Below are 64,407 nucleotides of genomic sequence, written 5' to 3'. Positions count from 1 at the left end.
TACTTCACCATGCCACCTCCATATTGTATAGTTTTGACAAATTCCATCAAAATATAGGTGATAAAATATTTCTTTCTTTTCAAACTTTTTGATATTCCCGCATATAACACAAGGGCAATAAAAGATTTCATTATTGTCAGGAAAACTTTGTTCCGCACCTTAAAATAATTCAATAACTCCTTTCTCATTTACCGGAACTAAGCTTGTGGGTGAGAATATGGACTATGAACGGTCCAGAGGGGGGAGGGGGGTGGGTTGAATAGACCTCCCAAATTAAATTTGTTTCAAAAAGGTTTTTATCAGAGTTTCAAAAAATAATTTTTTTTTTTGCGTGGCGGAAGCAAATTTTGCATAAAAGAGATTATGTTTTTATTGAGATATTCACAAATGTCCTTAATGAGTTCACAATATATCCAATTGCGCTACTGAATTTCACCAAATTACAAACTAATAGAATTATAAGTCGTTCAATTCCACAAGATGTGTTATCGAATGATTTTCAATTACGAACAAGATTCTACGATCACAGTCTTCATACTAAATCCACACTAAGACAAGGTTGAAATACCAATTCTAACAAAACCTACAACTTATAAAATGTGTCATCTTCGAACTTTTGTCAACTACACAAAAATAGAATTTTTCCATTCTTTGTTCTAGGAATTCCTAAAACAAAATCCATGGAGACGTCAATCATATAAATTCATGGATATTCAAAGAAGTATAAAGTCCATGAGGCATTATCTTATATTTTTCCTTTTTACAACAATACATTTGCCACAAAACCTTTGCACATCAATTTTCAAATTAGAGCTGCCATTAAAGTCTTGTCTAAAGGAAGATATGCTAATACATGATAGATACCCAATGAAAAGGTCGTCACCGGGTTCACTAGCCTAGTAGGAGATGTAGTATCCGAAAAAATTGTCACATGTCGATGACCTAATACCTAAGCAAAAGTAAATTACATCATGCTACCTACTTGGTTAAGACGAGAGATGGCAAAAAAATTTGTACTCAGAGACATCCACAGATATATAAAACCTCTCACATGAACAAATCAAATATATAGCTTATTGAATATTCACGAATAAATTAACGACTATTTAAATACCAATTAGTTCACAGGTACAAATACACATTTGATGGTACCCTTAACTATAAGTATCCATATTTATTAATAATTGTCAAAATTATTTAATATTATACTTAGGAAATCCATTTTCACTAAAAAAAACCCAATGAGATGCATTTGACCATGATAAATGCATCAACATGAAGGTCGTGTACAAAGCAATGCATAATGATGCTCCTAGAGTCAGCTGGAGGAAATTTTTTAGAAGCAACATGGCAAGACCTAGAACTAATTTTGTCCTATGGCTAGCTTACAATGACAGGTTAGCAATAAAAGAACGTTTACACAGATTTGGTATTGTGAAGGACAACAAATGTTTGTTCTCTCCTTGTATTGAAATTGTGAAATACCTACTCTTTGAATGTCTTAAGATGAAAAGTATCTGTCAATAAGTGTTGGATTGGATTCACATCAATCATGTTCCTATGGATTGGAAGAAGGAACTTCACTGGATTACTGAGAAGTGCACAGGGAAAGGGTGGAGATCAAGCATACTAAAGTGAGTTGCGGCTGAGACCGTTTATGCAATTTGGAGATATAAAAATGAGTTAGTTTTAATGGAAAAGTATAAATAATACAAGAGTAAAGGAGGGAATCATAGAATATATAATATATAGAGGATGGATACATAAGAAAATTATGAAACTGTTTACGGTGATTTCCGGTAAACAACCGCTAGTCTTCCAAACTATAATAAATATGATTTGGTTACTCGCAGGATCGACTAGATTGATCCTAGGACACATAGTCAAGAAGATTGTCATAAACGTTCATTCGAACCATATTCATTATTTGTCTTCTTCAATAAGCGTTGTTCGATTAAAGAACAAATAGTCTTGACAATCACTTTGTTATATATAAATGTGACTTCAGCGAAAAGATAAGTAACATAACATAGAAAATTAAAAGGACTATTGAAACGTAAAGAATCTTAAACTGCAGAAATGTAAAAGACTTTGAAAGTAAATAACATGAAAGTAATTCGAAAGTAAATGACATTAAAGTAAAGATACAGAAATGTAAATGGCAAGAAGTAAACGAAATGCAGTAATTCTGGAAAATATTTAAAAGCAAAGAGTAATACACATGTATTAAAATGGTGGTGTCATACGTACATTTTCTCAGCGAACTCTTTCTCTTAACGCTTGATACTTGAGTAAATATGTGAGTGATTTGTACAAAATGAACACACAGAATCCTAACATTAAGACTTCTATTTATACTAGTTTCGACCTTAACGGTCCTATACTAATCTACTGCCACGTTTCTCATAAGAACTTCTAGCGATGCCATCTGTTACTTGGACAGTTACGAAACCGTCTTCGAATTTCAAATCTTCCCGCCTGAGTCTGTCTTCGACGCGTGGCAGTGTATTAAACAAACACTACGAAAAAACACGCTAAGTAGTAATACTTGAATATATTTACAAATTTGTCTAAGTCCCCGAAGACACATACTTTTCACTAGCTTTCAGTATTCATTATCTTCATAGTGAACTTAGAAATCTTTTCTCTCGAAGCATGACCATCAGTAGCCATTCTTTTATTTTTAAGGGATGGCCATCAGTAACCATCTTTCCTTCGATTTTCTACTTCTTCGAAGGATAAATAATATAAAACGAAATCTTCAGCTAACAAATTGCCCCCAATAAATGCCTGTTTCGAGAGTCAACAGAAATAGGCGTTTCTTGTCATTATAAGATTTCGTTCTTTATTGATCTTTGAGAGTTCCAAGACTGCTGACTAACGTCATAATCATTGATGACCCTGTTTCCGAAACGTCTTGTCATTTTCAAAGATGTCTTCTCATAACTTACATTCCCACGTTTTAACCTTACTTCTTGATCATTACTCCTACATACTAGGAGTGAAGCTAACTTTATTCGACCGCCGTTGGATTAAATCACCAGCCGCCACGTGTTCTTTGGATTTTACCCAAAAGATTTAAAAAGGGTTTCCGTTAAACCTTTAAATACTTGGTCTTGCACTCCTACACAACCTTTCATTCCTATTTCCTCATCCTCTTCAAAAAATCAAACATCTTCAATTTCTTCAAAATCTCGTTCTCTTAATCAGAAATTTCTCTATGGCTTCATCTTCAAATGTTCTTCAACCTGCTCTGAAGCTCCAATCAACAACACGGTCTGGGGAACAAGAGCACGTTCAAAACCCTAACACCGAAGAAATACGCGCTATTTACGCTTCCCAGGTAATCATTCCCTTTGAACTTTCTGGAAAATCTCTCGCTTTTATGGGTCCATTACCAGGTGAAAATATCCCATCTCTGAATAAATTCTTCCCTGCTTATTACAAGACCAGACCATTAGTTAGCAAAATTAGGATAGATGAAGATGGCTGTTCTCCCTCAGGAAAATCTGCTAACATGGAAGAAACTCCAACTGTAACTCCTTTAGCTTTGGCGAAAATTAGGGTAAACTATATGACCAACTCTGTAAAAGTGTTTAGGTCAATTCCTTTGGCCAAGGATCCTGATTTGTACTATGCCTGGTTAGAAAAAGTAGAGAAACAGAAAGAATCCTTCTGGAAATCGTTAGGAATATACGATTTGATTCAACTGTCAAAGACAGGTTTAGAATACAACCAACCCATGTTAGTAGCAGCTGTTCACTTTTGGGATGCTTCTCACAACACTTTCCATCTCCCCTGTGGAATGGTTACCCCTACTCTTTTTGATGTGGCTGCGATTACAGGACTTCGACCAACTGGCGAAACCTTCGATCCCAACGAAATGGATAATGATACCATTGGTTTTAATGACTCACAAGTCACTTATACTGTATTCATCCAGAAGCATCATATTACCACCGAAACGGCAGTATCCGATGAAGAACATATTGCTTTTCTAGCGCTATGGCTTTCACGATGTGCCTTCTGCTCAAGATCTATTCAAGTTGCAAAGAGATACCTTTGCATGGCTAATCAGTTGCATGCTGGAAAAAAACTCAACCTCAGCCAACTGCTTTTAGGGTCTCTTTATGAAAACCTCAGCGAAGCTGCAACCCTCACCAAGAATTTCAAATCTGGTAGTTTACTTTATGCTGGCCCTTTCTGGCTATTACAACTATGGCTTAATGCTACAATCGAAACTCATCTTCCCTTTCGAGGAAACGTCAATGAGGAGGATAGCAAAATCAAGAATCGAACTATAGAAGGGACCAGGTTAGCTTACCTAACTCCAAAAGAAGAAATTGGAAAGCTTCGTGAACACTTCTTGGCGTATTCAATGATGTTTGCCCGGCGTAACCAGTTCGATCCTTCTATGGCCCCCTTTGTACACAGAACAATAGGTCCTGAATGGTTTACTCGAAAATTTCCATCAACATCTCAGGATCAACAAACTGAGTCTATGGAAATTTGGGAAGCCTTTCTGACTCCAAGGTTATTTTCCCATCGCCTTCGACCATCAAAAGGTCAATGTATTCTCATGTGCTACCAACCAAATTTGGTCTCGAGACAGTTTGGGTTGGTTCAAATAAAACCCAAGTGTTTATATGAGAAAAGAAACCATATGTGTTTCCATACCTTGTACTTGACTGAAGAAGAATGTAAAACAAAAATCAACAAATATGTTGGCACCACCAAACTTCCTCCTGTCTCTTTCGAACCTGCTTTTTATTCTACACCAGACTTTCATCAATGGTGGACGGATTATTATAGCTCCCAAATCTTTGATGCTGATAGCCTTGCTCAAGAACTAACTGCAGCTTTTACTGATGTGCAGGAGAATTTTCAAAAAGGTACTTCAACTCATATTAAAGAAATCCAAGCTTTTCAAAAATTCTTTGAAACTATCTACAGGCCTGATGATCTTAGTCGGACCGTTCGTGAGGCTGCAGTCATTTTGCGCGAAAAGTTTTCCGCCAAACTGGATAAGTTGAAGTTGCCCTCGTATGTTCGACCAGAACTACGTTATGAAGTGGCTTTCAAACTTAATCCTCCAAAATTCCCTCCACTACCAAGTGCTGATTTTGGTGTGGCTCTAAGTCCTCCTTTCCCAGACTGGTTCGTGTGTGGGAATGCTCTCAAAATTCTTCAAGAGAGTACCAAAAAACACGCTGAACGAGTGGTTCCGACTAAGCATACCTTGGATACTTTCAAAGGACATCTTCATATAGATCTTAAACATGTTCGTGTCCTGACCCCAATACCTGAAAGTTTGGATTAAGACAATCTTCTCGACTGACTTTTCTTTTCTTTGCTGATATACTGATTTCAGTTTCAACTACAGTTGTTGCACGAAGGAGGAAGATCAAGGAAGCTTCTGCCCAAAAAGATTCTGGGACATCTAAGAGCAACCAACCAAGTGAAAGTGATTCCATCGTTACTGGCAAGAAGCCCACGGTACATACTCATCTCATATTCTCAATTTTGTACAATCTGTGAGTAGTATCCATCTTACTTATCGTCTATTTGCCAGAGCTCGAAACCCCCAACAGGTTCGAAGCGGAAAGCTTCCTCGACAGCTGCCTCAGATGGCGAAGATAAATCTCCTCCCCAAACTAGACAAGGACACAAGAAGAAACAAAAAGCTGTTACCCCTTCAAGAAAAGGGAAAAGGATAAGCCCCTCTAAAACTGTTTCTCCTGGAGATAAGGCGTCCTCTGAAGAGTCTCCTTTGAAGACTGCTAGTAATGCTTTCGTTGTGGAAAGTCATAATTCAAGTCCAGACAATATCCCAACCAAGGTATTTGGGTTCCACCCCACATATTATCTTATGATCTTAACCAAATAATTAAACTGACATTTACCTTGTTATTGCAGGAAGACGCTGGCACTGCCACTTCAGGTTTCAAGGATCATAGCTTTACCATTAATGTTGACAAACTTTACGGTAATTGTCAAACTTTAACTTTCGTCAACTAAACCCCTCAAAGGCTTATCTTTATGACTAACTTTGCTTTGTTTAACATAGGTACCTCTCAAAATCAAACTCATGTTCTCTCGCCAGTCTTTGAAGACGTTAGGCCAATTGCTACCATATTGCCTAATGAACCAGTCGAAGAGAGTCACTCTACTGACGAATCCCCACCTACTCATCAAGACAAAAATTTGGAAGAAGATCACCCATTCTCAGGCAGCGACAATGTGAACCCCCAAACACATGACAGTGAAGGTACTGCGTCGGAGCAAGATGCTATGGAAGAAATCTCTCAACCAGAAAAACAAGATCCTCAAGGGACTTCGACTCTTGATACGAAAACCATTCCTGAGACAACTTCAACGCTTGCCCCCGTGAAGCCAACTCCTTTGGAGTTGGAACAACTCAAGCAAACTGACCCTCTTAGTTTCTTAAAGGCCATCATGGATGCGAATACTTCTTCGCCTTCGGAACTTAATGTTTCTCCGGCTGCAACTGTAGAATCTAGTGTTAAAGAAGATATTCCTAGCCTCCTCCGACAAATAAAAGAGAGATTCTTTGGGGTCAATCTTGTAGACGTCCTCAACCGGGAACCTATTAAGAGTCACAACTTAAATCAACTTCTAAAGAAGGTAGATTTGCTTCAAGTTTCCACAGAAGTTTCAGAGGTAATTGTTCTGTTAGGCTCCCTACTCGAGCAACTCCAGGCTAACATTCTTCGAAAGCAAAATGTCGAAAAAGAGCTATCTGAGACAAAGGCCTCTCATGACTCTTCATGGAACTCTGCTGTGGACGCAACGAAACAAGGTGAGGCCCTCAAGCTCAAACATTCAGAAAATCAGAAGGCCTTTGATGATTATGAGAAGAACATCAACTCCTGGAAACAAGAGATAAAGGCACTCGAGGACAAGATAAAAGAAGCTGAACGTTGTCAGGCAGCCATACAAAAATCTAACCAACAAGATTTGCTCGAAGTGGTGCAGTCGGGAATTAGACATTTCGAGACTGCACAGAAATTAGTGCCAAAAATCGAAGGGTTGAAGAAACAACGGGCACTAATCGAGCTTCGTATGTCTTCGTGGGAGACTCAATACTTGAAGATCAAAACGGATCTCCCTAAGGATTTTAACTAGATGTTTTCAGTCCTGTTACTTGTTGCACCTTTGTTTTGTAATCGAGACTACTGTAGACTCATAATATTTGTATGCTTGACTCCCATTTATATCTATAATGTTTGCCAGCATTACTTTTAGCGAATCTAAACATTTCTGCCGAAATATATCTTTAGATCATCTACAGTGCTTTTCATTTAATGCAACGTGTAGAATCCTGAACATCTTTCGCAGCATCCTTGCCTCTAGACTTGACGTTTCCCCTTCTCTAGCCATAATCATTACTAAACAGTGACGTCACTTTCTCCAAAACGTCGGTTTAAGACGTGCGTGCATCAGTTTCATGATTACTTTTCAACTTCCAAGGGCGGGAAACGGCGGAAGCCATAACTTCTTTCTTTGGAAAACCAACCGCAGTCCAATCACTCATCAACAATTAAAAACCACCCTTCAGTATTCCCAGTCTATATAAAGGGTCAAATATTGTCTTCATTTCTCCATTCATGCGCTTTCTCTCCAAACCAAACACAGAAAAAGATAACACACAACTTCTCTCTCAGAACACCTTTCTTATCTTGCAATGGCTGAACCTCTCTTCTTTAACGACATCAAAGCCCTCATCAGAGGCGAGTTCAGACTCTCTGAGGATGAACTTGTTCGTCATTTTATCAACATCGAAACCCTCTTTGTCAACCAAGAACTGGACTTCTATTTTGAAGAAGTCTTGGAGGGTGCTATTTACCCCAACATGGTGGCAGAATTCTGGATGAATGCGTCCTTACGCATAGATCCTGAAGGTAGAACCACCATTGATTCTGAAATTCGACACGCTCGTCTCAGCATTACTCCCACCACTATTGCTAACCTAATAAGATGCAATAACTCTGGTGAAACTTTTGATGACAACAGTTTCAGCATGACTACTCATCTCATGTTGAGAACTCTTATGGACAATGATCGCTTCAGTGCCAAAGTCATTAGGATCTGGCACCAGATGCTCGTGGGGAACTTCCAACCTCGGCGGATCGATGAAAACAACATCATGGTTGAAGACTTGGAGTTCATCCTCTGTGGTCTTCGAGGGAGGAAAATTAACATTCCTTTAATGATCTTTAAAGGACTTGTTAAAGCTGTCTCTATCGGTGTTGACCGTCGAGAGAGTGTGACTTGTCTTCCCTACGGGAGACTCCTCAGTTACATTTTCTTGAAGAAAGGTGTAGTGAGGCGGATGCGTGGTTCTGGAGCCAGGGATATGTTCGAAGCTGAACCTTCGCCTGTGCTGTCCTTGGAAGGCTTGGACCAAAGGATCAACTAGCTAGTTTTTTCCTTAGGGTTTTTCTTTTTTATATGCCCTTTTTCTCTTTTTTTTTTTGTAATCTTGGATCCTGTTCTTTGGATCGCTTGTAATGCATGTACTTTCATGCCTTTAAATGAAAAAACACTTTTGGCATCTCCTTAGACTCTTTTCCTTCTATTTAAAATTTATTCTGATCGCAAAGCCATTTTGATCAACGTAGCGTATATGTTTTGACACATGCCTGACCATTTTGGCTTTTCGTAGCACCCTGAGTATCTACGTTTTTGCAATCCTTACTTCGTACATACTTGGTTTATATCTCTTCAAATATTTCCCTTTTACTCTTAAGATCCTACGATCTTCTGCTAATTCTTCAATTTCGTAAGCATTGTTCGAGAATACTTTCAAGATTCGAAAGGGTCCTTCCCAATGTGGGGACCATTTACCAAGTGCCTGATTCTTTCGATCTATAGGTAAAATAACTTTCCAAACTAAGTCATTATTAACAAAAGTTTTACCTTTCACCTTTTTATTATATGCTCTGGACACTCTTTCCTTTTGCCTTTTTATCATTTCCAGTGCCTGAAGTCTGTCTTCGTCCAAATCTACTAACTCATTCATCATTAACTCCCAGTATACGTTGGGAGGAATGTCTGCTTGTCTTTGTATTCTCACCGATTGCAAACATATCTCAATTGGGAGTACTGCATCATGTCCAAACGTCAACTGGAAAGGAGTTGTATTTGTGGCTTCTTTTGGAGATGTCCGACAAGCCCAGAGCGCTTGATCTAAAGTCTTATGCCAATTCTTAGGTTTCTTTCCCACATGTTTCTTAATAAGGCCAATTATTATTTTGTTCGCTGCTTCAACCTGTCCATTTGCTTGGGCGTAATAAGGTGTAGAAGTAAATAACTTGAAACCTATTTCTCTGGAAAAGTCTTGCATTTTTCGTCCAGTAAAGACTGATCCCTGATCAGTTGTTATACTTTCTGGGATTCCAAACCTATATATAATGTGCTTCTGAATAAACTCAATCACAGCCTCTTGATCCACATTTGCCAGTGGTATTGCTTCGACCCATTTTGTGAAATAGTCTATTCCTACCAAAATGTACCTTTGACCTTTAGATGATTTGGGGTGAATTTCTCCAATCAAATCTAATGCCCATCCCCTGAAAGGCCATGGTTTTACTATCGTACTTAATTCGTTTGCTGGAGCGTGTTGGATACCTGCATGTTCTTGGCACTCTTGGCACCCTTTCGCAAACTCTATGCAATCCTTTAACATCGAAGGCCAATACATCCCATAACGAAACAAGAGCCATTTCATTTTGTGCCCTGCTTGATGTGCACCACATGCCCCACTATGTACGTTCGACAGCGCCAAATATGCTTCTGCTTCACCCAAGCATTTCAACAATACCCCTTCAGGAGTTTTCTTGAACAATTCATTTCCCATCAAAAAATATGACAATGCTCTATACTTGATTCTCCTGTCTGTATCCGTTGAAGGGTTTTTTAGGTAGCTAATAATTGGACTCCTCCAATCTGTGTCTGCCAACGAGTCTATATTTAGTACTTCGAATTGTTCTTTGTTGGCATAACCCAATTGTGAGTTCTCTAGATCACTTGGCAAAAGTTTAGTAAACATTGCTCTTCCTCTTACTTCAATTAATTCCTCCAACTTTTCTTTTGATACTTTATATCCTGAAGCTAATTGTGCCAAGTCGTTTGCTTCCTGGTTATTCACCCTCGATACGTGTTTTAATTCCACATATTCGAATTTCTTAAGTAGCCTATTTGCGATGACAAAATACATGATCAAATTCTCTTTGATACACTTGTACTCCTTTGTCAATTGTTTGATGACCAATTCGGAGTCTCCTTTAATTTCGACTCTGGTTGCCCCCAATTCTAACAAAGCCTCAAGTCCAGCAATTAATGCTTCGTATTCAGCTTCATTGTTGGAGCATAATGGACCTTCGATTTTAAACTTGAGCTTTGTTGGAATTCCATCAGGAGAAATTATCAATATTCCAACCCCAGTACCCTCTCTATGCGTTGAACCATCGAAGTATAACTTCCAAGGTTTTAAGTCCACATAATGCTGATGATTCTCATCCACCGCATGGTCGACAATGAAGTCTGACACAATCTGACCTTTCATTGCCTTGAGAGGCTGAAATATTAATGAATATTCAGTAAGGGCCAAAGCCCATTTGCCAATTCGACTATGTAGTATTGGCTTAGATAACATATGTTTAATAACATCACAATGAGATGAAACGTAAACATCAACTGGCTTTATATAATACTTAAGTTTGATACAGGAGAAATACAAACAAAGGCAGAGTTTTTCTATATCAGTATATCTAGTCTCTGCATCATTGAGTACTCTACTTAAGTAATAAATGGCTCTCTCGATGCCATTCTCATCCTCCTGGGCAAGCATGCTGCCTATTGTTTTATCTGATGCTGAAATGTATAGGCGCATGTGCTTCTTCCCATTTGGGGGAGACAGAATTGGTGGACAAGTCAAGTATTGCTTTATCTGATCGAAAGCTTCTTGATGTTCAGCACGCCATTCGAATTTTCCTTGCTTAAGCCGAAGCAGAGGTGAGAAAGCTTGCGTGCGTCCACTCAAGTTAGAGATAAATCTCCTTAAGAAATTTATCTTGCCCAATAATGATTGTAGTTCTTTCTTCGTGGATGGGGACTTGGTTTCCCTAATGGCTTTCGTCTTGTTCTGATTAATTTTTATGCCTTTTTTGTGGACTACGAACCCCAAGAAATCACCTGCCTGCACAAAGAAAGCACATTTAAGGGGGTTCATCTTCAAGCCATATTTCCTCATTCTTTCGAATGATTGGCTCAGATGATCGAGATGACTCATACCCGAGGTAGATTTTACCACAATGTCATCTATATACACTTGCATGAATGTTTCTATAAAGTCATGAAATATAGAATTCATTGCTCTTTGATAAGTTGCCCCAGCGTTTTTTAAACCAAAAGGCATCACAACCCATTCGTAAGTGCCTATTGCCCCTGGGCAACGAAATGCTGTCTTGGATACATCATCTTCTGCTATAAAAATTTGATTGTATCCCGAATATCCATCCAACATGCTCAAATACTCAAAACCTGCGGCTGAGTCTACTAGCATTTCTGCTATAGGCATGGGATACTCGTCCTTAGGAGTAGCTGCATTAAGGTCACGAAAGTCTATGCATACTCTTAATGAGCCATTCTTTTTAATTACAGGTACTATATTAGCAATCCACTCAACATACCTTGTAGTTCGGATAAATTTGCACCGTAAGAGTCTTTCGACCTCTGCTTTAATCTTCGAGTGAATCTCTGGCGCGAATCTTCTAGGAGTTTGCTTTATGGGCTTCTTCCCTTCTTTTATTGGTAATTTTAGTTCGACTAAATCCCTTCCTAGACCAGGCATCTCGTCATAGTCCCAAGCAAAACAATCTCTGTTTTCTTTCAGCATTTTGATGACCGTTGCTTTCAATTCTGGTTCTAGTTTCGCGCTAATATATGTTATCCTTTTTTGATCATTGTCTCCAAGATTTACTTCTTCAAGTGGATCTTGGGCCAACATCTTTATATTCAACGCCATTGGGTCTTTTTCGAACCTCAAAGGTTCCTCGTCGTATATTGCATCCAACCTTTGGTTTGGTTCTTCTCTTATGATCTCTTCGTCTGGAGTCGTGTGTTCAGGGAGTTCGAAACTCGCACGTATCTCCAATTCTGTTATTCCTTCTTTGGTTAAAACTGCATCTATCTTTGTATCTGACAGTTCGGCTTCGAGAGCCGCCTTCCTTTTGTTCTCGGCCACATAGGCCGAAATCTTTTCGAAGAACGAAGACTCAGACATGATTAATGTCATCGTCCCAGCCTGTTGGCCGTACTGTCGGATAGTTCTCCAATGGTGCTGTATCTGGTGGACCATCCATAATCTCTCTATCCCATTGGAATCCATTTGGGTGTAAAGTTAAATAGTATAATGCATTTTTATTTGGGGTATACATCTCTTCTGCAGCATGACAAGGGCCTATGTTTGCCAGGTTCCTGTCGAAGTTAGTTTTGTTCACCTGGTTGACCTCAGCCATGTAGTAACTCTGATCACCTTCGATATTCTCCACTATACCATCTTCTCTCCAAATTGTCACCCTCTGATGCATTGTTGAGGGCACAACTGCTACCCCATGAATCCATTCCCTACCAAGCAAAAGGTTGTAGTTTGCCTTTGCTGGTATAACCATGAACATGGTTGGCCTGGTAACTGAGCCTACTGTCAAATTGACTTGAACAACTCCCAGTGTTTGTCCTATTCTGCCTTCGTAGTTAGATAAAACCATGTTATGTGGCCTTATATCCGTATCGAACATACCAATTCTTTTTAGCATGTATTGAGGCATTAGGTTCACTGCTGCTCCCCCATCAACTAGGACTTTATTAATGCCCACGTTCTCAATCTTAGCCCTGATATAGAGTGGCTTCAAATGATTTCGCATACCCTCATCAGGCCTTTCGAAGAAAGCATTCTGTTCTTCTACTGCACCATTATTCAGCACATAGTAACACACAGGTTTGTGTTTTGTCATTTCTTCGATATCAGCCTCTTCACAGTCTTCTACTTCAGTTTCCTGATTAAACTCGTGAGGGAGTACAGAAACAACGTTGCAATTCAAGTTTATAGATGACACTCCATCAGAATCAAAATCATTTGTCATTCTATCCTCTTCTTTCCAAGAATTTGAACGCATATTTTCTTCTTCATCCAGGAGTTTTTCAGCTTCGAACAATCTGCGTTCTACCGGAGGTTTGTTTGACTTTGCCCCCTGGTATGGGACTTGGTTGCTACTAGATTCTCCACCTTCTCTTGGCCTGTATTCCTTCTGAGCCTTTTTTATTCTCTGATGCCTTCTCCACTGGGACCGAGACATAGGATTTTTTCCTTTATAATTCTCCAATCGATACGCCTCTCGATTTGGTCTTTGAAATTGTTTCCTATATGCCATTGCAGTTCTACCACCTTGGTCCCAACTTCGCCATTTGTTGGTTCTTGCATCAGCTTGTACCCACCTATCCCTTGGCGCATCTGCAGGGATTCTGAAAGTTACCCTTCGAGTTCTGGGGTGTAGGCTATCAGGCCTCTTTGTTGGAGTCCATATGTCGAAACCGTACAGGTTAGGACGCAACCCCTGAGTTTCTTGACTCATGTAACAATACACACGTTCGAATGATCGTGCTAGCATTTCGTCATAGACTGCCCCACATCTTGGGCAGAGAGCAACTTCAGTGTTTTCTTTGTGGCATCTGACCAAAAATCCTACCAAGCTTTCCTCCATCTTTGGGTACAGTTGTAGTAGGGGATTTGGCTCTCTTCCTGGGTGTTCCCACCTTTCGCGTCGAACCCTTTCGAAGTTGGCTTCGACCCTTCGATTCAGCATGATCGAACACCTTGGACACATCCATTGCTTACCACCATTTCTCTCGTGGCAATTCCAGAGATATTCTTTGAGGCTTTCGGTTCTTGGAGGAACTTCGATGCCCCCATTTTGCTTCGTCAGCCATGTCTCTAGTTCGCCAAATTCAGACACTGGTCGTCTGGCGCTGACCATGTTAACCGCTGCTGGAGGAACTTCAGAGATCTGGATTTTCTGGAGTTTCATCCTGAGGTCTTCAGTGGCCTCACTGTTTTCTTCCTTCGATGCTTCGGTTATTTCTGTCTTGGAAGATTCTTCAACAACAGTGTTGAAGACTATTTCACCTTTTAGGCTTTCAGTAGCCTGCTTTCCATTGAACATTGCTTTAGTCTCCACAACCTCAACTTCAGAGGCCTCCACCATGTTGATATCTTCTACCTCGCAGAGGCTAGCGTCAGCAATGTTTAGGGGATTGGTATCGACCCTCATATGACTCTTGGTCTTGTCAGTAAACTTCAACCTTCCATCATTGAGAGCATTTTGAATTAGATCCCTGAAAAGAAAACATTGAGAAGTTTTATGGCCTAAAAACCCATGATATTTACAAAAACCTCTTTTCTTCCGTTGTTCCAACGGAGGAATTTTTGAATTTGGAGGTAGTATCATTTGGCCATCTTTTACCAATAAATCAAATATTTCATCACACTTGGTAATGTCGAATGTATAAGTTTTCTTAGGGAACCTATCATTCTTATCGTTTTCTACTGGGTTTTTTCCATTGGCAGGATTTAGCAATTTGCAGGCGTAAGGTGGCGCTTCTTTTAATTCAGCTAAGTCTATTTCGACTTCTTCAGGGCTATACGAGTCATTGAAAGACTCATCATCAGCGTCCTCGGCTTCGACGTACGCTACTCTCTCTTTCTTATAACTTTTATTCGCCCTAACTTTTTCTGCCTTCAGTCGTTCGACTTGTCGAACCCTGTCTGCTAATTGGGCCATGTCCCTAAGGTATTGGGTATCTAGTTTCTTTCTTATTGAATAATCTAGACCACCTGCAGCCATTTCAACAAGTTCATGCTCTGGGACTGTTGTAAAACACCTTGATTTCAACAAACGGAACCTATTTAAGTAATCATCAATTGTTTCTGTGAATTTTCTTTTAACACTAGCCAATTCTTTCAAACTTATCTTAGTTTGACCCATGTAGAATTGCTCATGGAAAAGCCTTTCCAAGTATGCCCATGCATCTATCGAATTTGGTGGCAAAGTAGTAAACCAAATGAAGGCATTTTTTGTCAGCGAACTAGGGAAATATTTGATCCTTAAATCCTCGTTTCCCGCTAAGTCTCCTGCTTCTGTCAAATATCTAGCAATATGTTCCACGGTTGACTCATTAGTTTCGCCTGAAAATTTTGTAAATTTGGGTACCTTAGTGCCCCTAGGCAATTCTGTCTGCATGATATAATCTGATATAGGGGATGTATAGTTTGGACGTCTAAGTCCAGTACTGAGGCCATTATTGGCCATAACCCTTTCTATCATGGCAGTTAAGTTATTTTCTGTAGCCAGATTTTCTCTTCTGACTCTTTGAACAACCTCATCTGGGTGTTCGTTCCTATCCACAATCCTTAATCTGGGTCGCTCCTCCTCCGTTTCTTGTCGAACGGGGACGGCTCTTTGATTTGAAGCTTCTAAGTTAATTATTGGAGTTCCTTCGAACATCTCTGTTCTTCGTGAGGGGCCTACATCCCTAGTGGATGTCCTAGATGACGGAACTATGTCTTGTACACGTTCTAAAATGGGCCTCTCTTCTTGATTCGAAGGCTGTTTGTCTTTCCTTTTAGGTGGTGTTATTCCCATGAATTCTGCCATTCGATTCATTTGAGATGATATCTTTTGGAAAGTCTCCATGTTTTCTCTATTTGTAGTAGTAACATTTGCCATTAGTGGGCTTAAAACAGAAGTCAATTCTCTGGCCAAAACCCCTACCATATCATGGTTGCTTGCATCCATTTCTTGTCGAAATGCTGCTTGGTTATTTGTGGTAAAGTGAGGCATCTGGGTAGAAAAACCAGTGTTATGTGCACTTCGACCCACTGGACTAACATTCGGTGAAAATGTCGCATTGTTAGTTGGGGCATATATAGGTCCTGCCCCTCGTACGCCTGTTCCATATGGGTATGGCATTCCATATGAACTATTTGGTCTCCATTCGAAAGCAGAATTCGTGCCTTGACCAGGAAAATTATTTGCAGCATTTGTCGAGGCAAACAATACGTCCTCTGCGCTTGTGGATGAGGGTGCGGTTGTCGACACTGAAACTGGAATAGTCCCCGAAAGCCCTGTATTATTTTCAGGCAAAGCCTGGGAATTATCTGCAGGTCTCGATCCATTTGGACCCGTTGCATCTCGTGTTCCTTGAGTAGAAGTCGAATTTGCCGCTCCTGATCCTGAACCTTGTGGGGGATCTCGATCACCCCCTGTACTGGCCGTAACGACCATTTTCCTGTTGTACCTTCGTTTGGGAATCGGTTGTGCACTGTTCTTTAATTTACCGTTCCTAAGGTTCATACAAGATCTTGATATTGTCTAGACAAAAATAAAGCAATTGATTAAAACAATCTGCTTGACACTGTCCCACTGGGCGTGCCAATTTGTTTACGGTGATTTCTGGTAAACAACCGCTAGTCTTCCAAACTATAATAAATATGATTTGGTTACTCGCAGGATCGACTAGATTGATCCTAGGACACATAGTCAAGAGGATTGTCATAAACGTTCATTCGAACCATATTCATTATTTGTCTTCTTCAATAAGCGTTGTTCGATTAAAGAACAAATAGTCTTGACAATCACTTTGTTATATATAAATGTGACTTCAGCGAAAAGATAAGTAACATAACATAGAAAATTAAAAGGACTATTGAAACGTAAAGAATCTTAAACTGCAGAAATGTAAAAGACTTTGAAAGTAAATAACATGAAAGTAATTCGAAAGTAAATGACATTAAAGTAAAGATACAGAAATGTAAATGGCAAGAAGTAAACGAAATGCAGTAATTCTGGAAAATATTTAAAAGCAAAGGGTAATACACATGTATTAAAATGGTGGTGTCATACGTACATTTTCTCAGCGAACTCTTTCTCTTAACGCTTGATACTTGAGTAAATATGTGAGTGATTTGTACAAAATGAACACACAGAATCCTAACATTAAGACTTCTATTTATACTAGTTTCGACCTTAACGGTCCTATACTAATCTACTGCCACGTTTCTCATAAGAACTTCTAGCGATGCCATCTGTTACTTGGACAGTTACGAAACCGTCTTCGAATTTCAAATCTTCCCGCCTGAGTCTGTCTTCGACGCGTGGCAGTGTATTAAACAAACACTACGAAAAAACACGCTAAGTAGTAATACTTGAATATATTTACAAATTTGTCTAAGTCCCCGAAGACACATACTTTTCACTAGCTTTCAGTATTCATTATCTTCATAGTGAACTTAGAAATCTTTTCTCTCGAAGCATGACCATCAGTAGCCATTCTTTTATTTTTAAGGGATGGCCATCAGTAACTGTAACACCCCAATTCTACCCAAAGCATTTAGGCAAGAAAATATCAGAGTATTTAAAATTTCATACAACACAATTAGGATGTTACACTAAGTAACCAAACAAACACCTAGAAAACAAACGGACATCAGCGATGTCAAAAGCATACAACACCTGCCAATAAAACGATACATAACACACGGAAGATATGAACATATATATATATATATATATATATATATATATATATATATATATATATATATATATATATATATATATATATATATATATATATATACGTATAGCTCTCACTATCAAAGAGGAGTTTTCCAAAATAAAGTGTTTACAATACACATCAACACATTATCACATATACATGTTCAAAGAGTCATATATAAATAAATAACAACAGACTCCCGACTCCCCGGTGTTACGTATCAGAGCGACCGACAAGATCAACTGGAGAACTACCTCTTCCAAAAGACTCCCAAAGCGGCTAATCTGCAGGATGCCACTCAAGCATCAAATCAGCATAAGGGTGAGAATATAATTCATAATGAAAGCATGACAATTATAGTAATGCCAACAAGTATCATCAAGAATCATACAACAAAGTAATCCACTCATTCAACCACAATCAATATATAAGTAATGTGACACATGAATGATAACATAAATATAAAGACAGACAATGATGAATGAGACTCAACTATGCATATGCATGTGGTACCAAATCCGGAGTAAAACTCCCTTGTCATTATGACAAATACACCTTTGCCGAGCATTATGCTGGGACTTCTTTCCCTAAGGAAAATACACCTTTGTCGAGCATCAAGCTACGACTAAACGTCATCGAGCATTTAGCCCCCACTGATGACCTCTTGCCACTAGGGCAAATACACCTTTTTACCGAGCATTAAGCCCCCACTGGTAATAATTGCCAATACAGGCCACCTGCTAATAGCATTCCGCCATTAACGTAATGAAATGTTATGCTGTGCAAATATATGACTCTATTACACGACAACCACATCATCAACAATATAACACGGTCACATACCCACGTTACACCGTTTATATTCTATCCAAAAGGATACATCACCAATTAATAACATCGTTATCAATTACATCACACCATAATTACCACACAGGCATTAATAAGCATACAGCACACATTCACCGTCAAAACATACTAGCCACATCGGCATAAATGATCGCATAATTGCATCACATCAAATTAATATTGGACATTGGCCCACAACTCCATCAATACATCATTCTCATAACAACAATTACTTGCCATAAGGCCACACATCATGTTAACAACAAACAACCAAACATCGTCACATATCAAGAATGAACATTCATTAATACATAACACATATGAACATGATCTCATGTTATTGATAATTAATCACATACCTCGTATCAATACGATAACATTCACACAACACATCATCATGATTTATCATGCACTAGTTCACAAAACCATTTATGAAAATCAACCAACCACTACTACATCCTACATCATTAACAATTGCAACCAAGCACTATGATTATTTACCAATCATATCGCGCATATAAACAATTATGTGATTTCATCAACAACACCTCATAACTAATTAATATCAAGCTAACCAAGCCTATGCTATCATATAAAACATCCAACTAGCTTCCTAACACTTCGAACGGCGTACGAAACGGAGCTACGGATCAAAAGTTACAAGGTTTCAAAGTTTGGATAATTGAACACACTACACAACTCATCACTTGATCCTAATAAAAATAATGGGATACTACATACTATGAATCATTTAATTAGATAATAGTATAGTTCATTGCGTTAGCTTTCCAACGCTTCGAACGGCGACAAAATCGGAGTTACGGTTCAAGAGTTACGAAGTTTTGGAAAAACCGAAAATGCTGTTGGCCGCTCAGCGGGCTCAGCGGGCCGCTAAGCGGAAATTCCAGAAACGGACCAACGAAAACTCCGCTCAGCGAACCTGAGGCCGCTTAGCGGACCTGAGAAAAACCAGAAAAATCCCAACACGAACAGAACTGTCTCAAGCCCCTTATACCCACCAAAACCACTCCAAAACATCATTATAACACCAATACAACACATACATACCATATAAACAACATAACATCCAAATTTCATGGTTGATTCATTAATATTTCTCAAAACCTAACTTTTTCTCCAACTTCAATCAAGCCATAGAAATGGAAAACAAACATGATCAATCACCATAACACAACAAGGACATCATTTAATCATCATACAATCATTCTCAAACAAAGTTAAATCAAACAAAGACCACACAAGAAAATTGTGGAAATTGGAACAAGAAGAACAAGAACAAGAACAAGACTATAAGAATCATACATCCAAGATAAATTAGATTCACCCCCTTACCTTGCTATAGCAACGATCGGAACTCGAATCGGTCGAGAATCCACCAATCTCCACTTTTTCCTCCTCTTTTCCTTCTTCTCCTTTCTCTCTTCTTTCCTTCTCTTCTTTTTCTTTCCATTCTCTTTCCTTTCTCACAATATTTCTTTCTTATAAAGAAAATATCTATCCCGCGGAAATGACCAAAATGCCCCTACGCTCAAATATCGTTCAAACGCCCCAAAACGCGGAATATTACCTTAATGATATTTCTAGTACCAAAAATATGAAAACCTTCAATTAAATATTAGTCCGCCATCCCGAACTAATACCGACTGAAACGACTCCAAAAACGGTAAAATTCCAATAAATGTCACAAACGTTCAAATCAACTATATACTTATTTTCCGGGCGTTACAACTCTCCCCCACTTAGAAGATTTCCGTCCTCGGAAATATCCCAAACACAAACAAACTTGGATACGCTCTCGCCTCCGACTAACCAACTATCAAGCCACGAAAACAACGGCACAATCAGCACCAACAACGAATCACTCTTGCTAAAAGCAAAACAACCAAAACACAACAACGACAACGAGATGCAATGCCCATACAATGCACTCATTGACTAACACCAAAACACAAGAATTAATCAAGACACAGACAACAACCCGGTCGCACAACATCCAAATAACCATGCCAAGACATAGCAGTCAAACATGTAACCAAAACATCTGGTGGTCTTATAATTCCTACCACATCCACTGTCCACAATTTGAACTTTAACAATTCATACACATACGAACCGTGTCATTTCACGCTTCCGATGCGCACTCTGATTTCCCACAACAAACAGATTTACCAATTTCATAACCAACTTCCAGCTCTTTTCTAGTATTCACCAGAAACTCATTGTTCTCTCTTAACATACTCAACCTCTTAATCTGCTGTGTCAGCTTGCACACCAGACAAAAGTCTTTGTATTATCCAATCAAAGACAAAAAGCTAATCCAAACACATCCTTGTTTCACAACACAAGCCCTCATAGATCCTTAAGTGACCAAACCGTCCTCTCAGTCTGACCATCCGTTTGAGGATGATACGCCAAACTCAAACGCAACTTCGTACCCAAAGTACTTTGTGAACCCTATCAAAATTTCAGAAATAAACCTCGGATCTCAATCTGAACAATACCTTCCGAAACACCATGCAAACAAACAATCCAACAAACATCTTTATCAACATACCACTCGCCAGTACTTCCATCAGTTAATCCATTCAAATCCGATTCCTGACCTTTTCTAATCTCATCAAGAATACCTTAAGTAAGCTTTCACATATAAAGCTCAACACTTGAAGAAGTCACTTTACGAACCAAAATCAAATCTCACAACTGTTCAACAATCACAATACTCGAATCATCCACATAGACATATGCAATGGTTTCTCATATTCAACTCGTTCTGATCAAACGAATGCTTCAAACTCTTGTAGTCACTTACACACACAAATCTCGATCCGAATAATTAGTGCCTTCAAATTTCCCAAACAGAAATAACAACTGCCAACTCTAAATCTTGTGACAGATAAATCCTTTCAAAAATCTTAACTCGCATAAAAGCATAAACCACCACTTACCCCTTGAACATTCACTTCACTCAACCAAAAACTCACATAAGGAAACTTAGCAAACAACTTCTTCCTCCCAACACGGATAAAACAATTCTCAAGTACTTAGCATGACCATCTTCACACTGATGATACCCATACCTCAAATCAAACTTGCAAAACAAACAAGCTCAAACCAATTTGATCCATCAAAATATCAATCCTCAAAAGTGGATACTTTTCCTTAATTGTCACTTTTCTCAATTGTCTAAAATCGACACAAAGCCTCATATAACCTTCCTTCTTAACCAACAAAACACATGCACCTTACGGCGACACACTCGAACGAACAAACCTCTTCTCAAGAAAATCCTTAAGTTGACTCCTCAACTCTTTCAACTCAAAAGATGGCATCCGATACGGAACCCTCGACACAACAATATTTCTAGGAACTAAATCCGTCAAAACAGAACTCCAAGACAAAATTCCTCTTTTCGACGATGAATCAATGAAACCTTCAAGAAACACTTATACAAATGCGCAACTATCCGCAATTCCCACAATTGCTCTTTCTCAAGGACATCCAAAGTCGTTGACAACATAAACAACGTCGTACCACCTTGCACCGACTCATTCACTTCCAATATTATCAAACTAGCCAGATAAGCCTATCACATCCAATACGATTCCGTCTACTATCAACAAGAGATTAAGGGTGATCAAGTCCTCAATTTGTCAATAGGTAGCCGATAATCATAATAGAGTATAAACTATCAGTACTAACATTAATAATATTCTTTTCCAACTTTTGCTCATAGCATAGAAGCACTATGATTCCATAATTCATAAATCTCTCAAGATCATCTGAACCAGCTAACACCGACGTCCGGTAGCTACGTACCAAAACACTTCTAACAAATCCTAAGAATAAAATTCCTGAGATTCTACTCAACTCTTCATACTCCTAATTCTCACTCGAGTTCCAAAACGTTTCTAACAACGTCAACTCACACAAGGCTACTCAAACAACAACTTCATAGTCCATCAGTAGCGTTAGAGCATCACAACTCTCTAAATTCCATTCCTTAGAAATATCCAAAATCTACTCCGAGACACTCCAACTTGATTAACAACCAAAGTCTTAAGTCCAAGTCGCCTTCACTTCAGAAAAAACAAAGTCCAACAACACTAGTACTGCTGCCCTCAGTAGCATACTAACATCTTGCAACTGAAACATATCCGAGAAGCATATCTTCTCCCCCACTTAGCTTCAAACCATTCCTGCACACAACCGACTAGAGGCACAACAAGTACTGACAGTGCTCCATACACTTATCCCGTACTGAGGAATTAAACAACATTAGACAACACTGGCCGGACAGACCGACCTGCTCTGATACCACTAATGTAACACCCCAATTCTACCCAAAGCATTTAGGCAAGAAAATATCAGAGTATTTAAAATTTCATACAACACAATTAGGATGTTACACTAAGTAACCAAACAAACACCTAGAAAACAAACGGACATCAGCGATGTCAAAAGCATACAACACCTGCCAATAAAACGATACATAACACACGGAAGATATGAACATATATATATATATATATACGTATAGCTCTCACTATCAAAGAGGAGTTTTCCAAAATAAAGTGTTTACAATACACATCAACACATTATCACATATACATGTTCAAAGAGTCATATATAAATAAATAACAACAGACTCCCGACTCCCCGGTGTTACGTATCAGAGCGACCGACAAGATCAACTGGAGAACTACCTCTTCCAAAAGACTCCCAAAGCGGCTAATCTGCAGGATGCCACTCAAGCATCAAATCAGCATAAGGGTGAGAATATAATTCATAATGAAAGCATGACAATTATAGTAATGCCAACAAGTATCATCAAGAATCATACAACAAAGTAATCCACTCATTCAACCACAATCAATATATAAGTAATGTGACACATGAATGATAACATAAATATAAAGACAGACAATGATGAATGAGACTCAACTATGCATATGCATGTGGTACCAAATCCGGAGTAAAACTCCCTTGTCATTATGACAAATACACCTTTGCCGAGCATTATGCTGGGACTTCTTTCCCTAAGGAAAATACACCTTTGTCGAGCATCAAGCTACGACTAAACGTCATCGAGCATTTAGCCCCCACTGATGACCTCTTGCCACTAGGGCAAATACACCTTTTTACCGAGCATTAAGCCCCCACTGGTAATAATTGCCAATACAGGCCACCTGCTAATAGCATTCCGCCATTAACGTAATGAAATGTTATGCTGTGCAAATATATGACTCTATTACACGACAACCACATCATCAACAATATAACACGGTCACATACCCACGTTACACCGTTTATATTCTATCCAAAAGGATACATCACCAATTAATAACATCGTTATCAATTACATCACACCATAATTACCACACAGGCATTAATAAGCATACAGCACACATTCACCGTCAAAACATACTAGCCACATCGGCATAAATGATCGCATAATTGCATCACATCAAATTAATATTGGACATTGGCCCACAACTCCATCAATACATCATTCTCATAACAACAATTACTTGCCATAAGGCCACACATCATGTTAACAACAAACAACCAAACATCGTCACATATCAAGAATGAACATTCATTAATACATAACACATATGAACATGATCTCATGTTATTGATAATTAATCACATACCTCGTATCAATACGATAACATTCACACAACACATCATCATGATTTATCATGCACTAGTTCACAAAACCATTTATGAAAATCAACCAACCACTACTACATCCTACATCATTAACAATTGCAACCAAGCACTATGATTATTTACCAATCATATCGCGCATATAAACAATTATGTGATTTCATCAACAACACCTCATAACTAATTAATATCAAGCTAACCAAGCCTATGCTATCATATAAAACATCCAACTAGCTTCCTAACACTTCGAACGGCGTACGAAACGGAGCTACGGATCAAAAGTTACAAGGTTTCAAAGTTTGGATAATTGAACACACTACACAACTCATCACTTGATCCTAATAAAAATAATGGGATACTACATACTATGAATCATTTAATTAGATAATAGTATAGTTCATTGCGTTAGCTTTCCAACGCTTCGAACGGCGACAAAATCGGAGTTACGGTTCAAGAGTTACGAAGTTTTGGAAAAACCGAAAATGCTGTTGGCCGCTCAGCGGGCTCAGCGGGCCGCTAAGCGGAAATTCCAGAAACGGACCAACGAAAACTCCGCTCAGCGAACCTGAGGCCGCTTAGCGGACCTGAGAAAAACCAGAAAAATCCCAACACGAACAGAACTGTCTCAAGCCCCTTATACCCACCAAAACCACTCCAAAACATCATTATAACACCAATACAACACATACATACCATATAAACAACATAACATCCAAATTTCATGGTTGATTCATTAATATTTCTCAAAACCTAACTTTTTCTCCAACTTCAATCAAGCCATAGAAATGGAAAACAAACATGATCAATCACCATAACACAACAAGGACATCATTTAATCATCATACAATCATTCTCAAACAAAGTTAAATCAAACAAAGACCACACAAGAAAATTGTGGAAATTGGAACAAGAAGAACAAGAACAAGAACAAGACTATAAGAATCATACATCCAAGATAAATTAGATTCACCCCCTTACCTTGCTATAGCAACGATCGGAACTCGAATCGGTCGAGAATCCACCAATCTCCACTTTTTCCTCCTCTTTTCCTTCTTCTCCTTTCTCTCTTCTTTCCTTCTCTTCTTTTTCTTTCCATTCTCTTTCCTTTCTCACAATATTTCTTTCTTATAAAGAAAATATCTATCCCGCGGAAATGACCAAAATGCCCCTACGCTCAAATATCGTTCAAACGCCCCAAAACGCGGAATATTACCTTAATGATATTTCTAGTACCAAAAATATGAAAACCTTCAATTAAATATTAGTCCGCCATCCCGAACTAATACCGACTGAAACGACTCCAAAAACGGTAAAATTCCAATAAATGTCACAAACGTTCAAATCAACTATATACTTATTTTCCGGGCGTTACAACTCTCCCCCACTTAGAAGATTTCCGTCCTCGGAAATATCCCAAACACAAACAAACTTGGATACGCTCTCGCCTCCGACTAACCAACTATCAAGCCACGAAAACAACGGCACAATCAGCACCAACAACGAATCACTCTTGCTAAAAGCAAAACAACCAAAACACAACAACGACAACGAGATGCAATGCCCATACAATGCACTCATTGACTAACACCAAAACACAAGAATTAATCAAGACACAGACAACAACCCGGTCGCACAACATCCAAATAACCATGCCAAGACATAGCAGTCAAACATGTAACCAAAACATCTGGTGGTCTTATAATTCCTACCACATCCACTGTCCACAATTTGAACTTTAACAATTCATACACATACGAACCGTGTCATTTCACGCTTCCGATGCGCACTCTGATTTCCCACAACAAACAGATTTACCAATTTCATAACCAACTTCCAGCTCTTTTCTAGTATTCACCAGAAACTCATTGTTCTCTCTTAACATACTCAACCTCTTAATCTGCTGTGTCAGCTTGCACACCAGACAAAAGTCTTTGTATTATCCAATCAAAGACAAAAAGCTAATCCAAACACATCCTTGTTTCACAACACAAGCCCTCATAGATCCTTAAGTGACCAAACCGTCCTCTCAGTCTGACCATCCGTTTGAGGATGATACGCCAAACTCAAACGCAACTTCGTACCCAAAGTACTTTGTGAACCCTATCAAAATTTCAGAAATAAACCTCGGATCTCAATCTGAACAATACCTTCCGAAACACCATGCAAACAAACAATCCAACAAACATCTTTATCAACATACCACTCGCCAGTACTTCCATCAGTTAATCCATTCAAATCCGATTCCTGACCTTTTCTAATCTCATCAAGAATACCTTAAGTAAGCTTTCACATATAAAGCTCAACACTTGAAGAAGTCACTTTACGAACCAAAATCAAATCTCACAACTGTTCAACAATCACAATACTCGAATCATCCACATAGACATATGCAATGGTTTCTCATATTCAACTCGTTCTGATCAAACGAATGCTTCAAACTCTTGTAGTCACTTACACACACAAATCTCGATCCGAATAATTAGTGCCTTCAAATTTCCCAAACAGAAATAACAACTGCCAACTCTAAATCTTGTGACAGATAAATCCTTTCAAAAATCTTAACTCGCATAAAAGCATAAACCACCACTTACCCCTTGAACATTCACTTCACTCAACCAAAAACTCACATAAGGAAACTTAGCAAACAACTTCTTCCTCCCAACACGGATAAAACAATTCTCAAGTACTTAGCATGACCATCTTCACACTGATGATACCCATACCTCAAATCAAACTTGCAAAACAAACAAGCTCAAACCAATTTGATCCATCAAAATATCAATCCTCAAAAGTGGATACTTTTCCTTAATTGTCACTTTTCTCAATTGTCTAAAATCGACACAAAGCCTCATATAACCTTCCTTCTTAACCAACAAAACACATGCACCTTACGGCGACACACTCGAACGAACAAACCTCTTCTCAAGAAAATCCTTAAGTTGACTCCTCAACTCTTTCAACTCAAAAGATGGCATCCGATACGGAACCCTCGACACAACAATATTTCTAGGAACTAAATCCGTCAAAACAGAACTCCAAGACAAAATTCCTCTTTTCGACGATGAATCAATGAAACCTTCAAGAAACACTTATACAAATGCGCAACTATCCGCAATTCCCACAATTGCTCTTTCTCAAGGACATCCAAAGTCGTTGACAACATAAACAACGTCGTACCACCTTGCACCGACTCATTCACTTCCAATATTATCAAACTAGCCAGATAAGCCTATCACATCCAATACGATTCCGTCTACTATCAACAAGAGATTAAGGGTGATCAAGTCCTCAATTTGTCAATAGGTAGCCGATAATCATAATAGAGTATAAACTATCAGTACTAACATTAATAATATTCTTTTCCAACTTTTGCTCATAGCATAGAAGCACTATGATTCCATAATTCATAAATCTCTCAAGATCATCTGAACCAGCTAACACCGACGTCCGGTAGCTACGTACCAAAACACTTCTAACAAATCCTAAGAATAAAATTCCTGAGATTCTACTCAACTCTTCATACTCCTAATTCTCACTCGAGTTCCAAAACGTTTCTAACAACGTCAACTCACACAAGGCTACTCAAACAACAACTTCATAGTCCATCAGTAGCGTTAGAGCATCACAACTCTCTAAATTCCATTCCTTAGAAATATCCAAAATCTACTCCGAGACACTCCAACTTGATTAACAACCAAAGTCTTAAGTCCAAGTCGCCTTCACTTCAGAAAAAACAAAGTCCAACAACACTAGTACTGCTGCCCTCAGTAGCATACTAACATCTTGCAACTGAAACATATCCGAGAAGCATATCTTCTCCCCCACTTAGCTTCAAACCATTCCTGCACACAACCGACTAGAGGCACAACAAGTACTGACAGTGCTCCACACACTTATCCCGTACTGAGGAATTAAACAACATTAGACAACACTGGCCGGACAGACCGACCTGCTCTGATACCACTAATGTAACACCCCAATTCTACCCAAAGCATTTAGGCAAGAAAATATCAGAGTATTTAAAATTTCATACAACACAATTAGGATGTTACACTAAGTAACCAAACAAACACCTAGAAAACAAACGGACATCAGCGATGTCAAAAGCATACAACACCTACCAATAAAACGATACATAACACACGGAAGATATGAACATATATATATATATACGTATAGCTCTCACTATCAAAGAGGAGTTTTCCAAAATAAAGTGTTTACAATACACATCAACACATTATCACATATACATGTTCAAAGAGTCATATATAAATAAATAACAACAGACTCCCGACTCCCCGGTGTTACGTATCAGAGCGACCGACAAGATCAACTGGAGAACTACCTCTTCCAAAAGACTCCCAAAGCGGCTAATCTGCAGGATGCCACACAAGCATCAAATCAGCAGAAGGGTGAGAATATAATTCATAATGAAAGCATGACAATTATAGTAATGCCAACAAGTATCATCAAGAATCATACAACAAAGTAATCCACTCATTCAACCACAATCAATATATAAGTAATGTGACACATGAATGATAACATAAATATAAAGACAGACAATGATGAATGAGACTCAACTATGCATATGCATGTGGTACCAAATCCGGAGTAAAACTCCCTTGTCATTATGACAAATACACCTTTGCCGAGCATTATGCTGGGACTTCTTTCCCTAAGGAAAATACACCTTTGTCGAGCATCAAGCTACGACTAAACGTCATCGAGCATTTAGCCCCCACTGATGACCTCTTGCCACTAGGGCAAATACACCTTTTTACCGAGCATTAAGCCCCCACTGGTAATAATTGCCAATACAGGCCACCTGCTAATAGCATTCCGCCATTAACGTAATGAAATGTTATGCTGTGCAAATATATGACTCTATTACACGACAACCACATCATCAACAATATAACACGGTCACATACCCACGTTACACCGTTTATATTCTATCCAAAAGGATACATCACCAATTAATAACATCGTTATCAATTACATCACACCATAATTACCACACAGGCATTAATAAGCATACAGCACACATTCACCGTCAAAACATACTAGCCACATCGGCATAAATGATCGCATAATTGCATCACATCAAATTAATATTGGACATTGGCCCACAACTCCATCAATACATCATTCTCATAACAACAATTACTTGCCATAAGGCCACACATCATGTTAACAACAAACAACCAAACATCGTCACATATCAAGAATGAACATTCATTAATACATAACACATATGAACATGATCTCATGTTATTGATAATTAATCACATACCTCGTATCAATACGATAACATTCACACAACACATCATCATGATTTATCATGCACTAGTTCACAAAACCATTTATGAAAATCAACCAACCACTACTACATCCTACATCATTAACAATTGCAACCAAGCACTATGATTATTTACCAATCATATCGCGCATATAAACAATTATGTGATTTCATCAACAACACCTCATAACTAATTAATAACAAGCTAACCAAGCCTATGCTATCATATAAAACATCCAACTAGCTTCCTAACACTTCGAACGGCGTACGAAACGGAGCTACGGATCAAAAGTTACAAGGTTTCAAAGTTTGGATAATTGAACACACTACACAACTCATCACTTGATCCTAATAAAAATAATGGGATACTACATACTATGAATCATTTAATTAGATAATAGTATAGTTCATTGCGTTAGCTTTCCAACGCTTCGAACGGCGACAAAATCGGAGTTACGGTTCAAGAGTTACGAAGTTTTGGAAAAACCGAAAATGCTGTTGGCCGCTCAGCGGGCTCAGCGGGCCGCTAAGCGGAAATTCCAGAAACGGACCAACGAAAACTCCGCTCAGCGAACCTGAGGCCGCTTAGCGGACCTGAGAAAAACCAGAAAAATCCCAACACGAACAGAACTGTCTCAAGCCCCTTATACCCACCAAAACCACTCCAAAACATCATTATAACACCAATACAACACATACATACCATATAAACAACATAACATCCAAATTTCATGGTTGATTCATTAATATTTCTCAAAACCTAACTTTTTCTCCAACTTCAATCAAGCCATAGAAATGGAAAACAAACATGATCAATCACCATAACACAACAAGGACATCATTTAATCATCATACAATCATTCTCAAACAAAGTTAAATCAAACAAAGACCACACAAGAAAATTGTGGAAATTGGAACAAGAAGAACAAGAACAAGAACAAGACTATAAGAATCATACATCCAAGATAAATTAGATTCACCCCCTTACCTTGCTATAGCAACGATCGGAACTCGAATCGGTCGAGAATCCACCAATCTCCACTTTTTCCTCCTCTTTTCCTTCTTCTCCTTTCTCTCTTCTTTCCTTCTCTTCTTTTTCTTTCCATTCTCTTTCCTTTCTCACAATATTTCTTTCTTATAAAGAAAATATCTATCCCGCGGAAATGACCAAAATGCCCCTACGCTCAAATATCGTTCAAACGCCCCAAAACGCGGAATATTACCTTAATGATATTTCTAGTACCAAAAATATGAAAACCTTCAATTAAATATTAGTCCGCCATCCCGAACTAATACCGACTGAAACGACTCCAAAAACGGTAAAATTCCAATAAATGTCACAAACGTTCAAATCAACTATATACTTATTTTCCGGGCGTTACAGTAACCATCTTTCCTTCGATTTTCTACTTCTTCGAAGGATAAATAATATAAAACGAAATCTTCAGCTAACAGAAACATACTGCCACTTTTATTATGTAGATAGTAGATAGTAGATAGTATGTTATTGTTTCTTTGTTGATTGGAATTATCGGGCTGGATCGTAAACAATCGCAATGTACATATAAGTTTTTTGAATTAATCAAAACTTTATTGGTTAAAAAAACCATGATAAATGCATTCAAAGTTTGTATAAGTAACTTTCTATTTACATCATATAGCAAACTAAATGCATTATTCTATAAAAAAATTAGCATTACGGTATAAACATGTTAAATATTCTCTCAATCTTAGCAACTATCTAAAATTTAATTCATAAATAATGAATGAATAAAATATAAATACGTATATATACTACTACGAAAAGGCATTTAATAATGGTTGGAATAGGTATATAATCACGCAGGTCCATGCGTTGTTATGTAGCGTGTTGTTGTTTATGCGGTACTTTCAACCACGATCCTGTGACCGTTGTAGTTAATTAGAAATCGCGCCCCATATAACAACGGTTAAGCCTAGTAACCGTTGGGATATTTTTTATGAATAAATGTCAATAGTATCATACTAAAATCAGCAATACACGATTTTTGAATTGATATCAAAATTAATTGTATTAAGAACACAATTATATTAAGTACATCAAAATATACGTAGAATGAATATCTAAGAACGGAAGAATAAATTTGTACAGCTCGAGGTAGGAAAATGATCTTTCCAACTTCCAAGAGAAGAGAAAGTGTATAGAATTAAAGAACCAATAATGAGCAAACTATGCGTGCATCTTTTGGTTTTTAAACTTTCAAGAGAAGAAGATGAAGAATCAGAAGGAACAATATAAAATTAGAATAACCATAACACAAAAACAACTTCATCCAAAGGAATCAAAATGAGTTCTCATGCTCAAGCTACCAACACAAGACCTTTTGGAATGAAAGTTTATGTAATGAAATTTTAATCTTTCTTCATAACATTAAGGCCTTATCACTCTCTTAAGCTATCAACTTAAACTAACAACTTAAACTATCAGCTTAAACTATAAACTAATATACTAAAAAAAAGCTTGAACGATAATCGTAATTGAAAATTCAACAGTTTGCAACGAACTTACTCGTAAGAAACCGTCTGTTAGTTGCATTCCTGTCATGTTCACTGCATCTGCAGTTTCAACATCAACATTGCAATTCAAACCCTAAACCCTAAACATATATAAGATCTTCAACTATTACATTTCATAACAAAGTAAATATTAAACATAAAGGACGTAACAAAACATAAGATCTTCAAATTTCTAGAAAATCTCGCTGATTTCAGTTTGTTCTTTAAATTCTTGTTATTCTTTTTTGAATCTTCATACATAACCTTCAAATAGCCTAAAGCTTCCAACTCTGACTTCATAATGCTCTCATATTCATTTCCCTTTTTTCTACCATATCCTCATCCCATATGAACAAATTACATATTTCATCACTTCTCCAAAATGGACATCTCCAAAATAACCTTCTTTTATTTTGTCCCTTCTTGCATTGGTACGAAACCATACGACCATCACAACCACATAAATTTTCATATCGAGATTTTACAGCGGAAGAAGATATAGAAACACCTTTGGATGAGTTTGTCTTCAACGACATTGAAACGAAATTGAACAACAACTATGTCGAAAATACTTGACGTATGTACCTAAAAGTAGAACATTGTGTAGATGTTGTTGTCTTCTTCCCGACGATGTCTACGTCGTTGGTGTTAAGGTGGTTTCTTTTATCAGTGGAAAAATGGAAACTTAGTGTTTAATATATATAAAGAAGTGCCAATGTGTAATAACGATTTTACAAAAGAACCGTAGATATATCCCTATTATTTTTTTATTGAAATAAACTATTTGAGGGAGCTGAGATTCGAACATATGTTATCACCACGGTTATGGAAGTAAATATAAGGGTTAATAGTAATTCACCCCCCTGTAATATTAGCGAATTTTGTTTTTGCCCCCTCCCTACCCTTTGGCAACGGTTTTTTCAAAAAAACCGTTGCCAAAACCTGCCTTTGGCAACGGTGGGGGGGTAAACCAAAACACGCTAATATTACAGGGAGGTAAACTACTATTAACCCTAAATATAATTATACCCTTAAAATTTTTAATAAAAAAATAAAAAAATGTTAGCGTATGGGTTTAGAAGTGTCACCACGGTTTTAGGAAGAATCGTGGTGAGTTTGGCGTTGTTGTATGCGCGTTTTGTAATAGTGATATCAAAATTCACGAATACCTGTTTAATAGATATCTTCACGAGTTTAAAGCGGAAACCTACACCATATCGAACAAAATGGATAGCAGGACACTAATATCCGAATACGGATTCTCATACGTAATTAAGACAATGGTCTAGAAACATCTAGAAACTTATCAACAAAAAAAAACCCTTCATGTGAGCCAAGAGTACTACTTGTGTCATATTGAAAGGCCCTCTAAATCACTATCATATTACCAACCACAAACACAAAGAAAAAGCATACTGATTTCAAAAAATAAACCTTCCAAATAGTCATACTCTTAGTCTTACCACCATGTTATAATACAAAGCATAATATTGAAAAACTAAGTATAATACAAAAGGATAATCAAATAACTCTCTAGAGCTATTAAAATGACATAAAAACTCATGATCTAACCAATGATCCACTCTTTTTATACAATCAAAATTTTTATTGAATTGATTAGAACTATTCCAACCTTCTCTTGCAACTACCTACACATGACATAAAAGATCATATGATCTCTCACCACCATTATTGTCCATATCAATTCCCAAACACTTCATATGAGATTTTCTTGCAGATTTATTACTCCAATTGTTCCTAACAAACCCTAAATTTTCTTCTTCCTCACTTCCAAACCTTTCATACTGCACATGACCATTCCCACTTCCACACCCGAAACTTCTTGACCTATAACCACACTTTCCACTACTCATTCGCGTAAAACTCACACAGCTTTTCGCACGCTTAAGCGTCGTCGTGTTCATCATCATCTGATTTCGAACTTCATCCGGTAGCCTCAATGTAAACCTCTCACAATCCTCACCTGGCTGCACCAACACACCTGTCGAGTTCGACCGTGATAACCAAAGAGAAGATAAGAATCCTGTCGATCTCGACCGTATTGGTGCAGAATATGTCTTAGACCTACGAAGTAAATCTATCTTAGGTGAATATACCACTTCAATTGTGTCTCCTATTTGTTCCTCTTCAACATGCTCTACTTCTTGATCTTCTTCGTTATGGTGTAATTCTCCTTCTGGTATCTGAATGGATACAATCGGAGATTCGGTAGCGTCCTCGTCGGTTACCGGAACAAGGTTAGCACGACAAACTGGACAAGTATTATGAGAAACAAGCCAAATATCTATACAACCATGATGATAAACATGGCTACATTTAGGAATCAAACGCAATGTTTCATCATCTTGAAACTCGTTCAAACAAACAGCACAAGCCAACGTGCTTTTCCCAATCTTGAGTCCCTTCACGTTGGAGTAACGAAAAGTCGGAAAAGTATCAATGACATCTTGGTTTAAACCATTACTTGGCAAGTTGTTTTGTGCCCTAACACCGGTTGCAGCATTAGGTAAAGTGAGGTCGTAGATAACTCCGTGTTGACGATCACTGCATCTGGCTGAGTAGAGAGAAAGAAAACCTGAGAAGACGAACATTAGGGCTACAATTCCCATAATGGTAGCTACTGATTTGTTGTTCTCCGTTGGATCTTCCGGTCCCATTGGTTGTCCGGTTACCGGCGGCGAGATTTGTATGAGACTAATAACAAGCAACAAAGTGAGCCATGCTTGGCCATGATCGAAACTCAAGAGAGTAAAATGATTATTCTTCTGCATAGTTTTGCATGAATGTCACAGTTATGGTAACTAGTAACTACGAGCAAGTGCTAAAAGTGTGAATCAAAAGGATGGTTAATGGTATAATAAGGCCAAATTAGAACAAAGCACAAACTTTTGATTCGAGGAAAAAGAATAGATGATTGTTTTATTTGTCTTTTTCATTTTTATTATTAACTTATGTGAAAGATTATTTTTAAGAAGAAGTTAAAGTCCATTTAGTAGACATTATGGTTATACTATGTTGTATATTAGTTTGATGGATGGTTTTCATAGAAAACGTGGGCTTTTGTATAACAAAACTAGCCATCGAGTAACTTTGGAAGGGTGAAGCATTTTTTTTTTCTTCCTTTTTTTATAGTTAATTTCTCATGAGTTCGGGAAGCCAATGAGATTTGACTCTTCTTGGTTGTGCATGGCCAAATGATTATTTGTTTGTTTAGTGAATTATATTTTTAGATAGTGGATGGATCAAGTTACTTTGTGAAGTTAAGTTTGGTATGGTAAAAAACTTTAAAAGTTAAATATGACATACTCTATCATGATGATAAACAACTGTGAAAAAATATATATTTTTTACTTTGAAAATGGTTTTTAGATAGGTAAGAGAAACTCATGCACTTTCTCCAACCGGCGGTTTTAAGATCCTACCACTACTACAAATAACACATTTTAGAAAAGATCTTTACATCAGATATAAAAATATAAGTTGTAAAAAATATTTGTTAAATGATTTTACATCAGGTATTTATTTGTAATGATATAAAAAATATTTGATTTTGGGATTATACATCAAACATATATTTTCACTAATGTAAAAAAAAAACGATGGTCTGTATCCTAGATTAATATTAGATTAATACTTTTGTATATTTTGACAAATATATATATATATATATATATATATATATATATATATATATATATATATATATATATATATATATATATATATCTTAGCTATTTGATTCAATTAATGTGGTATGTGTGCTGTGGGTAAAAATGTGCGAAATATATAGCGACTTCTTTGGTCTGTGTGGTATTTGAATCTTATATGGAAAATTAGGTACAAAAAAATTACAGGTTAAAATGGAAAAATAGGAAAAACAACCATTATATGCTAAAAAACAGAAAACTTTTTACATCGGGCATTGAGAAAACCGATGTAAAAAACGCTCTATTACATCGGATTGAGCTGAAAACCGATGTACAAATTGATGTAAACACTATCTATTACATCGGGCCAAGCTGAAAACCGATGTAAAGTGTGGTGTATATTTTTTTTTATAAAAAATTGCATTATTTTTCACATCAGACCTATGAACTAAACCGATGTGGTATGATAATTTTCACATCGGGCCTTGGCCCGATGTAAAATGTCTCAAACTTATTACATCGCTTGGCTTTACATCGGGCCTAGGACCGATGTAAAAAGTACTTTTCGCCCGATGTAAAAAGTACTTTATACACTAGTGTACCGTTTGGCTAAATCTATAATGAATTGAGTGTTTTGTTTTGATTTTGGGATTGATTTGGGTAAGTGGTTTTTGGTGTTTCTCTATGTGGGTTCTGATATGTTGATGTTGATTATTTCGGTTTGAGATCTACCCATAATCCTATTGGATGAGGTTTTTATTTATTGGACTTTTTTTTAATGGTGTTCTTGTTTAGTAGCTGTTTAGAGCATCTCCAATGGGGAAATTAATTTTGGTTGTTTGTGTCATATTTTTGTGGGCCCAAATTGCCACATTGCATTTAAGCAATATATAAGCAATTTCAATTATTTTTCTCCAATGATAATTGTAAATAAGCAATATATATTTGACCCCACCAATTTATATTATTTTATTTACACAATATTTTAAATCTATTAAATTAATTAATTCAATTATAATTAATATATAAAAATATAGTAAATTTTAAAAAAAACATAAATAATGAAAAATAGAATACATTATTATAAAAACAATATAAAATACATAATGATGAAGAATAAAATACATAATAAAAAAATATAATGACAAGAAATAAAATACATAATAATGGAAAATACATAAATTAGTTTTCATTGTTCTCGTGCCCACCCCAAACCGTAATGAAAAAATGTCATAGTAGCAATAAAATGAAAAAGAAATTAATGCATTCTATCAAATAAGAAAACGTAGTGCCTTGCAACTATCATAAATTAATGTTTCAATTGTATTTGACTAAAAGATAATAATATTTTAATGCTAAGTTCTCAAGCTTTCAAATTGCTTCAACAAGCTCTATCTCTTACATTTAAGGGACCAATATTACCACATCATAACACTCCAATGGTAAAAAAAAAGCAACAAAACTTAACACTTAAGAAATCACTAAGTTCTCCCCATTGAAGATGCTCTTAGTGCACTACTATAAGTAATCTATTTTATGATAACGATTTTACCTCATGTAACTGTTTACTGGTATTTTTAGTAAATCAAACACAAGTTTCAATTCATTTAAGAGATTAAACTCGAAAATATCCTAAGAACAATTTGGGCACAACAGTACAACGAAAAATGTTTGTGCTTGGAACTTTGATGTTTGAATGTCAAAAAATTGGACATAAACTCTAATTGAAATAATGCATAATTGCCTTCGAAGACGAAAATAGATGACAAGCATATTAAATATCTTTAAAGTAAATGCTTCAATTAAAAAGACTTAAAGAAATAAAAAAAGGATGCATACTCATACATTTTCTCACAAATTGTTTCTCTCTGTGACTCAGATACTTTAGTTCTATAGAGAATAAATGAAATTTGCGACCCTGATTACATCAATGAACTTGACTTATATACTAATCTTAAATAACTGTCGATAACAGTTACTTGTCAAGCATTCGACACGTGTCCTACTACGTGGGCTTCCAACTTCTGATATACTTCCACGTGTTTCTAGTCTTTGAAACTGCTTCTAACTGTTGTCTTACCAATTGAAAAAACCGTCTTTACAATCTTCATCTGCTCCTGCTGAAGGATGCTTTAGTTAAACCCTGTTGTAGTGTTGAAATGTCTTCAAATCACTAAATTTTGAACTTAAGAATATACTAAGTCCCCAACATCTAATGAGTGCGTCGAACTCGACACCTCTATACTATATCTCCACGTCAAAGCGTTGATTAGTACATACCTTTTAAAGATTATAGACATGTTTTGAAAAAAGAATTATCCTAATCTTGTGGATCTATTCTTGAGACTCTTTCAAACCGGCCTAGTAAGTTAGTCAAACCATCTAGATTGATGTGGCTAGTGTGTCGAAGAGCAGGTCTTTTTATACATAATCATTTTCAAATTTGGTTAATAACATTCTCTGTCGAATCCTTCAGCTAAAATTTCCAGGCTAACAAATGCCCCAAAAATGCCACTTTCGATCATATGCACAAGATGAAAGAAAGGTGGCGTTTTTAGTAATTGCTCGATTATGTTCAAGGTAGTGTGTCTATGTCACAACCATCATGACCACTTTCCACTAAACACTCTTGTTAGTGACGTGCATATAGATTGTCATCATCACTTCGATTTTCTAAGACGATCGTGAGCCATAAAATTAATTCTTATTAAAAGAGATAATTTAATTTAATTTTTTTCCAAAAAGATTAAATACCAAATGTCTATTTCGAGACACCACTTGTCCAAATTCAATGAAAATACTGAATGTTTCTTTTTCATTTAAAAAATGCCTTCATTCCCTCATTTCACTTTATTCGAATTCTTGGGATTTAAACACCTAAACGTCTTCAACCTTTGTGTCTCTATCATCTTCTTTTACCATTTAGAAACTCTAAAGAACAATGATCGCTTCCGATTCCCTCAATAAACATTTACAAGTTAAAAAAATATTACTATTAATATACTCATGCCCAGTCCAATGGCCTCAACTTTATATGAGGCCTCCAAATAAAAATATATGTTATAGTTAATATAAATTTATTTTGTGCCAAATACAATTCATGCATGCAAAGTAACGTAGTAGTTGAGTGTTATGATTTGAAGATAAAATGTTGACGGTTCAAATCAGCAAATTTTGAATGCACACATTTATCTACTTTATTTAAAGGTGAATATTCCGGTATTTTTGAATTTAATTGGGTATCAATATTCTCAATCAATCAAACATTATAATTCAATACTATATTTTTTTATATTTTATTTTAAAATAAATTAAAATATTAAAACAAATTACACTAAAGATATCGATATCTAACTTAAATTCATGGATACCATAGAATTCTAATAATTTAAAAGAAAAAACCTTTTAACTTCTCTTATTTTACTATCTTTTCAAATGAGATATTATATATATATATATATATATATATATATATATATATATATATATATATATATATATATATATATATATATATATATATATATATATATTGGTTTGTTCTATTTTTTTTAATCAAGAAATAAATAAACAGAACCAAAAATTCTAACAAAACGATTACAAAAAGAACGAGGAAAGCTCGCACCAATGAAAATTAAACACCAAATACAACCTAGGAAAGATATAACAAAGGGGTTTTGCTAAACTCATAAAAGTTGTAGTTGGTACGATTAATTTTCCCTATAAACGATCACCGCCAAATGAGAGCCTTTATACTCCAAACCGAATCTAACACGTTCCAAGAGACATTCCGGAAAATGATCCCATTCCGGAGCTTCCAAATGTACCAACAAGTTTCCAACCAAATGGTCCCTGCCCTACCGGAATTAACCTTTTTAGATTTTCAAAATCTAAACCACTTCCAAAAACTACTCAAAATGCAAACAGAATCATAATTAACAAAACCGATCCAAGAAGCCACTTCCTTCCAAATTAAAGTGGAAAACCCACACTTAAACAAGATATGAATCAAAGATTCACTTTCCATTCCGCAAAAAACACAAACATTAGAAGAAGGAGAATAAATACCTCTCACTTGAAGAAGATCCCTTGTAGGCAACCTATTAATACAACATCTCCATCCAAAATCCTTGATCTTTTGAGGAACAACTATCTTCCAAATAAGCTTAAGAACGTGAGAGAATTCCTTCTCCGGACCCAAAGGTACATGAAATTTGTCGAAGAGAGCATAACAGCCCCGCACGGAGAAGCCATCGGCCGGATTTGGAGACCATTCGGCTCTGTCCTTAGACGTAAAAACAGGTTGCACAGCCTGAAGAAACAGGTGCAGCCGCTGTGCCTCCAATGCAGCTGCCGGGCTACCTTCCACTCGCATACCAAATTTACCCTAAAACCAAACGTCTCCCCTCCAACCTCCCATACTCGCAACCGAAACAAATTTAGACTCCGAAAGATTGTAAGCCACCGGAAAAAGAACCTTCAAACAAAAATCTCCCATCCACCTTGATTGCCAAAAAGAAGTGTTGTATCCATTACCAATAAAAAATCTACAATTATCAACAAACAAGTTTTCATTGTAACTATTCTCCAAAGATAATATGTCCGTCCACCAAGTAGATTTCGAAAATTTCTTATCAACTTTGCTATTATAAGAAACCACGTGGAGGTTAATATCTTCGTATCTAGCTCTGAACACTCTATACCATAAATCCTTCGAACCGCCTAGAATTCTCCAACGCCACTTTTGAAGGAGAGCAAAATTGAAATCACAAATCCTTCTTAAACAAAGGCCTCCTTTCTCAATAGGTAAGCAAATAGATTTCCAACTCACCCAATGAATTTTCTTTTTTTCCCCCACTCCACCCCAAAGAAAATTGCTTTGCAGTCTCGATATCTCCATTAACACCTTCTTAAGAGCATTATAAAAGGAAAGCATAAATATCGAAAGACTACAAAGAACGGATTTTAAGAGAGTGAGTCTACCTCCAAAACTAAGTAACCGCACCTTCCAATCCAAGAGACGGGACTTTAGTTTGTTCAAAATCACGTTCCAAGAGGAAATCCTTCTAGGATTAATTCCTATAGGAATACCAAGAAAAGTGAAGTTATTATCTTCCCTCCTACAAGACAAAAAGTTAGAAGCAATATCCAAAAAGTTGTCACTAACATTAAATCCAATAATTTTGCTTTTGTGATAATTGATCCCAAGACCCGACACCATCTCAAAACCTCTTAGAATAGCCTTGATAGCCCTCACTTGCTTCCAACTCCCCTTTCCTATCAATAAAGTATCATCCACAAATTGTAAAATATCCACACTACACTTTCTCCTTATATTGAAACCAACATATTCACCTATCTCTACCACCTTGCTAACCATTCCCTTCAACGCCTCCGCTACAATGACAAAAAGAAACGGCGATAACGGATCCCCTTTCCTTAGACCTCTCTCTACCACAAATTCTTTCGTAGGGCTTCCATTCACCAAAACCGACATTTTACTCGAAAATATCAAGGCTTACATCCACCTTAACCATTTACCACCTAACCCCATCATTCTCAACATGTATCTAATACAATCCCATGAAACATTGTCGTAAGCCTTCTCAAAATCAATCTTAAAAAGTAAACAACTATTACCTTCTTTTTTCGTAAAATCCACTACCTCATTGGCCACCAAGACACCGTCCAATAATTGTCTACCCGGAATAAACGCGGTTTGACAATCGGAAATAACAGAGTCCAACACCTTCTTTAATCTCGAAGCCAAAAGCTTGGAAATGGCTTTATACACGCATCCCACCAAACATATCGGCCCATAATCATCACGATCCAAAGGATTAGATTTTTTAGGAATCAATGTCAAGAAAGAAGAAGTTATAGCCTTTGATAAAATTGCTACATCGTGAAAGCATTTAAAACAATTAAAAAAATCCGCCTTCAAAATATCCCAACAATTTTTGATGAACAAGAAAGAATAACCGTCGGGCCCCGGACTTTTCGATCCCTCACAATTCCAAATGGAAACTTTGATTTCCTCCTCTGAAAAAGGTTCCTCAAGAAAAGATGTCTCACTCCGATTCAACCCTCTAAAAGGAATGCCGCCCAAGACCGGTGTTCCCCTAACCACCCCAGAAAACGTCTTTTCGAAATGATTTTTAACTTCCTCTTTAACCTCCTCTACCAAATCCATCAACCCTCTATCTGTCAAAATAGAGCCAATGTGATTTCTTCTCCTCCTAACTTTCACTACCCTATGAAAGAACCTACTATTTGTATCTCCATCATCCAACCATTTTAATCCCGCTTTTTGGATTAGCATATTCTCTTTTATATTTAAATTCATCCAAAAATCTCTAGACGTCTTCTTTTTCCTTTCCACTTCCGAGTTAGAATCCCACACGTCTTCATCATCAACTCTTTCAACACCTTCATTAATAGAGCGCACATCATTCTCTACCGCCAAGTCGAACTTACCAAAGATATTAATATTCCACCATTGAAGTCTTAATTTTAAAAGCCTCAACTTTTCCTTTAGCACAAAATCGCCCCTTTCATCCACCTTGATAGATAACCATTCCTTCTCCACAAAAGAAATAAAGTCCTTATTCGAGAACCATTCATTGTTAACTTTGAAAGGCTTGGGTCCCCAATTAGACTTCTCACAAATCAAACATATCGGATAATGATCCGATATATCACGATCCCCCATAAATTGTCCAACCACTCCCCACTTGCTAACAATATTATCCGCCACCAGAAAATGATGAATCCTACTTCTCGTCTTCCAGTCTCCACCAAACCAAGTATACTTATTCCCCTTGCAAGGAATATCCACCAAATTATTCGAATCAATGAACTCCGAGAATTTCCTCCATTCTATACTAGCATTCAACACCGAGCCACCCTTTCTTTCGTATCTATTCTTTACAGTGTTAAAATCACCTCCAATGATCCACCCTTCGTCCGTGAAACTAGATTTAAGGGCCAATAGCCTCCCCTATAAAACACGCTTCTCCGCGAAGGAACACAAAGAATAAACATTAATAATATAGTACACATCATTCTTCCAAACAACTTTCACCCCTAAAAACCCCACACCTCCAAAACTACAAAGAACCTTTATTAATAATGTGACTGACCCGTCGTCTCTTGATACCGTAGCCTCCCCCATGAATATTAAATGAGCCTATAATCATTGCAATCTTTTGTTGTTCTCCTTCCTTCCCCACTTTATATTATTTTGTGCTCTTTCCATCTCATTGATACTGAAGACATAGTCCTTCAAAGGATCCATACCTTCAACCCCCAAATCCTCCATAATTTTCCATAGTTTCTTTCCAATATTAGAACCCAGACTCTCCTTCAACCCCCTGTTGTTTCTAACGATAATATATTCCTCAGATTGACCTCCATAATCCTGCCCACCCTTATCTCCCTTTACTGTCCCTTGAGAAATTGAGTCTTTGAAAGAAGCAGAAGAAATAGAATCTAAATTCGCTACAGTTGCCATGTCCACCTTCTGTTTTGTTGAAATAATTTTCTTGTGCTTTCCGGGTCTGGGCCACCTTCCTTTATTAATTTTAACCGGCCCAATGGAATCTGCTAAGCTTTTATATTTCATCTTTTTCGCCCTTTTATCAAACTCCTCAAAACTAAGGGCCCCACCGGGTAAGAAATATTTTCCACCAAAGTATTTGATTTTGTTTCTACCGTGTGAGACAAAGCTGCACTTTCTTCCAACACATCTAAACTTTCTCCTTGATGACACGTCATACCTTTTACTGCCACAATGGTCTGATCAAAAGGTAAACCTACGTGACTTTTGCCCCCCTCACCTCTATTGTCACTTACAACAACTTTTGTACCATCCCCTTCATTATTTTCCGGTCCAAGCGATTCACCCACTTCTTCGTCTTCACCCCCTTACTGCCACCTCATCGGAAAGCACTCCGTCATCGGTCCCTTCCTCGGAAAAATCCTCCAACGATTCCTCAGCCCAATCCGACCCCTCCGTATCTGAAACCTGGGGAGACCGTGAAGTTGTTTCCATCCTTAAGAAGTTAGCACATTCCTCTCTCATTCTCAGAGGAAATAACTCACCATCAATATTCACATCCAAGAAATCTGCAACTACCATATCAACGGGTATCCTAATAAGAACTCTCGCAACGTCCATGCTTTTCTTGTTAAGAATATTATCGTCTGAACAAATGTAAACTCCGATAGAATTCGCCAAAGTTTCAAGGAACTCCACCGTCCAAGCGTGGCATGGAACCCCAAAGAAACGAATCCATGTAACTCTCTCTTTATCGATGTCGTTCACTCTCCATGGCCTTATAGCATCGAACCATTGTTTCCACCATGATTGCGTCACAAATAAGATCGTGAATCTCCCCTTCCTCAGATTTCCTCAAGAAGACACAAATTAGCCCCCAAAGGAGTGATCTTAATCTGAAAATATCCCTCAGAATAAAATCTGTCCTGAATGTAATGAGTGGAACCCGGATTTGACACCACACCAATATAAGCCTTAGATAAAGAAACCCTAATCTGAGAATCAGAAGAATACACTATCCCCTGAAAAGAAGATTGACCTTTGTCGGGATGATTCCTAACAGCCTCCGCGAAGGATCTTCCTCCCTTCCGCCATTCGTTCCCCACTCCTTCTCCGCCCACATTCTGCTTCTACTTCTGAAACACAACCCACTCAGAAACTTTACCTCCGGAAACCGCCTGCTCCCAAAACCCACCTTTATGCTCAAACCTCGGCAGGTTTGCATGAAGCTTCTTTCCGTCTATTTCGATCGACTCCAACCTTACCGCCAACAGCCTTGTATCTCCTTTCTCCCTAAATCTTCCAAACCCAAACCTCTTCCTCCATTTATTTCTCCTTGGTGAGATAACCACCTCCACACATTTGCTCACACATCCGAATAAATCAAACAGATCCTTAGCTTTGATCCTATCCGGGAACTCAGAATAGTAAATCGAGACAATGGAAGAAGCGTCGTCCTCGCCAGCTCTCCAGTTGAACGGAAAAATGTCCCACCTTGACTTGACGTTCTTGAAAATCTTTCTGTTTGCCTTCGACCACTTCATGGTGAAAAGCAGAGAGTTAGAGAGAGGTTGGAGCTTCTCTCTCTAACTTGTTTGTATTTTATATATATATATATATATATATATATATATATATATATATATATATATATATATATATATGTATATATATATATATATATTTTATTTTTTTATTTTTATTTTTATTTTTTTATTATTATTTTCTTTTGTTTCTAATAAAAGTATATATTAAATTTAAAAATTCTTTTGTAATATTTTATTTTATAATAATAGTAAATTTTTTATTAATTTTAGTTAAGTCATTATGATTAAATAAGTTATTACATTTAATGTTTTCGTTTAACTTAATTTAATCTAATCTAATTTAATATAATATTTTATAATTTATTTTATTAAAGACCTATTTAAAATATTAGAACAAGACCTCTCAATTGTTTGGGTCAGTCGTGAATATACTCTAAATATAACTTTTCTTCAGTGCAAAATAATAGGAATTAACATGCTCAAACAAATGAAGTTTCAATATAACTCCCTTATGTTGGAAGATCATCTTCTAGGCGTCCTTCTCATGCCTTTTTTACCTTTTTATTTATTGGAAAACTTATAATAATGAAAGACTCTTCTCTTTTGAGCTCAGCACATGGAAGTTATGTTAATTCTTAATTTTTTTTCTAGTATTGATCTATGTTTCTTTTGGCTTCTATAATAATTATCAATGTGCATTTTTTTATTTAATAGTGTCGTACAAGGCTCTATTTTTGTTTTTGCGATAAACTTGATGGAAATTGTCTTAAGAAGTTTTGGTTCCTCCCGTATTGAACAAATGGATAGATGAGAGAATTGCACTTTACAGATCCCTTGAACATGGATTATAAAAAAAGTGAAAGAATGAGACTCCTTATCTCCTTGCTTAAAATAGCTTATTTATATTATGGAAAATTGTGTTCTCCTTTTGGTACAGACAACATACTAAGACAACATAATAAAAAGTAAGTTTAAATCTATTGTTCTTCAAATTCTTTGATATTTTTCTCTATGTTACATTAAATTATGTTTACTTAATATATCTAACAAACATAGTTTATAATAGTAGGAAATAATTATTTGTAACTTTTGGTAGTTTCAATTTCAAGAAATGATTGATATTTATTTGTAGTTATTGAAGAGTAATTCATATTCAGAAGATGAGCATCAAAAGTTCTGATATGGGCTGATCTTTTGTTCTGATGGTTACTTAGAAGATAGTGTTGACCAGAAGTTCTACCTTCTGGGTCCAGTTAGCTTAGTTGTTTAGTTAGTAAGGGTACTTTAGTATTTGCCAGTATTGTACTGTTTGTACCTTAAACTTGTTCACTAAGTTTAGTCTGTTAGGGCTTAGGTGACAATTTTCTTTTGTATAAATAGCCTTGTAGTAGCTATCATTTATTAACAACGCAAGTAGAATATACATCTTTATTCTCTCATTAATCTTTGTGCCGCTATTCTCTTGTCATCATCTTTATTCATTGTGCACCAACAATTGGTATCTAGAGCTCCGGTTCTAAACACAGGGAAACACGAGTGAACGTGAGTTTGTGTGACTGTGTGATTGATTTTGTTTCTGGGAAATAAAGTTGTGTTGAATCACATTTTTCTTGGTTGTTTGTGTGTTGGGAAACACTGTGTGAGTGTGAGTGAAGTCTTTTTGTCTGCACAAGTTTAAAGATGAGTGGAAGCAATTTGAATACCAAACTTCCAGTTCTTGATGGTAAAAACTGGAATAGATGGATGATTCAAATGCGTGTATTATTTGGTGCTCAATATGTTCTAGATCTTGTCACTGAAGGATATGTTCCGGTTGCATCGGATGCAACGGAAGAACAAAAAGATACGCAAAGAGAAACGAGGAAGAAAGATCAGAAAGCGTTGTTCTTCATCCATCAGTGTGTGGATGTGAATGTGTTTGAGAAGATTGCTGATTCTATGACGTCAAAGGAGGCGTGGGATATACCGGTCAGGTGTTACGGTGGTGACGTATCAGTGAAGAAGGTGAAGCTTCAATCCCTGAGAAAGCAATATGAGAATCTCAACATGAAGAACAATGAGAAAGTCTTTGAGTATATCTCTAGAGTGATTTTGATCACTAATGAGATGAAGGCTTGTGGAGAAACCCTTTCTGAACAAGTAATCAAAGAGAAGATATTGAGGTCACTTACTCCTCAATTTGATTATATTGTTGTATCTATTGAACATTCTAAAGATCTGGAAACCATGAGAATAAAAGAGTTGCAAAGCAGTCTAGAAGCACAAGAGTTGAGTCTGACTGAAAGAACTTCTAAAAGGGAAGTTGAGCAAGCTCTAAAAGCTTCTTTTGTCAAGAAGGACCAGAAGCATTCTTGGTTAGAGTCCAAGAATAGACGTGGTGATAGATTCCAGAAGGAAGCCTCAACTTCTGATGAGAAGAAATATCAGAAGGGAAAGGAGAAGAAGAAAGTTCAATGTTACTGTTGCAAACAGTTTGGCCATTTTGCTAGAGACTATTTAGCAAACAAAGGAAGGAGATCAGAAGAAGCAAATATAGCCAGAGGATTTTCAGATGATGAACCTGTGCTATTGATGGCTTCAGAGTCTGACGGAAGATGTTCATCAGAGTGGTGGTATATGGACACTGGGTGTTCAAATCACTTGACCGGAAACAAACAATGGCTGATAAATTTTGACTCTGAAAGGAGGACAAAGATCAGATGTGCTGATGATAAGTACCTTTATGCAGAAGGAATGGGAAATGTCAAAGTCAGAGTAAGGAATGGGAAGAATGTTCTGATCAAAGATGTTTGGTATGTTCCTGGAATCAAAAGCAATCTGACGAGTGTGGGTCAGCTCATTGAAAAAGGTTTCTCAGTTGTTATGAAGAACAACCTCTTGAAGTTCTATGATTCCAATCATAAGTTGATTATGCAATTTGAATAGGGAAGCAACAGAACATTCAAGGTGAATGTAGAAACAGCTGAATCAGAGTGTCTGAGTGTAGAAGGCTCAGAAGGTGATAGTAAGCTGTGGCATAAGAGGTTGGGGCATCTGAACTATAGAAGTCTGGGACATCTAAGTTCTAAGAAGCTCGTACATGGCATTCCTAAGATTGTGAAGCCTGAGAAGTCATGTGAGGTATGCATGAAAGGCAAACAACCCAGATTGCCATTTGTATCAGAAGTTGCTCCAAGAGCAAAGCATGCTCTGGGAGTAGTGCACTCTGATGTGTGTGGACCATTTCCAGAACCTTCACTTGGAGGAAATAGGTATTTTGTGTCCTTTGTGGATGAGTTCACAAGAATGACGTGGGTAACACTTATCAAATTTAAGACTGAGGTGTTCACAGAATTCCAGAAGTTCAAGGTGAAGGCTGAGAAGCAGAGTGGTCAGAAGATAAAGATTCTCAGAATGGATGGTGGAGGTGAGTATAACTCTACATAATTCCAGAAGTTCTATGATGATAATGGAATTGAGAATGAGGTTATTGCTCCTTATACTCCTCAACACAATGGTCTATCTGAACGAAGAAACCGTACTTTGCTTGATATGACGAGAAGTATGCTAAAAGAGAAGAAGCTTCCTCACAATCTCTTGGGAGAAGCTGTTGCTACTGCAAAATATGTGCTCAACAGGTGTCCAACGAAGAGGCTGAAGGAAATTGTTCCTTTAGAGAAGTGCACTAAAGAGAAGCAAAGTGTTAGTCATCTGAAGGTTTTTGGTTTTGTGTGTTACAAACACGTTCCAGAAGCTAGAAGGAAGAAGCTGGATGATATGAGCAAAGTGATGTTATTGGTGGGGTACCATAGTACAGGTTCATACAAGCTCTATTGTCTAGAGACTAACAAAGTTGAAGTCAGTAGAGACGTCATTGTGAAAGAATCAGAATGTTGGGATTGGAGAGAGTCTCAACCAACTTCTGATGTAGAGATAACTTTTGAAGAAGAGTTAGAATCAGAAGATGAAGAATCTTCTGAAGATGAGTCAGATGGTGAATCTGATTCTAATCCAGACTTTGATGATGATCCAGAGTCTGGTGGTAGTCATGATTCTGCAAGGGAAAACTCTGAAGATGAAGAGTTTGGAGGACAAGCTTCTGGAAACGATCATGAAGGTGGTGACTCTGGAGTAGCTGACTCTGAAGTAGCTCAAAGGCCACAAAGAGTCAGAACTATACCTAGAAGGTTTGTAGATTATGACATGTTGCAAGACACAGAAGTTGACTCAGAGGGAGATGTCATTCAGTATGCCATGTTAGTATATTCTGAACCAGTGGGTATTGAAGAAGCGCTCAAGAAGAAAGTTGGGCTGAATGCCATGAAAGAAGAACTTGAGGCTATAGAAAGAAACAAGACTTGGAAGCAGATAGAACTTCCAAAGAAGAAGAAAGCCATCAGCGTCAAATGGGTTTTCAAAGTAAAGCTGAAGCCAGATGGATCAGTTGGTAAACATAAAGCGAGGCTAGTGGCAAGAGGTTTTCTTCAGAAACCTGGGCTAGATTATTTTGAGGTGTTTGCTCCTGTAGCTAGACATGAAACAATCAAACTGGTGATTGCTTTAGCTGCAAACAGAGGTTGGTCCTTGATGCATCTGGATGTAAAGTCTGCATTTCTGAACGGTCCATTACAAGAGGAGGTCTACGTGTCACAACCCCCTGGCTTTGTGAAAAAGAATCAGGAAGAGATGGTGTTAAAATTACACAAAGCTCTGTATGGATTAAAGCAAGCACCCAGAGATTGGAATTTGAAGATTGATTCATTTTTCAAAAAGCAAGGGTTTCAGAAGTGTGAGATGGAATATGGAGTTTATGTGCAACATTCTGGAAGCAATATGATTCTGTTGTGTCTTTATGTTGATGACATATTGCTTACAGGGAGTTGTCCAGAAGATCTGATGAAGTTCAAAAAGGTGCTCATGAATGAGTTTGAGATTACAGACCTTGGAAAAATGTCATATTTCCTAGGGATGGAGATTTTGTACTCATAAGATGGTATCATTCTGCATCAGCTGAAGTATGAGTTAGAACTTTTGAAGAAATTCAAGCTGGAGAATTGCAAAGCTGCTGTTACACCGTCAAAAACGAATCAGAAGTTGGACTCTAACTCTGAAGGTGAAGATGTTGATGCTACGATCTTCAAACAACTGGTGGGTTCTCTGAGGTATTTGTATAATACTAGGCCTGATATATGCTATGCAGTTGGATTGGTTAGTAGGTTCATGAGTAAACCTAAGTGGTCCCATTATCAAGCTGCTGTCAGAATCTTGAGGTATATCAAGGGAACTCTGAAGTTTGACATATTGTTTCCTTTTGGGAGAAAGGAGGAATCAGAGTTATTGAGTTACTCTGACTCTGATTGGTGTGGAGACAGAGTTAATAGAAGGAGTACCTTTGGATATTTGTTTATGTTTCAGGGAGGTCCTATTTCTTGGAGTTCCAAGAAGCAAGTTGTTGTTGCTCTATCAACCTGTAAAGCTGAGTACATCGCAGGCGCTGTAGCTGCATGTCAAGCTGTGTGGCTTCTGAACTTATTAGAAGATCTGAAGATCAAAGTGAAGAAGCCTCTGAAGCTGATGATTGATAACAAGTCTGCAATCAATCTTGCCAAGAATCCGGTGTTACACGGAAGAAGCAAGCATATTGAGACTAAGTATCATTTCTTAAGAAGCCAAGTCCAGAATGGAACATTAGAAGTTGTGCACTGTAGCACCCAGAAGAAGATGGCAGATGTTCGGACGAAGGCGATCAAGATGGATCAATTTCTGCTCTTAAGGAATGGAATTGGCGTTGTCAGCTTTGATTGAAGAATATGAATTAAGGGATGGTATTGAAAAGTAATTCATATTCAAAAGATGAGCATCAGAAGTTCTGATGTGGGCTAATCTTCTGATGGTTACTAAGAAGATAGTGTTGACCAGAAGTTCTACCTTCTGGGTCTCGTTAGCTTAGCTGTTTAGTTATTAAGGGTACTTTAGTATTTGTCAGTATTGTACTGTTTGTACCTTAAACTTGTTCACTAAGTTTAGTCTGTTAGGGCTTAGGTAGAAATTTTCTTTTGTATAAATAGCCTTGTAGTAGCTATCATTTATTAACAACGCAAATAGAACATACATCTTTATTCTCTCATTAATCTTTGAGTCGTTATTCTCTTGTCATCATCTTTATTCATTGTGCACCAACAGTAGTTACTTCAAAAAAGAATGACGAATGTGATGGGGATGAAATAAGTGATGGACTTCAAGAAGACGGCATAGATGATGAAAAGGATGATGGATATGGTGATGAGTTCGACAAAGTTAAAAGAAATGGATGATGTTGTTTTAGGCTTGTACTTAAACATTAAACTTAAATAAACTATGTATTTTATCATTTTGTTAGACTTCAACTTATGAGTATTAAACTTATAGTATTAAATAATGTTAGACATTTTGTCTATTATGTATATTTTAGTTAATATTTGAAATTATCAATACAACTTTCTTGGTACATACAATTTACTTTTTGGTGCAATTATTATTTCAATTGTTTATTTAATGAAAAATATGGTAAAAAAAATTTCAGGTAACTTATAGATACATTTATTCGGTGTTCTCAAAATTTCACTTTTAGGGAACAATTTGTAATTGTTGTGAGATATGAAAATATTTTAAAAACAATGCCTTAGATAACTCAGAAAAAAGTCCCTTTTTCTATAGTTTAGGGTACGGTTTATGAAACTCTAGCAAAAAAAAAAAACAAATCCCCTTAAACAATAAACAACGCTCACAGAGAGGACGGTTGGAAAACGTCTTATATTCTTTTAGGCAACATTTTTTCAAAGTTCAGGAAACACTTTTAATTGTTGTTAAAGAGGAAAATTGATGTAGTGCGCTAGTTGTAAATAACCAAAAATTGCTTATTATCGTGTCATAATGTCAAATTTTACTTCCATATCCTAAATATTTTTATTAAAAATGACACTCACAAAAAAATATTCTGTTTTGGGGGAGACAATGTCTTTCCTATTAAAATTTCTAAGGTTAAAATCCAAGATCTTACCGGTAAGACCATCCAAAACTCTGTCAAAATTAAAGATTTTACCATTACACCTAAGAAATATTAGGCCCTGGAATCCACAAAAGCGTACTAGACTTCCTCTATTATGAAATGCAAACTCAATCTCCCCACTCCAATAGATAAAGAAGCCATCATCTATTGAAGGATATCGAAGAAAGGAACTCATCCAATCATGATGTCTTCAACAATTTCTTGCAACTTTTATCAAATCAAAAAGTTAATTCGTCGGGTGAATCGACTCACACACTCTTAGGCAAAACAAAAGTTTTGTGATATTCACTATGCCAAATATAGTTGTTAGCAGAACATCTACGAAAGCGCTTTTAGGCAAAAGCGCTGCTATAGGTTTCGCTAAAAATAAAACTAAAAAACAAGGGAAAAAAGCGCTGCTATAGTGGATCCTACGAAAGCGCTTTTAAAAAGAGCTTTCTAAGGCTACCTTAAGAAAGCGCTTTATAAAAGTACTGCTATAGGGTAAGATATGAAAGCGCTACTATAGGGGTAGGCTATGAAAGTGCTTTTTTCCTAAAAAGCGCTGGTATAGGGCTAGTTACGAAGGCACTTTTAAAAGCGCTGCCGTAGCTTATTTAAAATTAAAATTTTTAGAACGAAAGTAACAAAACGAGTTTTGCCTCTCATTATTCATTGTTCCTCTCTAAGATAAGGAAACCTTATACTTCACAATTTCGTCTCCAAAACGTCGCGCTACTTCCACTCCGTCATCATTCCGTCATCCCTACTAATCTTGCCGCCCAAAAACGCCGCCGTAGAGAACCTAACACCGCCTCGCAAAGCTCTCCGTCGCTTGCTCAATCTCTTCGCTCCCCGGTCAGTTCTCTTCACCATCTCTCTTCTTGCTAACTTGTATTAATTTTAAGGTTCTATTCTACTTCAAATTCGAATTCCTTCCCTCTTTTTCATAAACCCTAGTTTTAGAAAAAAAATTGGTGAATCTTGAAATTGATTATTAGAATATCTGATTGCCAGGGTGTATGTATAATTATCACCATCCAAATACATTAGTTGTTAACACTGGTGACATTCTTCATATACTGTCGAATTCATATTCCACCAAATGCTAACTATGTTCTTAAGGTAACTTCCCAATCCTCTCCTCATCAAATTCTTTATAATTCTTATTCAATTTTGTCTAATTATCAACTTATTATCACATTATTGTTAATTACAGGGTCTTGATACTTTAAACCCAGTATTAATCATTAATGTCAAATTTAAGCTGGTAAGTTTCCTATTTAAAAATTCCATAGTCTCTTACAATTTGATGAATTGGAATATCTGGTTAAGTGCTAAATGATCTCATATGAATTTGTTGGAAGTTATTTAGATGCAGTGATTTAAGTGTTGTTATGGTTCATTGTTGTCTACAGATTGGTGAATACGACGAGACAATTGGAACATGTATCGCATTTGAAGAACACGGTGACTTACATTTCATGGATGCAGAATACTTAAAAATAAAATTAGGTCTTGAAAATTATGTTATAGATACTCTGATAGGCTACACTTGAATAACACACACATAAAGACTGTCAGATTAGTATAAAATAGCACATAAACCAAGTATACAATTCATTTTCTGGTTGGTTATCAATGTCATCAAAGAGAAAACATGTGACTGAAAAATTGTTATGATGCTTTTAAAAGTAATATGTTTATATATACCAGTTTCCTTCCAAGTGATAACTGATTTTCAAAAGCTGATGCTTCATCCCACACTTCCTTAAAGTTATGGATTTAATGTATTTGTGTTCATGTGAATGGATTCCACGCTTCTAAACAAAATTATAAGAAAAAAAATGAAAAGAATGGGAATGGATTCCTCGCGTTCAAATCTTTCTCCAAGTTATGACAGTTTCTGGGTATAGAAATTACTACATTAATTATTTGTGTATTGTTCTGTTTCCTTTGGTATTCTGACTAGTAGTGCTTGCTTAGTTTTGTTTAGTGCTCGGTTGAAATAAGAAGGTGAAAAATGTTGGAAGACATCATTTTTCTTTGAATTGAGATGCTAAACTATATTTTTTCTACTCATTATATAGAAAAGTTTATGCCTTCTTTTGCATTTTATGCATTGAGACTACATGTGAATTGTTCCATGTAAAAAGTTTATCAGAAATTGGCATTAAAGAGGATCAAAAGAAACTCTTTTGAAAAAGTTATTCAAACAAGCCCTTATTGCTTATTTCTCATTTTTCATTATACACTAACATGATGTGATTGTGTTATTTACCATTTTGATCATGAAAAATCTTAAATGGCATTGGTATGTACCATTCTGAAACCTAACTATGATCAAAATGGAATAAAGTAACTATAGGGATGGAATAGTGAAGACTTTTACTCCCAAAAAAACATGTGACAGGATAAAATTTATGGCTTGTGTACTTGATTATGTGAATATAGGTTAAGCCCATTTAGTTTGACGTGTACAACAATTTTACCTTGACTTAGTTTTTAACTAAATGCTCATGATAATGGATATTCAATCTGTTGCTAAGTCTACTTGTTCTTCAACTAATAATTACTACTTCTAAATGAGATTAATTGCATGTTATTATAGAGATAATTTGATTTACATGAAGCATGGTGGGTTGGTTAATTGGCAGATTAGGAAGATAGTGACTAAAGAGTGGTCATTATAAGTCAAAGGTTTAATTAAGGTATATGCTGTTATTTAACAAAATTGTTGTAGTTATAGCCTATATCATTCAATAAAATATAAATATATGTCATTATATATATATATATATATATATATATATATATATATATATATATATATATATATATATATATATATATATATATATATATATATATATATATTCAATTTGTATAGATTTTTATATTTGTCATTTTATTTCATTTTTATATCTATTTTTATTGGACCAATTATCCGGGTATGAAGTTAATGGTTGATACGTAAGTGTGATTGTTCTAAATATTCGTGTATATTTATATATTTAATTATTTATGTGAGATTGTTCTAAATATATGTTTTTATTTTGTTAGAGCAATACAAGTATTCCGAAGTCAAAGAGAAACTCGAGTATCACGGACTAAATCAAGCAACATTACTTGGATCAAAGTGCAGGTACATTAGTTTTCACAATTTTGCTTATTATAGTTATGCTACTAGATAAAACAAGACAACTATACATTCTTATTTGTTTTTCTATGTAGTGTGCTCAACAGCGAAATAGTATAGATTGCGGATACTTCGTTTTGAGGTTTATCAAAGAAATCCTCCAAATGAATCGAATAGAGATTCCAATCACGGTATGGATTTATAACTTAGGATTTGTTATATTATTTATCAGATATTTCTTATAATTTATTACTTTTAATTAAATCATGTTTATGTTTTGTAGTACTTCGATGAAGTCAAGTGTGCTCATTACACGAAACTTCAGTTGGAAGAAATCAAAGAGGAATTGTGTCAATATTTTATTGCGCAAAGAATCATATAAGGTATGAATCAAAGAGGATTTCTGTTTTGGTGGTTACAAGTTAGAAGTTAGTTATTGTTTTCTGTTAGAGGTTTTAGGTAAAAGGTTGGTTAGAATTGTTAGTTATTGGAATTTTGTTAGTTTGACAAATAGGAAGGTTAGTTAGTGTCAGGGAAAGTTATGCTATTAGAACTAAATAGGTTAGTGAATGTTAGTTTTTAATAGCATAAAAATTTGTTAGTTGGTTATAGATATATTAGTAAGAGAAGTTAATTTGAAATGGTGACGAAGTCTGTTAGAAATATATATACTTGACTGAACTTGAATGCGGATCGAATAGAATGCTTGGCTTCCAATTATATGCATTTATGTGTAGCTGTTCAAAATGGTAAATTGAGCTTGGATTTTGTATGGATGATATGCTGTAGTATCTTGGTTTCTTCTTTGAATGTGGTTTTCTGGTTTTATGCAGGGGCAGTTCATGATTGGTGTAGCAGGGCATTGGTTGAATTGAGATATGGCTAAGCTTGAAGTGAGGATATGCAAGATGGAATCAAAAGGTTTTATTGAACATGGCTTGGAATGATGAGAATGATGTTGGAACATGTAGAATAGGTGGGAGTAGTTTAGTTGTTTAGGGATGATTTTCTTATTGTTATAATGTAATGTGAATTGGTTTAGTTGTTTTGGTCATGTTAGAAATATGTGAATCAGTGTATATATATTTTGGATTAATTACAGTGGTATATAATGTAATGGTATAATTTATAATGCCTTTTTTGTATATAATCGAAATCGCTTCTTTGTTGAAATAATGGGATTACGATTGTAAATTATAGGTTTATGGGATAACAATGGTAAATTACAGGTTCATGAAATAATGCTGCCAAAAAAGCAGGTTTAGAAATTATAAAAATAATAGGTTTATTAAAAACACTAACGAAAGCGCTTTTTAAGTAAAAGCGCTGCCTTAGTCCTATCTATGAAAGCACTTTTTAAGAAAAAGCGCTGCCTTAGACCTACCTACGACAGTGCTTTTGCCTAAACAAAAAGCGCTGCTAAAACCTATAGCAGCGCCATCTTCGGCAGCGCTTTTAAAGCCCAAAAAAAGTGTTGTCGTAGGTCTTTTATGTAATAGTGATTCATGCAGAATTAAAGTAGAAAAAACTTACTCCATGAATCTCTTAATTGTGAGAGAAGATGTATTAACTTAATAACCCTGACACCTATCTTATGGACAATCCACTGATTAAATTAATCATTTTTAAATAATCACATACCATACAAATGTAACTATTAATTTAGAGGAAGAAATATTAGAAGAAGAGCATAAAGGTATCATCAAAGGTATCATTTTAAAGGAGGAATATCTGGAATTATTCATGGCCTCTTGCTTGAAGAGAGTTTCGGTGGCGGCTATGGGAGGTTGGTTTGAAGGAAAGTGGCAATGGGACGATTTTGGCTTATTTGCGGGGGTTCCCGGTCTCACGGCCGATCTTGCTTCTCTTCGGGGTCGGTTAGAGGGATTTTGTGGTATGTCGGAAGGCAAAGACTTGTTAGAATGGACCGTTAATTCGGAAGCGGGTTTTTCGGTTGCCTCGTGTTTTGCATTTTATGGAAGCTCTCAATTTCCTTTTGGTCCTCCTAACAAGTTTGACGGAGCTATTGGGCTTGTGTGGAAATCAGAAGTACCTTTCAAAATAAAGGCTTTTGCTTGGAGACTTCTTCTTAATAGACTTCCAACAAAGGACATTTTGGTGTGTAGAGGTATTTCTTTCCCTTTAGATAATTTAAAGTATATTTTTTGTGGAATTGATTTGGAGAATCGGGATCATTCTTTTTTTTATTTCTTTGTGGTAAAGAAGATATGGAGTGAGATAGCTTTTTGGGTTGGTAAATTGGATATGGAGGAAGAGTGTTGTCGAAATCTTATGGATTGACACTCATTTTTTCACATACATAAAGTTAAAGAAAGTAAATTAGGTGTTGCGTGGCTCGCCACTTTGTGGACTTTATGGTTAGTAAGGAACGATTTTTGTTTCTGGAATGATACTTGAAACATCAACAACACCGAGTGGAACATAAAGTTATTGGTTTGGAAGTGGTCTTTTTGCGGGAAAATTATAGACTCCAATTATTCTTTTTACGAGTTTGGTAAGAAACCGTTATTAATTCTCTCATAATTTTAATTGATTTCTAATCTTTCTTTTTTGTCGGAGTTTCCCATTTTAATGTCACTTATATAATATCTTGCTTATAAAAAAAATAAAAACAAAGGTATCATCAAACCGCTATTTGAAACGGCTAGTACCGGTATAGAAAACCAGATACATGTGTTACTATAATTTGATATGCATAGTTTTCTTGATCTAAGTCAACAAACCTATGCTTCAACATGCCATTTAGCTTATTAATAAAATCCAATCCATGACAAATTAATTCATTTTGCTTACCACATCATTTGTATAAATTTTGGTATTAATTATAAGTTCCTTGTACCTGGATTCCTCGACTAGTAGCGTGTTTTATGGTGGAAGCACATGCAATTAAGCAACTGAAAAGATAATGACATTGATTGCACACTAATTTGGATTATTCTTGACTTCCTTAATTAGGTGCAGTCGTATGTGTCTCAAAACAGACAAAATCACTACTGTGCTAGATTAGACACGACGCGTTAAAGCTTCTAAGTTGATCAATAATTGAGCTTATTCAAATCTCATATATGTCCCACGATAATTAACATCTATCATCATATAGGCCAACATGCATAATCACGATCTTAATGCATATTGACAAACTCGGAAATAATATATGCAGGCATTATACGTTCTTTATTAAATTTCACCTAATACGGCATTATATGCATATTTTCGAAGAAAATTTCTACAAAGATAATAATTTGTGATTGAACAAAAGAAAAAGTGTCAAGCATAAGAGGGAAAAGAGAGAAAATTGGGTTTCTTTCAAGTTTGATATGATTAGAAAAGTTGAATGAAACTCTCTATTTTTAGTGAAAAAGTCAAATATTAGCTTATGAAAGACAACTCAAATCATTATAATGTTATGAAACAAACAACCTAATAGAAAATGAGTGAAGCAGATGGTGGATAGTTAAGGACGTTAGCAAGCGTGTTTCCAATAGAAGATGTTGTGTGTCAAACATGCGTTGACGTAAACAAAATGAGTTACGAGGATAAAGTGAAATTTGTCTTCTAATAAAAAATTACCGGTTCCCATTTTATTTATTTATCATCAATTACAAGCCTACGTCCATGGCAGACTTAACCAATTAGACTGTGGCGCCGACATGCATGTGGTGTTGAATTGTCACAATTGGTCACTCCATTCACAAACTCTACATTATTTGAAACCCACCCCCCAACAAGACTGCATTCACCTTATAAACACAAACATAGTGTTTTAAACTAGTCCAATCCATTTGGTCAAAAAAAAAAAACTAGTCCAATCTATTGCTTCAATTCACTCCTATTTACAAGATCCGGTCCAATAAGCATTGGTGCATACACTTGGGCAAGTAAGGGCCGCACTTTCCTCTTGCCCATCTACCGAGCATGCGTGAACGATGGCTCTGTTGCAATAAAGGATCATCCGAATACGCTGATACTCCCATCCTCGCCAACGGCTAGTTCACTTTGCTCGGATGGACGAAGGCTAATCTAACCGTCACCCGCAATTTGGGCCCTGGAATCGCGCCCAGTCCAAAATAACTGACCCAATTGTTAAACTCTAAGGAGAAAATTATAAATAGCCCTCACCTCCTGGAGGGAAAGGTATTGAACTCTCTCTCAAACCTATACTTTTTGTTGTACCTTTGTTGTTGTTCTTACTTTGGCATCAGAGTGTCTTCTAGGTACAACCCTTTTTTTCCTTAACCATCACCGAAGATGGCCCACTTGTTGTGACTCATAAAGATCGCATAATATGTAAGCTCTAGAATCCCAAAGATAAAGCATACAATAAAGTAAAAGAAAAATCAAATCACCCAACAAAACCTAAGGTACAACAAAGACAAAAAGCCTCTACCCGGTAAATAGGACAAAAGACTAGGAGCTATAATAACCTGAGAGGAAACAAAAATACATCTACCTGCCTTACAACCAAACAAAAACCCTAATCTAGGAAGTCAAACCCTTGAACATCTACAGAATCATACACGGGTGGGATTCGTCACCACTTAAGGAGGGATCCAGAATAGACAAAAAGGGTTAAATAAGTTTTTGGTCCTTATAAATATTGCAGTTTCATTTTTAGTCCCTCTTGGGTTTTGGCAACGGTTTTAGCTAGTTTTGGCAACGGTTTTTTTGTAAAAACCGTTGCCTAAAAGTAGGGAGGGACTAAAAATGAAAACAACAATATTTATAGGGACCAAAAATTTATTTAACCCAAAATATTACTAAGAAATTACTTCCAAGAGGCAAGACAATTTTGTTCGCCAACTTCTCCATGGTAACTATAAAACTCATAAAATAAAATAAAAAATTGAGATTTCCAAATGGAGCATACCATACAATTTCATATCAAGGTAAAATCCGCTCTAACTCTAGACTTCCCATTTATCTGACCATATTGCACGTTTGTATGTGGAGGCTATACTAGTCAACTGCCAGTACCTAGAAAGTCGTGGGGTTTAAGTGCACCTTCTGGATTTCTGGTTATGAACCACCCATTCATGTGAAGGTTGCTATATTCTAAGGAGACTTGACTCACTCGATTATAGGTCCTTGGGTGGCTATAAATAGATCAGTATCATGATACTGTGAGATGAATCTCTAACACCGAGAAACCACATATACATAGTCTCTCCTTCGTGTGAGCTAGCTTTAATGCTTAACAAGCCATAAAATCTCTGATAGCCCTTATCCATTAAATTTTTTATGGAAGCTAAAAATATAATTAATGTATTCTCCCAAGACGCAACACAAATTCTATGTGAAGCATGGGAGAGATACAAATCCATGTTGATGAGATGCCCAAACCACGATTTCAATGATCTCACACAGATACATATGTTTATAAATGAATTACAATAACAACCTAAGTTGTTGCTAGATGCTACTGCTAGGGTTCTCTAATGTCAAAAGTGCAGAAGCTAGGGGTTCACTAATTTCATGTTTAAGACCGATTATAAAGTAGTGGTTTATTCCTTCAAACCTCTTTCTAAGGTGCCTTGGAAAATTCGTATTAGATGGATCAATTTTGTAAATATTAATTCTTCGATACAATTCTTGATTTCCCATATTCATAGAGAAGGGAATATTTGTGCATATACTCTTGCCAACACAAGTCTAAGTTTGACGGAGCTAGCTTTCTATGACACTTTTCTTATCAATTTAAGAGTTGATTTCGTAAAGAATAAGTTACGCATGTCATTCGTTATATTCAATACTCACCAAGAGGATTTTGGTATAGTCATCTTGCTTTTTGTGTACAAGTTTTCTTTTTAATATACATGACCTTATTTTTTAAAAATGCGAACAACATCTATCTCATAATTCAAAATCTTTAAGACAATATATATATATATATATATATATATATATATATATATATATATATATATATATATATATATATATATATATATATATATATATATATATATATATATGAAGTACGTTACTCAAATGTAAATAATACAACACACCGTGCTTTTTACGATAGTTTTGAGGGTTACACATCATTTTTTTAAATGTTATTGATTTATAAACATCAATAAATTATTTACATCAATATATAAATATTAATAAATAATATAGTCATAAATTAAATCCACAACAATAGTTTACACACGTTTAATTTAACTTGCGCATAGCATGTGAGTTGTATTGAACTAGTTGATTCATTTCTAAAACATTTTTTTTATAGAAAAATAAGCTTCATTAATAAGCAAACAAGCAAGAATTACATATGTTAAGAGACAATTGAAATGGAGCATACTCTATACATAGCCTAGAAGTTATAAGAGGTATTATACATAGAATTTTTAAAAGTTAAAGCACAACGAAACCAAAAACAACAACATATCAGCCAGCAATCCACTCTCTTGCAAATACTATCAATAGCAATATAGAAGTGAGAATCTATAGTCTTTTTCCAAATCTAATTAAGGATGATTTCTTTGATTTGTGTTTGCACATTTCGACTTTCTTTAGTCTCAAAATTGTTCAAATTCATTTGCCGAAATTTTAAGTTGCTCATCAAATTCATTTGTCGAAATATATTGCACTCTCGATATGATTATAAAAAATAAAAATGTTAAGTTGTGTCAGAAAGACAGGTGACAAGAAATATAGTGTGCATTTTCATTCTTAAAAATTTAAAAATTATCTTTTTCAACACTTTTATTTTTGCAATTTTATGACACAAGTTAGTATAACTCTAAAAATTAAAATATATGTTTAACATGTAACTGTTTACGGTGATTTCCGGTAAACAACCGCTAGTCCTCCAAACTATAATAAATATGATTTGGTTACTCGTAGGATCGACTAGATTGATCCTAGGACATGGTCAAACGAAAGGTTTATTGATGTGATTTGGTTCATACCTGTTTGTTTTGATTTCGAGAAATTTATGTTCAAATGACTAATCATTCGAGATAACGCTGGTTATATGAGTTAGTGTAACTTCGACGCATAAATCGTAATAAGAAAACATGTAAATTGCGAGAATGTAAATTGCAAGAAAATTAACATGCAAGAATGTAAGTCGCAAGAATATAAATTGCAGGAAAGTAATGTGCATGAAATTAAATGACTTCGAAAGTAAAAGTTTAAACAGGGAAAGTAAAGAAAACGAAAAGATATTTGATAAAAGTAAATACACATGTATTCAAATTGGTGGTGTCATACGTACATTTCTCATCGAACTCTTTCTCTTAACACTTGATACTTGAGCGATATGTGAGTGATTTGTACAAAATGAACACACGAAATCCTATCATTAAGGCTCCTATTTATACTAAATTTGACCCTAACGGTCGTACAATAATCTAATGCCACGTTATCCACGAGAACTCTGGGGATGCCATCTGTCTATGTGCAGTTTATAGAAACCGTTTCGCAATTCAAATCTTCCCGCTCAAGTCCTTTTCGACATGTGGCCATATAGTTATATTCGAAAATGTTACGGAAATACATTAAGCTTCAGTACTTTATGTAATTTTCCGCGAAATGTCTAAGTCTTGGCAAAGATATCTTCCGTGTTAGCTTCGATACTTCTCTCCTTCGTTTCAACTTAGACATTTTCTTGAAGCATGGCCATCAGTAGCCATTTTTAAATCTTCGAAGATGGTCATCAGTAACCATTATTCTTCGAACTTAAAACCTTCGAAGATCAACTTCTTAAACGAAATCTCCAGCTAACAAATTGCCCCCAATAAATGCCTGTTTCGACAAACGAGAGAAATGGGCGTTTCTTGCCATAATGGGATTTCGTTTTGCTTTCTTAGAGTCCCGAGACTAATAATTGACGTCATAATCAATTATGACTCTATTTCCAAAACGTCTTGTCGCTTTCAAAAATGTCTTCTCAACAGTTACATTCCCAAGTCTTGACCTTACTTTATGATCATTACTCCTATATCCTAGGAATAGAGCTGGTGACTATTCGACCGTCGTTGGATTAAATCAATACTTGCCGCGTGTCCTTTAGTCTTTACCCAAAAGATTTAAAAGGGTTTCCGTCAAACCTTTAAATACTTAGTCTTTTCCTCTCTTTTCCCTTTCAGTTCTATTCCTTCAAACTCTTTTCAGAAAAGACCGTATTTAGTTGCCTTCAAACTTCTTCCTCAAATCAAACATCTTTCAATGGCGTCTTCTTCAAATTCTCTCCAACCAGTTCTGAAGCTTCATAAACCTATGCAAATGGGGAACCAAGAATACATACCAAATCCGAATACTGCGGAGGAACGCGCCATTTACGCTTCTCAGGTAATCATCCCGTTACCAGGAGAAAATAGTTCATCAAATAAATTCTTTCTTGCGTATTATAAGACTAGGCCTCTGGTTAGCAAGATTAAAATAGACGATGAAGGTAATCCAATCTTAGAGGATTCTAACCCTACAGAAGGGGCTTCGACTGCGCCTCCCGTAGCCTTAGAGAAAATTAGGTTAGATTATGTAACCAATTTTGTGAAGGTTTTTAGGTCACTCCCTTTAGCAAAAGATCCCGAACTGTACTATTCTTGGTTAGCCAAAGTGGAGAAACAGAAGGCTTCTTTCTGGCAAGAGTTAGGGATTTATGACCTAATTCAATTGTCCAAGACTGGTTTAGAGTATAACCAAACTATGTTAGTAGCGTCAGTCCATTTCTGGGACTCTTCTCACAATACCTTTCACCTTCCATGTGGAATGATTACTCCAACCCTTTTCGATGTAGCTGCCATCACAGGGCTTCGACCAACTGGCGAAACCTTTGATCCTAATGTCTTGGATGTTGATACTATCAATTTCAACGAAGCGACAGTCACTTATACTGCTTTCATCCAGCAATATCATGATCAGGCAAATGTTGTAGTCTCTGACGTAGAACATATTGCTTTCCTGGCATTATGGCTTTCGAGGTGTGTTTTCTGCTCCAGGTCCATACAAGTAGCGAAAAGATATCTTTGCATGGCTAATCAGTTACATGATGGTAAGAAACTGAACCTGAGCCAATTGATTCTAGGATTTCTTTACGAAAACCTTGGTGAAGCTGTAGATCTTGTAAAGACTTATACAACAGGATCTCTCCTTTTTGCTGGTCCCTTCTGGTTATTACAATTGTGGCTTAATGCCACCTTCGAAGCTCACCTCCCATTCCGGGGCGTCGTCAACGAAGAAGTTCCAGAAATCAAAAATCGAGCTGTCGAAGGGACTAGATTGGCCTTGTTAACCCCGAAAGAAGAAACTGGGCAACTTCGTGAACATTTCTTAGCATATGTAATAATGTTTGCTAAACGTTACCAGTTCAGTTCTTCAATGGCTCCATTTGTACGAAGAGCTGTAGGTCTTGAATGGTTTACTCGAGAGTTTCCTGCAACATCTCCGGATCACCAAGCTGAGTCTTTGGCTATTTGGGAAGCTTTTCTTACCCCGAGGTTATTCTATCACC

General features: G+C 36.4%; 3 protein-coding genes and 1 long non-coding RNA gene across 4 annotated transcripts; 2 read left to right on the top strand and 2 right to left on the bottom strand.

Annotated features, from left to right (window-relative positions):
- Window positions 1-33,426: 33,426 nt before the first annotated feature.
- On the bottom strand, window positions 33,427-35,016 carry LOC131617304 (RING-H2 finger protein ATL11-like). The gene has a single exon (XM_058888621.1). It carries the CDS (start codon window positions 34,801-34,803, stop codon window positions 33,661-33,663), a length of 1,143 nt encoding a protein of 380 aa, XP_058744604.1. The 5' UTR covers window positions 34,804-35,016; the 3' UTR covers window positions 33,427-33,660.
- A 5,050-nt stretch (window positions 35,017-40,066) lies between these two features.
- LOC131619187 (uncharacterized) lies at window positions 40,067-41,176 on the bottom strand. Its single transcript, XM_058890311.1, has one exon. The coding sequence runs from the start codon at window positions 41,174-41,176 to the stop codon at window positions 40,067-40,069; it is 1,110 nt and encodes a 369-aa protein (XP_058746294.1).
- Window positions 41,177-54,885: 13,709 nt separating this feature from the next.
- On the top strand, window positions 54,886-55,925 carry LOC131617303 (uncharacterized). The gene is made up of 3 exons (XR_009288529.1): window positions 54,886-55,120; window positions 55,213-55,312; window positions 55,763-55,925. It is a non-coding gene; the product is annotated as an uncharacterized LOC131617303 (long non-coding RNA).
- A 747-nt stretch (window positions 55,926-56,672) lies between these two features.
- LOC131619186 (uncharacterized) lies at window positions 56,673-57,230 on the top strand. Its single transcript, XM_058890310.1, has one exon. It carries the CDS (start codon window positions 56,673-56,675, stop codon window positions 57,228-57,230), a length of 558 nt encoding a protein of 185 aa, XP_058746293.1.
- The last annotated feature ends 7,177 nt before the right edge of the window (window positions 57,231-64,407 follow it).

Source organism: Vicia villosa, linkage group LG7 (assembly GCF_029867415.1).
Source record: "Vicia villosa cultivar HV-30 ecotype Madison, WI linkage group LG7, Vvil1.0, whole genome shotgun sequence".
Classification (NCBI taxonomy): Eukaryota; Viridiplantae; Streptophyta; class Magnoliopsida; order Fabales; family Fabaceae; genus Vicia; species Vicia villosa.
This window is presented reverse-complemented; position numbering and strand designations above follow the sequence as displayed.

Bases quoted from the DNA above. Each gene is read 5' to 3' on its own strand.
- LOC131617304 (XM_058888621.1), bottom strand. From the start codon at position 34,803: ATGCAGAAGAATAATCATTTTACTCTCTTGAGTTTCGATCATGGCCAA.
- LOC131619186 (XM_058890310.1), top strand. From the start codon at position 56,673: ATGGCCTCTTGCTTGAAGAGAGTTTCGGTGGCGGCTATGGGAGGTTGG.
- LOC131619187 (XM_058890311.1), bottom strand. From the start codon at position 41,176: ATGTCGGTTTTGGTGAATGGAAGCCCTACGAAAGAATTTGTGGTAGAG.